A 71,934-nucleotide genomic window follows, 5' to 3' on the forward strand; every position below is an offset into this window, starting at 1 on the left:
GAAAGGAAGGAACCTAGGAAGAAACCTAGAGAGGAACTAGGCTCTGAGAGGTGGCCAGTCCTCTTCCATTAAGGCAAGATCGTTCTTCAAGATGTTCAAACATTCATAGATGACCAGAAGGGTCAAATAATAATAAGAGTGATTGTAGAGGGTGCAACAGGTCAGCACCTCAGGAGTAAATGTCAGTTGGCTTTTCATAGCCGAGCATTCAGAGGTTGAGACAGCAGGTGCGGTCGAGAGAGAGAGACAAAAACAGCAGCTCCGGAACAAGGTAGCACGTCCGGTGAACAGGTCAGGGTTCCATAGGCAGAACAGTTGAAATTGGAGCTGCAGCACGACCAGATGGACTGGGGACAGCCAGGAGTCATTAGGCCATGTAGTCCTGAGGCATAGTCCTAGGGGGGAAGGAGGCGGGACAGAGCGGGGAACAGAGCGGGGGACAGAGTTCTGAGCCAGTGTGACACTGAAGAATGCTCCACAGTCATCAATCAAGAAGACTGATAGTGAGTATAGGCCTAGCACATGTGTAATGCATGTGATAACAGAGGTGATTTTCAGGCGGACCTAAATATTGACTGGCTTTCATCAAGCTGCCCAATCAAGAAAAAGCTTTAAACTGTAAACAGAACCTGCCACATGGTGCAGGTTATCAGTCAACCTACCAGGGTGTTTACAAATAGCACTGGTGAAATCATCCACATGTATTGATCACATCTTTACTAATGCTGCAGAAATCTGCTTTAAAGCAGTCTCCAAATCCATTGGATGTAGTGATCACAATATAATAGCCATATCTAAGAAAACTAAAGTTCCAAAGGCTGGGCCTAATATAGTGTATAAAAGGTCATCAAATCAAATCAAAGTTTATTTGTCACGTGCGCCGAATACAACAGGTATTTACAGTGAAATGCTTACTTACAGGCTCTAACCAATAATGCAAAAAAGGTATTAAGTGAACAATAGGTAAGTAAAGAAATAAAAACAACAGTAAAAAGACAGTGAAAAACAGTAGCGAGGATATATACAGTAGCGAGGCTATAACAGTAGCGAGGCTATATACAGTAGCGAGGCTATATACAGTAGCGAGGCTATAAAAGTAGCGAGGCTGCATACAGACACTGGTTAGTCAGGCTGATTGAGGTAGCCATTTGATTACATGTTCAGGAGTCTTATGGCTTAGGGGTTAAAACTGTTGAGAAGTCTTTTTGTCTGAGACTTGGCACTCCGGTACCGCTTGCCATGTGGTAGTAGAGAGAACAGTCTATGACTGGGGTGGATGGGGTCTTTGACAATTTTTAGGGCCTTCCTCTGACACCGCCTGGTGTAGAGGTCCTGGATGGCAGGCAGCTTAGCCCCAGTGATGTACTGGGCCGTACCCACTACCCTCTGTAGTGCCTTGCGGTCAGAGGCCGAGCAATTGCCGTACCAGGCAGTGATGCAACCAGTCAGGATTCTCTCGATGTTGTAGCTGTAGAACCTTTTGAGGATCTCAGGACCCATGCCAAATCTTTTTAGTTTCCTGAGGGGGAATAGGCTTTGTTGTGCCCTCTTCACGACTGTCTTGGTGTGTTTGGACGCATTCTAGTTTGTTGGTGATGTGGACACCAAGGAACTTGAAGCTCTCAACCTGCTCCACTGCAGCCCTGTCGATGAGAATACTCGGTCCTCCTTTTCCTGTAGTCCACAATCATCTCCTTAGTCTTGGTTACGTTGAGGGATAGGTTGTTATTCTGGCACCACCCGGCCAGGTCTCTGACCTCCTCCCTATAGGCTGTCTCGTCGTTGTCGGTAATCAAGCCTACCACTGTTGTGTCATCTGCAAACTTAATGATGGTGTTGGAGTTGTGCCTGGCCATGCAGTCGTGGGTAAACAGGATGTACAGGAGAGGACTGAGCACGCACCCCTGGGGGGCTCCAGTGTTGAGGATCAGTGTGGCAGATGTGTTGCTACCTACCCTCACCACCTGGGGGCGGCCCGTCAGGAAGTCCAGGATCCAGTTGCAGATGGAGGTGTTTAGTCCCAGGATCCTTAGCTTAGTGATGAGCTTTGAGGGTACTATGGTGTTGAACGCTGAGCTGTAATCATTGAATAGCATTCTCACATAAGTGTTCCTTTTGTCCAGGTGGGAAAGGGCAGTGTGGAGTGCAATAGAGATTGCATCATCTGTGGATCTGTTTGGGCGGTATGCAAATTGGAGTGGGTCTAGCGTTTCTGGGATAATGGTGTTGATGTGAGCCATTACCAGCCTTTCAAAGCACTTCATGGCTACGGACGTGAGTGCTACGGGTCTGTAGTCATTTAGGCAGGTTGCCGTTGTGTTCTTGGGCACATGGACTATGGTGGTCTGCTTGAAACATGTTGGTATTACAGACTCAATCAGGGACATGTTGAAAATGTCAGTGAAGACACCTGCCAGTTTGTCAGCACATGCCCGAAGCACACGTCCTGGTAATCCGTCTGGCCTCGCAGCCTTGTGTATGTTGACCTGTCTAAAGGTCTTACTCACGTCGGCTACCGAGAGCGTGATCGCACAGTCGTCCGCAACAGCTGATGCGCTCATGCATGCCTCAGTGTTGCTTGCCTCAAAGCAAGCACAGAAGTGATTTAGCTCGTCGGGTAGGCTCGTGTCACTTGGCAGCTCGCGCTGTGCTTCCCTTTGTAGTCTGTAATAGTTTGCAAGCCCTGCCACATAAGACGAGCGTCAGAGCCGGTGTAGTATGATTCAATCTTAGCCCTGTATTGACGCTTTGCCTGTTTGATGGTTCGTCGCAGTGAATAGCAGGATTTCTTGTAAGATTCCCGGTTAGAGTCCCGCACCTTGAAAGCGGCAGCTCTGCCCTTTAGTTCAATGCGAATGTTGCCTGTAATCCATGGCTTCTGTTTGGGGTATGTATGTACTGTCACTGTGGGGACAACGTCCTCGATGCACTTATTGATAAAGCCAGTGACTGATGTGGTGTACTCCTCAATGCCATCGGAAGAATCCTGGAACATGTTCCAGTCTGTGATAGTAAAACAGTCCTGTAGTTTAGCATCTGCTTCATGTGACCACTTTTTTTATAGACCGAGTCACTGGTGCTTCTTGCTTTAATTTTTGCTTGTAAGCAGGAATCAGGAGGATAGAGTTGTGGTCGGATTTACCAAATGGAGGGCGAGGGAGAGCTTTGTATGCATCTCTGTGTGGAGTACAGGTGATCTAGAATATTTTTCTCTCTGGTTGCACATTTAACATGTTGATAGAAATGTGGTAGAACTGATTTAAGTTTCCTTGCATTAAAGTCTCCGGCCACTAGGAGCGCCACCTCTGGGTGGCGCTGTTTGCTTATTTCCTTATACAGCTGACTGAGTGCGGTTTTAGTGCCAGCATCTGTCTGTGGTGGTAAATAAACAGCCACGAAAAGTATAGCTGAAAACTCTCTAGGCAAGTAGTGTGTCCTGCAATTTATCACAATATACTCTACTTCAGGCGAGCAAAATCTACAGACTTCCTCAGATTCCGTGCACCAGCTGTTGTTTACAAATATGCACAGACCATACAATACGTTTTGTAATGATTCCTGTGTTGAGTGATGAGGAGCAACCAGACACTGCCACAGGACTTCCTGACGGGCCGCCCCCAGGTGGTGAGGGTAGGAATCAACATCTCCATCCCGGTGATCCTCAACACTGGGGCCCCACAAGGGTGCGTTCTCAGCCCTCCCCTGTACTCCCTGTTCACCCATGACTGCATGGCCATGCATGCCTCCAATTCAATCATCAAGTTTGCAGACGACACTACAGTTGTAGGCTTGATCACCAACAACAACGAGACAGCCTACAGGGAGGCGGTGAGGGCCCTCGGAGTGTGGTGTCAGGAAAATAACCTCACACTCAACTACAACAAAACAAAGGAGATGATCGTGGACTTCAGGAAACAGCAGAGGGAGCACCCCCTATCCACATTGATGGGACAGTAGTGGAGAAGGTGGAAAGTTTTAAGTTCCTCGGCGTACGCATCGCGGACAAACTGAAATGGTCCACCCACACAGACAGCGTGGTGAAGAAGGCGCAGCAGCACAACAGATGCAACAGTAGCTAACATGGGGAGAGGTCTTTCCATAATAAAGAGCAACTCTGCCTTAACAACACTATCAACAAGGGAGCTCCTACAGGCCCTAGTTTTGTCACACCTGTCCAGTCGTGTGGTCAGGTGCCACAAAGAGGGATTTAGGAGAATTACAATTGGCCCAGAACAAGGCACCTGGGCTGGCCCCTAAATGTAAACCGAGAGGTAACATTAATCTTATGCATGTCAATCTCTCCTGGCTCAAAGTAGAAGAGAGATTAACTTCATCACTACTTGTTTTTGTGAGAAGTATTGACATGTTGAGCTGTCTGTTTAAACTACAAGCACACAGCTCAGGCACCCACGCATACCCCACAAGACGTGCCACCAGAGGCCTCTTCACAGTGCCCAAGTCCAGAACAGACTATGGGAGGAGCAGAGTAATACATGGAGCCATGACAACATGGTACTCTATTCCACATCAAGTAACTCATGAAAGCAATAAAAACAGATAACCCCCCCCATAAAAATCACCTTATGGAACAGCAGGGACTGTGAAGAGACACACACAGGCACAGACACACGCATACACACACACGATAACATACGCACTGATGGTGCTGACAGAGATGGCCGCCTCGCTTCTAGTCCTTAGGAAACTATGCAGTATTTTTTTAATGTATTGTTTTTATGTATTATTTCTTACATTGTTAGCCCAGAAAATCTTAAGTGTTGTTACATACAGCCGGGAAGAATTATTGGATATCAGAGCGACGTCAACTTACCAACATTAAAACCAGGAATACGACTTTCCCGAAGCGGATCCTTTGTTCGCACCACCAACCAGGACATTGGATCTGATTCCAGAGGCCAACCCAAAACAACGTCGCCGCAGATGAGGTAGACGGAGCAGCCTCCTGGTCAGACTTCGAAGGCATGCACACCAGCCACCGCTTCCGAGTATATTACTCGCCATTGTCCAGTCTCTAGATAACAATGTAAACGAAATTAGGGCAAAGGTTGCTTTCCAGAGAGACATCCGGGATTGTAATATTCTCTATTTCACAGAAACATGGCTCTCTCGGGATATGTTGTCGTAGTTTGTACAGCCACCGGGATTCTTTATGCGTCGCGCCAACAGAAATAAACATCTCTCCGGGATTAACGACTCATGGTGTAATCGTAACAACATACAGGAACTCAAGTCTTTTTGTTCACCTGACCTAAAATTCCAAATGCCGACCATATTATCTCCCAGGAGAATTCTCGTCGGTCATTATCACAGCCGTGTATATCCCTCCTCAAGCCGATACCATGACGGCCCTCAAGGAACTTCACGGGACTCTGTGCAAACTGGAAACCATATATCCGGAGGCTGCATTTACTGTAGCTGGGGATTTTAACAAAGCAAATTTGAGAACAAGGCTATCTAAATTCTATCAGAATATTGATTGTAGCACTTGGATCACAGCTACTCTAACTATCGCAATGCATACAAGGCCCTCCCCCGCCCTCCCTTCGGCAAATCCGACCACGACTCCATTTTGCTGGATATACCCGTGACTAGAACTATCCAACGCTGGTCTGACCAATCGGAATCCATGCTTCAAGATTGTTTTGATCACGCTGACTGGGAAATGCTCCGGGCAGCCTCGAGAATACCATCGATTTACATGCAGATTTGGTGAGGAAGTGCATTGGAGATGTTGTACCCACTGTGACTATTATAACCTAACCAGAAACTGTGGATAGATGGCGGCATTCATACAAAACTGAAAGCGTGAACCACCGCATTTAACCATGGAAAGATGACTGGGAAAAAAGCTGAATATAAACCGTGTAGTTATTCCTTCCGCAAGGCAATCAAACAAGCGAAATGTCAGTATAGGGACAGAGGGGAGTCACAATTCAGCGGTCTGCCCAACGCATCACCGGGGGCAAACTACCCACCCTCCAGAACACCTACAGCACCCGATGTCAGGAAGGCCAAAAAGATCATCAAGGACATCAACCACCTGAGCCACTGCCTGTTCACCCCGTTATCATCCAGAAGGCGAGGTCAGTACAGGTGTATCAAAGCTGGGACCGAGAGACTGAAAAACAGCTTCTCTCTCAAGGCCATCAGACTGATAAACAGCCATCACTAGCACATTAGAGGCTGCTGCCTATAGGCATAGACTAGGAATCACTGGCCACTTTAAGGAATGGAACACCAGTCACTTTAATAATGTTTACATATCTGGCATTACTCATCTCATATGTATATACTGTATTCTATACTATTCTATGGTATCTTAGTCACTTAATGTTTACACATCTGACATTACTCATCTCATGTGTATATACTGTTTTTTTTTTTTATATATCTTAGTCCGTTCCCGCTCTGACATTGCTCGTCCATATGTATATAGTCTTAATTCATTCATAATTAGATTTGTGTGTATTGGGTATATGTTGTGTAATTTGTTAGATATTAGTTGTTAGATATTACTGCACTGTTGGAGCTAGAAGCACAAGCATTTCACTACACCCGCAATAACATCTGCTAATCACGTGTATGTGACCCATAAAATGTGATTTGATTTGATTTGATTTATCCCTGTGCCACCATTGCGACTACAAGATGCTCTCGGATTATGAGAGAACACACAGTCAGGTGACGAGAGAACAGCTGGAGTAGCAGTGTTCTCTGGGTTGTTCGTCATTGTTGGTGATCAAGCCCACTACTGTTATGTCGTCTGCAAACTTGATGATTGAGTTGGAGGCGTGCATGGCCACGTAGTCGTAGGTGAACAGGGAGTACAGGAGAGGGCTGAGCACACACCCTTGTGGGGACCCAGTGTTGAGGGTCAGCGAAGAGTTGTTTCCTACCTTCACCACCTGGGGTCGGGCCGTCAGGAAGTCCAGGACCCAGTTGCACAGGGAGGGGTTGAGACCCAGGGCCTCCAGCTTGATGATGAGCTTGGAGGGTATGGTGTTGAATGCTGAGCTGTAGTCAATGAACACAATTCTTACATAGATATTATTTTTGTCCAGATGGGATAGGGCAGTGTGCAGTGTGATGGCGATTGCGTCATCTGTGGACCTGTTGGGGCAGTATGAAAACTGAAGTGGGTATAGGGTGGCCGGTAAGGTGGCGGTGATATGATCCTTGACTAGCGTCTCAAAGCACTTCATGATGACAGAAGTGAGTGCTACGGGGCGGTAGTCATTTAGTTCAGTTATCTTTGCTTTCTTGGGTACAGGCACAATGGTAGCCATCTTGAAGCATGTGGGGACAACAGACTTTCGATAGGGAGCGATTAAATATGTCTGTAAACACACAAGCCAGCTGGTCTGCGCATGCTTTGAGGACGTGGCTATGCCATCTTGGCCAGCAGCCTTGCGACGGTTAACAAGTTTAAATGTTTGACTCATGTTAGCCACTAAGAAGGAGAGGGGGGGGGGGCGCAGTCTTTGTTCGCGATCCGCGACGGTGGCACTGTATTATCCTCAAAGCGGGCAAAGAAGGTGTTAAGTTTGTCTGGAAGCATGACGTCAGTGTCCGTGATGTGGCTGTTTTTGTCCCTGTACCGGCATTTCACTTTTTTTGATTGCCTTGCGGAGCGAATAACTACACTCTTTATATTCAGCCATATCTCCAGACCTCTTCCATGGTTAAATGCAGTGGATCGCGCTTTCAGTTTTACACGAATGCCGCCATCCATCCATGGTTTCTGGTTAGGGTAGGTTTTAATGGTCCCAGCGGGTACGACGCCTCCAATGCACTTATTTATAAATGCACTCACCGAGTCAGCGTATAGGTCAATATTGTCCTCTGAGGCTGATCAGAACATATTCCAGTCCGTGTGATTAAAACATTCTTGGAGCGTGGCTTCCGATTGGTCAGACCAGCGTTGAATGGTTCTCGTCACTGGTACATCCTGTTTGAGTTTCTGCCTATAAGCCAGGACGAGCAAGATGGCGTCGTGGTCAGATTTGCCGAAGGGAGGGCGGGCTTTGTATGCATCGCGGAAGTTAGAGTAGCAGTGGTCGAGAGTATTAGCCTTACGTGTCGTGCAATCAATATGCTGATACAATTTAGGTAGCACTGTTCTCAAATTTGCATTGTTATAAGAGAGGATCTGCTTCTACCTACAATACAACATGCCCACAAATGAGCAAGACTGTTACACAAATAGGCCTGAAACTAATCTAAGTCCACAATGACAGTCACAAGTACTGAGCAATCAGACAGTTCAAACAGCAATGACTAACTAGGCTACTAAATAAAAGACAGCTCTTAAATTAAATTACCCTAGTAAGACAATACCAATCAAAACGTATCCTTGCAGCTCTTGTAAGAGTTGATCCCCTTCCAAACTATAGATGTAGACTAGACGAGAAGCTTGTTCAAGTTGACATAATATAGACAAATTATATTGACTAATTGAATGGGCTACTGATGGTTCATCAGTGCTTCTCCTCCTTGCAGTGATTAGTGAATGACATGACTATAACTTTCCTCCTATCTCCTCTGTCCTTACAGCAGAAGAGTCAGACACCACAGTGGGCCCACTCCGGACTCGACCAAACTCCCATTGAAGAGGCCAACTTTCTATTGCTGGACAACCTTCTCTACTTCCAAACACTTGATCCTGAGTTTACTTCAGATGAGTACAGAGGACTTTAAGCTAAGAGAATACAGTAAAAATACACTGATAAAATAAACAATGTGAAAATAATATGTTGATTTTGTTTGCATGAATAATGTGTCTGAAAGCATGCGGTGTTGAGATGAAAATGGGTAGAACCCACAGGTAGTGAACTGTACTGGGGTCCAGATGGATCAGGTAGTTTGACTATCACCATGAGTGTGGTGGGGAAACTCCCTCACAGGGAGAGCCCTGTGTTTTGGTTGATCATGTCACATGACCAGGATTTTAACCTTTATTTAAAGCTTTTTCATCCCATTGTCTTTTTATGTCAGATGGTCCTGCACCATCCTCAAACAATTGCTTACATCTTTGGTTTAATTCTCATTTCTGGAAAAGGCTTAAAATAAAAGTTAAAATCCAGGTCATGTGACATGATAAACCAAAACACAGGTCATACTCACAGGTCATATTCATACTCATATGTCATACTTCTATTTTCTTCTGCACAGAGGATGTTTTTTTCTGAAACAAGGACTTGAAAATTATATGTCTAAATACTGCCTGTAAAAGCTGTGCAAAAAATCCAGAGTTACACTTGAACATAATGGATGTTATGTTTCTACCTATGATTAACTGAACATACCCATAAAATCCCAATCTGTGCTTTCCAGAAATAGCCTGCCATTTCAACGAGCACCAACATATCCCCAATGTGAAAAGAAAGGAAAGCAATCACGTTAACATAGACAACTGAGAGGCTTAACATTTCTTCCCCTCTATAGCTTCGTATGTGCTCTGCATCCCTATCTGCTGGAGAAACTCACTGTTACATTTTTTTTAGGTGATTTTCTTAAAACTGCATTGTTGGTTAAGAGCTTGTAAGTAAGCATTTCACTGTACGGTTGTATTTGGCACATGTGACAAATAAAATGTGATTTGATTTGATTTTCCCATCACAGGAAACGAGGCAGTCCTTATTGGCGACTGTAGTCTTACTTACAAGGTCAATGCCACGGTCTTATGAGAATCTCTTATGGTCAAAACCTGACTGTTTAGTCCGGCTCTAGGTCTAGGACCTGACTGTTTAGTCCGGCTCTAGATCTAGGACCTGACTGTTGCATCTGAATCAATAACATTCATAGGGGGAAAAAATTACAAAGAATTAAACCACATTACATCATGAACCTTTCCCATGATAGAGACAACTTTAGGCATTAGGAAGCTCAGGGCTCAGTCAATGAACAGGGGCCTCAATGATTTCATAGATAACAGATTATTCAGATAGGGAACTCTGTGGCCCAATAGCTAAGGAGAGCATCAAGCGTGTTCAATCACAGAACCACAGCACCTGCAAGAAAAAATCCATGCATTTTTATTAGTTTGTTACAATTGTTGGATTTGCGCCTCGCCTGCCACACGTTGAATTGGCACTAAAACAGCTGTTGTATTGGGTAATTTGGAGTGTGTTTTCTATTATGCAATGTTACACAATGGGATTGGGGCTTCTGAGAATGTAATTGGCTTCTGCTCCCTAAGTTTGAACAGCTGTGTGAGCCCGCAGCCCTGCACTGCTCATAGTCATAGGGATCTCTCTTTTGGCACAGTTCAGGAGCATAATAGATGTTACAATGTTTTGGTTTTGTTTGATGAGGTTGTAGCATTTAAATAGGGCCACAGTGTTTTGATTGCTCACCTGCCACAAGTTAAAATGTCAATGGACCTACCAGAGTAGGGCCCGCCAATGTACTGGTAGACAGCTTTCTAAACAACCTGACAGGACAAACAATAAACGGAAGCCTCCAATAGAACTACCGCAAATTAGTCCAATTATCATTTGTCAGGGGTCTTACATAGGCTAAAACTTGGATCATTTCCCACCCTAAGAAGAATTTAAAAGTAGACTGACCTTTCCCCGTACAGAAGTATACGGTAATATAACTGTTTATTATTCATTCAAATGATTACAGAAAAGATCTATGGAGGAGTGACAAGGTTAAATACCGAACATATCTCTGCTGTTTCCTGCCAATGTAAAAAGGTTATTCTAGCGACGTGGAACCTGTCCCAGACCAAGTTGTTGTTTATCAGTAGAGGAGGCTCTTCTCAGTCTATTAAAATCTTCCTGCTGAAGAGTCGCCTGGTCTTCCTAAAACAATCAGCAGGGGTGACTCGGGGTCGAAGGGGGGGGGGGGGGGGGGGGGGGGGTCGGCTAGGCCACAGAGACAGGCAGTGTGTGGAGCCTGCCAAAAGTGAGATTGTCGTATACAATGCAGTTCAAGTGTGTCTGGCATCCAGATAATGACTTAGAGTGGGGAGGTAGTTGTGATGGTAATCATAAGAATTGTTTACATCCATAAGGCCAGGAAGTTCATAAAATGTATTAGCAAGTGGCTACTTGCTACTGTTATTATGGGCAGGACACAATACAAAAGACTCAGGGGAGGGGCTCCCTACCTAGCCTTGTGGTGACGAGCTTCGGGGCTTCCTGTCCCAGAAAAGCCCTATTGGACGTGAACAGTATCACAAGTGACCAGAGTGCTGTAGAGGTCACGACATTAGTGGAACCTGTCCCATGCCAGACACGACTGGAAGATTACTCTTCCTCCGCGGACAGACGCCTGTGTTGGTCCAAAACAATAACTTCCGACAGGCTACTGTCCTGGCTCCTGCCTCTCTGGTCTACCCATTCTTTCATGTGAATATCCTGTCTTGTGTCGCGCCAGTGGACTGACTCGCAGAAAGTAGATCTATCTGGCTCTCTTCCCAGCAGTAGGGAGAAAGACTGCCGCCATGAACTTTCACTAGTGCTGTTTACTATGTTGTGGATTCTCTCTCTCTCTCTCCCCCCTCCGACTCCTGGCTTTCTTTGTTTATTATCAAAAAGGGCAGGAGGGTGTCCTTGGGTTCATCCCGCTTTCCCTTTTAAATCATCCCTAATTCAACGACAACATCGGTTCTACCCACGGAGTCATTATGACGGGACGCCCCCGCACCCAGCCCCGATACATGGCTTGCAGCACGTACCTTGTCTCTCTGTCCCCTCTCTCATTTTGGCTCAGACATAAGCAAACAGCCCAGGGTTTTATTTGAGCAAACAGTACAGCAAGCCATGGTCCCAGACAGACTGAGAACCATGACGATGTTAAGAGCCAGTGGGACTGGACAGCCAGTCACATGTGGGTTGTCTTTGACGCCTCACTGCGTGTCTTTGTGAAGGTGTCCTTTGTAGTCCACCTGTCCTTTGTAGTCTACATTTTCAAGGTGCCCACAAGTTATTTGAAATGCAATATTTTACAGCAATAATTGGTTAGAAACCCACACCTTCTGTCTTCCATGGTTTTGAACAACTATTTATAGAAAGTCTGAAATTATGCCATTATTGTTTGAATTTGAACTTGGTCTGTAGTGTTTCACTTCACCATTGAACTTTGTTTCTTAGCAAGTTTAAGATTTTTCCTAAAATTCTATCAGTTTATATAATGTGTTCCAAACTTATTTAAAGTTGCACTGTGTAGAAATTGCTCTGCCATTTTCTGGTTGCTAAAATTCTAATAGTGCGCCTAATTTCAGTTTATTTGACAAAACAAGCAAGTACAGTGTAGAGAATCACTGTACCATCTAAACCGCTGAGAAATATATTTTCCTTAAACAAAAATATAGTATTTTCAGCTGTTTGAAGCTGGTGTACAAAACGGAAAGTAAAAGACCCAAAAACTAAACTTAAAGCTGCAATATATAACTTCTTGGGCGACCTGACCAAATTCACATAGAAATGTGAGTTATAGATCTGTCATTCTCATTGAAAGCAAGTTTAAGAAGCGTTCTATGTGCATTATTTTTTATAATTCTTGTATTTTCAGCTTAAAATTACTGAAAATACAATATTTTTGGTTATGTAAAAGATGCTGTATTTCAAAGCGGTTTAGATGGTACAATGATGCTCTACACCAGGTATTCCCAGGGGTAAGAGGCGCAAAGATGATGAGAACTACATTGATTTGGGGTTCACTTATATTGGGAGTAGTGCCTTTCCTCAGCCACAGTGTGTTATATGTGCAAAAGTACTATTTCACAACTCGATGAAAACTTCACTCTTGCGCAGACATTTAGAAACAAAAGATACCAATTTGAAAAATAAGCCACGGGAGTTTTTTGAGCAAGAATGAAGACAACTTTCGAGTAGTAAGACATGTATAAAAGCAACAGATACCATTAATAAGAAGGGGCTAGAAGCGTCTTATATGGTGAGCTACCGAGTGGCTAGGACAGGCAAGCCCCATACTATTGTGGAGGACTTAATTCTTCCTGCTGCCGTGGATATGGCTGGGACAATGCTGGGGGAAAAGGCCCAAAAAACTATACAGACAATGTCTTCATCAAACAACACCATTTCACAAAGCATCAGTGACATGGCAGGAGATGTTTTGAAACAATTACTGCTTCGCATACAAGCCGGTGAATTCTATGCGTTACAGCTGGATGAGTCAACAGACGTGGCGGGCCTGGCTGTAAGGACTGGGTGTCGGAGTGCGAAGTCAGGCGCAGGAAGACAGAGGATACAATGATCACGTTCATTTAATGAACCACTGACAAACAACAGCCACCCCACTTGACACTGGGTGCTCCCAATAAACTGCCCCAGACACGGGGAACGAAAACAGTTCAGAAAATGCACACTAACACAAACACGTAACGATCAGACTAACAAACACCAAGCTTACAATAAAACAATCCCGCACAAAGAAACGGGCGGGCCGGCTGACAGATAAAGCCCAACTAATTACGAACAAACACAAAACAGGTGTAACCAATGAACACATAAGGAGGGGGAGGAAAAAGATCACTGGCAGCTAATAGGCCGGTGACGACGACCGCCGAGCGCCACCCGAACGGGAAGGAGAGCCTGCCTCGGTCGGAGTCGTGACACTGGCACAGCTCCTGGTATATGTCTGTTATGTTTTTGGAGGGTCAATTAAGGAAGACAACCTCTACTGCAAACCACTGGAAACCAGGACAACAGGAGATTATATTTTTAAGTACTAGACAGTTTTGTGACATCAAATGGACTTTGGTGGTCAAGATGTGTTTATTTGTACTGATGGCGCAAAAGCCATGACAGGGGCTCCCGACGCTATTTGGGTACACTGGGTCCCTGAACTCTTGTCTATTTTCTGCATTATGCAATGATATGGGCAGCGACCATGTAACGCTTTTACAACGTACAGAAGTGCGCTGGTTATCAAGGGGCAAAGTATTGACACGTTTCTTAAATTGAGAAACGAGCTTAAAGTTTTCTTTACTGACCGTCATTTTCACTTGTCTGACCGCTTAAGTGATGACAAGTTTCTCACACGACTGGCCTATCTGGGTGATGTTTTTTCTCGCCTGAATGATCTGAATCTAGGATTACAGGGACTCTGCGCAACTATACAAAATTGGGGCAATGGTTAAGAAGTTGGAGCTCTTCTCTGTCTGTATTAACAAGGACAACACACAGGTCTTTCCATCATTGTATGATTTTTTATGTGCGAAGGAACTCAAGCTTATGGACAATGTCAAATGTGATATAGCGAAGCACCTGAGGGAGTTGGGTGCACAATTACACAGGTACTTTTCCGAAACGGATGACACAAACAACTGGATTCGTTATCCCTTTCATGCCCTGCCTCCAGTCCACTTACTGATATCTGAACAAGAGAGCCTAATCGAAATTGCAACAAGCGGTTCTGTGAAAATTGAATTTAATCAGAAGCTACTGCCAGATTTCTGGATTGGGCTGCGATCAGAGTGTGCTGCCTTGGAAAATCGAGCTGTTAAGACACGGATGCCCTTTGCAACCACGTACCTATGTGAGAGTGGATTCTCGGCCCTCACTAGCATAAAAACTAAATACAGGCACAGACTGTGTGCGGGAACTTATTTAAGACTGAGACTCTCTCCAATACAACCCAATATTGCAGAGTTATGTGCATCCTTTCAAGCACACTCTTCACATGAATTAACCTGTGGTGAGTTATTCACAATTTCCGATGAACAAATAAGGTTTTATATGTAAGATGGCTAAATAAAGAGCAAAATGATTGATTATTATTATAATATTATTATTTGTGCCCTGGTCCTATAAGTGTCACATCTGATCCTGCCACGCCCTCTAGTGCTCATCCGGTGTCCCTTAGTGTCGCTGAGATGGCAATCGAGTTTCGCTCCCTCGCCGCTGAGAGTGGCTGGAATGAGGAGGCCTTTCAGGGAGCATTCCAGAACGCCCTCACCGATACCATCAAGGATGAGTTGGTGTCCAGGGATGAGCCTGGTGGACTCGACGAGTTCATCTCTCTCGCCATCATCGACAACCGTCTCCGTGAGCGTCAGAGAGAGAGGGCAGAACCCGAAACCACACGGCTCGACCGGTCCCGTCTCTCTCCTGAGGAGAGGCATCGGTGAGTCAGAACTAGGAGCTGCCTATACTGTGGCCAGGTTGGTCAATTTGTCTCCACTTGTTCACTGAGGCCAGTCAAAGGGGGTGGCTCGGCTGTTGTGGGGGATATACTGTTGAGTCAAAGCGCCTGTCCATCTTCCCCCAGACCCTTGCTAGATGGCACTCTTTTATGGCAAAGCTAGGCTTTTTCTCTACCTGCCCTCATCGACTCGGGTGCCGACAAGAGTTTCCTGGACCGAGGTGTTGTTACGCAGTTGGGTCTGGACACTGTTCCACTCGATTCAGTGTCAGTGAGAGAACCGTGCCGGTCATCCCGCGTCTCTCTGGGAATCACCAGGAAAGGATCAGTCTCCACATAATCGACTACCCTTGCTCTCCCCTGGTTCTTGGCCATCCTTTGTTAAAGCTGCACAACCCACAGATCGACTGGACTGCTGGAAGGGTCACCACTTGGAGTACATTTTGTCACTCTAATTGTCTACATTCTACCCTTCCCCCTGCCTGGTCTGTGCCCTAGTCCATTCCAGAACCCCCGGACCTGTCATCAGTTCCTCCAGAGTATCATGATCTAGCTCCTGTGTTCAGCAAGCCTGCCGCCTGTCTCTGTCTCTGCCGCCTCATCGGCCGTACGACTGCGCTATTGACCTCTAGCCTAGAGCTCCTCTCCCCTGTAGCCGGTTGTATAACCTCTCTCACCCCAGCAAGGGGCTATGGAGGGGTACATCCAGGATTCCCTGGCTGCAGGACATGTCAGGCCTTCTTCCTCTCCAGTAGGGGCTGGATTTTTCTTTGTCAAGAAAAAAATGAGTCACTGAGGCCATGCATAGACTTCCGTGGGCTGAATAGTATCACTGTTAGGAACAAGTATTCCTTGCCACTCATCAGTTCTCCTTTTCCCCCCCTCCATGGTGCCACAGTGTACACTAAACTCGACCTCCAGAATGCCTACCACCTTGTCCGCATCAGAGAGGGAGAAGAGTGGAAAACCGCATTCAACACACCACTTTGAGTATTTGGACATGCCGTTTGGTCTCACTAATGCTCCTGCTGTTTTCCAGAGACCGGTTAATGACGTTCTGAGGGATGTGATTGGACGCTTCGTTTTTGTCTATGTGGATGACATTCAATTTTTTTCGAAGGACCCTGAGGCTCACCAGCAACACTTTTGCCAAGTTCTCCAACGGATTGTTGGAGAATAAGCTTTTTGTTAAGGGTGAGAAAAGTAAGTGTCATGCTTCCTATGTGTCCTTTCTGGGTTACATGATTGCACAAGGACCGTTACAGGTGGACCCTGCCAAGGTCAGGGCAGTCACAGAGGGGCCTGTGCCCTCGAATCTGAAGCAGCTACAGCGTTTCCTGGGGTTTGCCAATTTTTACAGTCGTTTCATCCATGACTACAGTCATTTGGCAGCTCCTCTCACCACTCTCACCTCCACCTCCACTCCGTTCCACTGGTCCTCTGAGGCAGAGGCAGCGTTCTGGGAACTCAAACGTCGCTTCATTTCCACTCTGATCCTCACCCAGCCAGACCCAGATCTCCAGTTCGTCGTCAAGGTGGACGCATCTGACGCCGGAGTAAGTGCTGTTCTGTCTCAACATTCCCCCTCTGATCAGATGCTCCACCCATGCGCTTTCTTGTCCAGCAAGCTCTCACCTGCAGAAATACATTTCGACATAGGTAACCGGGAACTTCTGGCTGTGAAGCTGGCTCTTGAGGAATGGCGTCACTGGTTGGAGGGCTCGGTTCTCCCCTTCATTGTGTGGATGGACCACAAAAACCTGTCCTACATCCAGACCGCTAAATGTCTGAACTCTCTGCAGGCCAGGTGGGCATTGTTCTTTGGAAGATTCAACTTCACATTCACTTATCGCCCCGGATCTAAGAATACCAAGCCTGACGCCTTCTCCTGTCATTTCACCGCAGACAACACAGGTTCCGAGCCAGAGATCATTATGCCATCCACGTACATCATTGCCGCTGTCTCCTGGGAGATCGAGTCCCGTATTTGCCAGGCTCAGCAGAACCAGCCTGACCCAGGTAACTGTCCTAGAAAGGCTCTGTTTGTTCCAGATCCAGTTCGCTCTGAATTTCTTCAGTGGGCCCATTCTACTCACCTCATCTGTCACCTTGGCATGAACCGGACTGTCGCCTTCCTGCGTCAGCGCTTTTGGTGGCCCACCATGGAGAGAGACATCCGGGAGTTCGTCTCAGCCTGCTCGGTCTGTGCCCGGAACAAAACCTCAACCAAACCCACTTCCGGTCTGCTTCACCCTCTTCCCATACCCAGTCGCCCCTGGTCACACATAGCTCTGGACTTTGTCACTGGCCTTCCCCCATCTAGGGGTACTCAGTCATCCACGCCATTATCGACAGATTTTCCAAAGCGGCTCACTTCATTCCCCTCTCCAAGCTTTCATCCTCCAATGAGACTGCGTACCTGCTGGTATCCTATGTGTTTCGGCTGCATGGAATTCCCACTGACATCGTTTCCGACAGGGGACCCCAGTTTACATCCCAGGTATGGAGATCCTTCTGTTCAGCACTTGGTATTAATGTTATCCAGATGAAAGACTATCACCCCCAGACCAACGACCAGACCAAACGGTCCAACCAGGAGCTGGAGACTGCCCTACGTTGTGTGACTTTGGCAAACCCTTCCTCCTGGAGTGCCCAGCTACCCTGGGTGGAATATGCCCTCAACACCCTCATCAACGCCTCATCAGGTATGTCACCCATTGAATGTGTTCTGGTCTATCAACCCCCTTGTTCCCTGCCCAAGAGGTCAAGGTAGCAGTGCCCTCAGTCCATGATCACATGCACCGTTGTCATCACACCTGGAGGATGGCCCGGCCGCCATTCACCATGCCTCCGCCAGGACCCAATGCGAAGCTAACCGTCACCGTGCCTCAGCTCCAGTCTACACTCCAGGCCAAAGGGTATGGCTCTCGTCGAAGGACTTGCCCTTGAAAGTGGCTTCCAGAAAACTTGCCCCCCGATTCATTGGTCCCAATGAGATTGATCATGTCATTAACCCCTCTGCTGTGCACCTGAAACTACCAGACTCTGTTAAGATCCACCCAACCTTCCATGTGTCCCTGACTAAACCTGTCTGCTCCAGTCTTGTCTACTCCTGCAGCAGCTCCTCCACCCCTCAGCTCATCGATAACCATCCTGCCTATATCATCCGGCAGCTTTTGGATGTGCGCTGTTGGGCCGTGGCTGGTAGTACCTGGTGGACTGGGAGGGATACGGGCCTGAGGAGCGCTGCTGGGTGCCCCGACGTCACATGCTGGACCCCTCCCTCTTAAGGGATTTCCATACCTCACACCCAGATTAGCCCGGTCGGGCGCCACCTGGGTACTGTCACATCTGCTCCGTCCACGCCCTCTAGTGCTCATCCGGTGTCTCCTTGAACTGACGCTGTTTTCCTCTCCGCTAAAGTTCTGCCTGCTTGGTCCCTGTCTCCAGTCCGACTTGTCATCAGTCCTGCTACTCTGTCCTGGATTCCCCACTCTACACTCCCTTGGATTCCCTTCCGGACCTGCTTACCCTGTCCCCACACCTCTCGCTCCAGCCCCAGCCTCTGCACCTGGTTTCCAGCAACCCGCCCGAGCTTTCCCTGGCCTGCACTCAATCTTCTTCCTGTGTTTGAATAAATACCTTGGTTACCTCATCCCAGTCTCCTCGTTTGAGTCTGCTCTTGGGTTCACCTGTTCCGCTCCGCATGACAATAAGAGCTCTTTGTCACTTCCCCGTGTTGTGACAAAAACTCACACTCATTCTTATGTTTAATAAATTAATCGTATAGTGTGTGTGTGGCAAGCTTACAATGATGGCAAAAAACAACATTTGAGAGTGCGCTGACCCTGGTGCTAGAGGGGGTACGCAGCTGGAGGTTGAATGTTTGAAGGGGTACGGGACTAGAAAAAGTTTGGGAACCACTGCTGCTTCACTATACTTGCTTGTTTTGTCACATAAATCAATCAAATGTATTTATAAAGCCCTTCTTACATCAGCTGATGTCACAAAGTGCTGTACAGAAACCCAGCCTAAAACCCCAAACAGCAAGCAATGCAGGCATTTAAGCACGGTGGCTAGGAAGAATTCCCTAGAAAGGCCAGAACCTTGGAAGAAACCTAGAGAGGAACCAGGCTATGAGGGGTAGCCAGTCCTCTTCTGGCTGTGCCGGGTGGAGATTATAACAGAACATGGCCAAGATGTTCAAATGTTCATAGATGACCAGCAGGGTCAAATAATAATAATCACATATTAAGTTTTAGCTTTAGCCAACACCATCTTCAGATTAGCTTTAACGTCGGTAGCCCTGCCTCCCGATAAACAGTGTATGATTGCTGGATGATTCGTTTTAAGTCTAATACTGCGGATAATGACTTGGGTTTTCAATTTGTCAGAGCTAATGGTGGGAGGCTTCGGCGTCTCAGAACCCGTAACGGGAGGAGTAGAGACCAGAGAAGGCTCGGCCTCTGACTCCGACTCGCTCCTTAATGGGGAGAACCGGTTGAAAGCGATTGTTCTCCTGTACATTATGAGTATAGCGACTGCAATTAGAAGGCATCATGTTAATGTTACTACTTAGCTTCGGCTGGTGGAGGTCCTGACGAACCACGTCCAGATAAAGCGTTCGGAGTGAAAAAGTTGAATGAAAAAAGTAGAGGGAAAAACTAAAAGTATAAATGGTAATTAAAAAGTTAAAACCGTAAAGTTGGCAGCTAGCAAAGTAAGGTTAGCAACAAAACGCACAGCAGCACGTAAACAAGTCTATAAGTTGTGACATAAACTGAAATTATGCGAACTATTAGAATTTTAGCAACTAGGAAATGGTGGATTGATTTCTGCATAGTGCATCTTTAAGCATGGGAAGCATAGAAAGAGTGCATATAGAACAAATCTACTGCTTCTTAGACTTGCGTTTAATGAGAATGGCAGATGTATAACTCAAATTTCTATGTGAATTTGGTCAGGTTGCCCCAAAAGTTACAAATTTCAGCTTTAAGGGTAAATCTATTTGATTCAATCTATTTGATTGGACCTGCATGCCAAGATATTCAGGAGATAAAGGTGCTCAAAGTTGACCCATTTTGCATACCCCAATCAGACATCCATGTCTTTGGCACTGGAAAAGATGAACGGTTAAGTTTTTCATTTACAAACATGGTTGTCAAACTATTTTATAATATCTTGGGGGAAAGTTTTTTTAAACTTCTCTAGGATAGGGGGCAGCATTTTCACGTTTGGATGAAAAGCATACCCAAATTCAACTGCCAGCTACTCATCCCCAGAAGATAAGATATGCATATTATTAGTAGATTTGGATAGAAAACACTCTGGAGTTTCTAAAACGGTTTGAATCATGTCTGTGAGTATAACATAACTTATTTAGCAGGCAAAACCCCGAGGACAAACCATTCAGATTCATTTTTTTGAGGTCACTCTCTTTTCAATGGATTTTCATTGGGAATCCAGATTTCTAATTGACCTTCTTGCAGTTCCTACCGCTTCCACTGGATTTCAACAGTCTTTAGAAATTGGTTGAGGTTTTTTCCTTTGTGTAATGAAGAAGTACGGCCATTTTGAACGAGGGTCACTTGTTGTGTACTGTTTGTTAGAGGCGCGTGACCAGAAAGCTAGCTACAGTTTCTTTTAATCCTGTATTGAACACAGATCATCCCGTCTTCAATTTTATTGATTATTTACGTTCAAAAGTACCTAAAGTTGTATTACAAAAGTAGTTTGAAATGTTTTGGCAAAGTTTACAGGTAACATTTGAGATATTTTGTAGTCACCTTTCACAAGTTGGAACCGGTGTTTTTCTGGATCAAACGCGCCAAATAAATGGACATTTTGGATATATATCGACGGAATTAATCGAACAAAAGGACCCTTTGTGATGTTTATGGGACATATTGGAGTGCCAACAACAGAAGCTCGTCAAAGGTAAGGCATGAATAATATTTTTATTTCTGCGTTTTGTGTCGCGCCTGCAGGGTTGAAATATGCTTCTCTTTCTTTGTTTGCTATGGTGCTATCCTCAGATAATAGCATCGTTTGCTTTCGCCGAAAAGCCTATTTGAATTCTGACATGTTGGCTGGATTCGCAACCAGTGTAGCTTTAATTTGGTATATTTCATGTGTGATTTAATGAAAGTTTGATTTTTATAGTAATTTATTTGAATTTGGCGCTCTGCATTTTCTCTGGCTTTTGGCCAAGTGAGACAGTAGCGTCCGGCCTAAACTCAGATAGATTTTTGGATATAAATATGAACTTTACCGAACAAAACATACATGTATTGTGTAACATGAAGTCCTATGAGTGTCATCTGATGAAGATCATAAAAGGTTAGTGATTAATTTTATCTCTATTTCTGCTTTTTGTTACTCCTCTCTTTGGCTGGAAAAATGGCTGTGTTTTTCAGTGACTTGGCTCTGACCTAACATAATAATTTGGTGTGCTTTCGTCGTAAAGCCTATTTGAATTCTGACATGTTGGCTGGATTCACAACAAGTGTAGCTTTAATTTGGTATCTTTCATGTGTGATTTCATGAAAGTTAGATTTTTATAGTAATTTATTTGAATTTGGCGCTCTGCATTTTTACTGGATTTTGGCCAAGTGGGACGTTAGCGTTCCACATATCCCAGAGAAGTTTAATTAACGTTTAACGTCATATATCTAAAAAAGTGTAGTCAGATTTTTTTCATATTCGCAGATGTAGCTTAGACCTTACTTTACATCATCTAAGGTTTCTGACACAACAAGTTCTTGACTACAGGGTATTATATAGAAAAAGAGTTAATAGAATGGGCCTATCCCTTCATACCACTGCAATTGAGCTGGTACACCATTGAAATGTAATTCAAATGTTAACTTCTAATTACTACCACAAAGATCGCCACCAGTCCACCTAACACCGAACATCAACTTAAATGTGTATTCTATTATTTATATTTATATGATTTCAACAGGTTTCATATTGAGGCTTGATAGTATCATGTAAAAGAGCAGATGTTCCCATTCAAGTCAACATTCTCTGATGTGTAGATCTCCAACCATCTTTGTGGTACCATTTGAAAGTTGAAATTTCCATTTGATTCCCATTTTAGTACATTTATTAGCCAAAACACAACACCAACCCTGTATTCAAGAGCATGTTGTCTCCAACACCAAAACATCAGATGATCAAAAATAAGGTCTAAGCTACAATGTATGCAAAAAATAAAAAATCTGAATTTATTAGTTTTTAGATAATTGACGTTTAATGGTAAAAAATGACAACAATTTTTTTTAACAAACATTTTTTTTATAAACAAATTTTCTAATAGTTTGACAACCCTGTCTGTTAGCTTTTAAATGATGTCAATGTCAACCGTTTAGTTTTTCAAGTGATGAAGACATGGATGTCTCATGGTATGGTGGGATAAGCAAAACAGCTCAACTTTGAGCACCTTTATCACTTTAATGTTTTGGCATTCAGTTCCAAAAGTCACTTTCTGAACACTTCTACAATGGGCAAATAAGAATGGAAGGTTTAGTTCAGATCAAAAGGGGTGCTATCAAAAAGTGATTGAATTCAAAGGGATTTACCCTTAAATGACTTGTGTAGTTTGAGTAATTTACCCAGAAGATGTTTCACAGAACACTGGGCGTATTCTTGTAGACCAGCTGGCCCGTGGTGCCCGAGCATAGTGGCTGTGTGTGTACGTGCATGTATGCGTGTGGGGGTGCATTTACAGTACGTTTGTACAGTATAGAATGTATGTGAACATGTATGTGTCTACAGTATCGGGTTTCCCTGTATTTCTTTAAGTAAGGCAGTATGATCCGCTAAGCGTCAGTGACACCTGATAGGGCACATTCAAACATATCACTACTTCCTCTGTGACGTAAAAGGATCTCATAGTCCGCTAAAAGGGGAACTCTTTAATAGGCCTTCTATTATTCTAGGAATGAAGAGGAGTGATTAAGTCATCCTACAAAAACTACCTTCAGAGTGTACAGAACTACTAGGGCGGAGTACTTGTTTCATTGTAACTAACACAAGGGAACTATACCAGCAGGAAACGTTTCTAAGAATGCCATCTGCAAACATGCATCAAATACTATACGTACTATACGTCAAATACTATGCATACTATATGTCAAACGATTTGGCGGCGTTCTGAGCAACAACCATGTCATTACGGTTTCTTAATGAAACCATATATAGTCTTATAAAATGTAGGGCTTATGTACAAGGCTTTATTCAATAACCCAAGTCCAAACCAGAAGGAAACTATTTGGACCTCCTTCTGTGATTGGCTGTATATCAAATCAGGGTTTTGGTCTATATCCAAATGAAAACTATGTTAGCCCATTGAGCTAAAGCCTAGACATTTATCTAGGGGAGCCAACACAGGACCTCAGGTCTTACATCACGTGAGAGAATATTAAATAGTGTTTTACAGTGCACACTACCAAATTAGGTCTTCTTGTTTGACCATGAATATGTTTTTTTGAACCCCCACCACCATCTAACATGTTGATGTTGAATGAGAAGGGGATCAGCTCCTACATCTGAGAGCAAAGAAATTGACATTGGTCCCCCTATTGTGCTAATATGTCACCTGTTTCTGTGAACGTGCAGGACAGTGACCAACATACACTACATGACCAAAAGTATGTGGACACTTGCTCGCCGAACATCTCATTACAAAATCACGAGCATTAATATGGAGTTGATCTCCCCTCTGCTGCTATAACAGCCTGTACTCTTTTGAGGCTTTCCACTAGATGTTGGAACATTGCTGTGGGGGCTTGCTTCCATTCAGCCACAAGAACATTAATGAGGTCAGGCCTTCTATTTCATCCCAAAGGTGTTCGATGTGGTTGAGGTCAGGGCTCTGTGCAGGCCAGTCAAGTTCTTCCACAATGATCTCGACAAACCATTTCTGTATGGACCTCGCTTTGTGCACAGGTGCATTGTCATGCTGAAACAGGAAAGGGCCTTCCCCAAACTGCCACAAAGTTGGAAGCACAGAATCGTCTAGAATGTCATTGTATGCTGTAGTGTTAAGATTTCCCTTCACTGGAACTAAGGGGCCTAGCCGGAACCATGAACAACTGCCCCAGACCATTATTCCTCCTCAACCAATCTTTACAGTTGGCACTGTGGATTTGGGCAGTTAGTGTTCTCTTGGCATCCGCCAAACTCAGATTCGTCTGTCAGATTGTCAGATGGTGAAGCGTGATTCGTCACTCCAGGGAACGCGTTTCCACTGCTCCAGAGTCCAATGGTGGGGAGCTTTAAACCACTCCAGCTGACCCTTGGCATTGCACATGGTAATCTTAGGCTTGTGTGCAGCTGCTCGGCCATAGAAACCCATTTCAGGAAGCTCCTGACGAACAGTTCTTGTGCTGACTTTACTTCCAGAAGCAGTTTGGAACTCGTAGTGAATGTTGCAGCCGAGGACAGACAATTTTTACGCACTTCAGCACTCGCCGGTCCTATTCTGTGAGCTTGTGTGGCCTACCACTTGGGTGTTGAGCCATTGTTTCTCCAAGACGTCTGCACTTCACAAAAACAGCACTTACAGTTGACTGGGGCAGCTCTAGCAGGGCAGAAATGTGAACAACTGACTTGTTGGGAATGTGGCATCCTATGAAGGTTCCACGTTGAAAATAATTTTACTGCCTATGTATGTTTATGAAGATTGCATGGCTGTGTGCTCGATTTTATACACCTGTCAGCCACGGTCTGGCTGAAATAGCCGAATCCACTAATGTGTAGGGGTGTCCACATACTTTTGTATATATAGTGTATTTGGACAGGAACCTCGGAGGGCTCCAAGCCTCCCCACCCCCGCCACGCGTGGCTGTGTCTCCTAGACAGCAAGCTACAGGTCGGGGAGACAACCGCTAGCGACTTGCGTCAACAAAACTGGGTGGGGGGTGTTTGCGTCTCAACAAAGCTCTAAGATGTTGACGCTAAAGGCCTCTGAGGAATGCCATCAACAGGCAAATAACGGCATTATTAAAGTAACAATCTAGGACAAGGCTATTTCATTTGGTAATGTTCTAGGCTGTCAGCGCACCATGGCGCACCGGCACTTCTGGCACACTTGCATTACAGGATTACAAAGAATGTCACTGTGTCCAGTGAATCAAAAGTGAGGAATATTTTGATCTATTGTTTACAATGTTATTTCTGTAGAAATTGTAGTCAGCCAAGTGAAAAATGTGTACAGGGGATCAGAACATTTGTGAATGGGAAGTCCCTGCTTGCTTTTTTATAACATTATTTACATTTGGGGACTATTGTTTGAAAACATGGATATTATTTGGATGACAATATAATAGAAATAAATGTCCCAAAACAAAGGAAGTCGTTCAGATAGTCATCACAGGACAATGTAACTTTATTTTCATTGTCATCAATTTAAAAAAAAATCTCAGTTGTAGAAACACCTACCGGATAGCCCAGGGACAATCCATAAAAGAGCTTCGGGTTGCAATTAGTGGGCAATAGACGGGCCAATGTGCGAAACGGCGAGGATCCTGTGAGGGACTATGCAGATTCCGATATGGAGTTGTCACCCAGTGAGTAACTAGTAATGCTTTAGTTTTATTCTACTGAAGTTGAATATTTTCATGGTTTGGCAAAGGACGACCTGAGTTGACGTTTTATAGCTCTTGTCTGTGTTGATGCGTAGGCCTGAAGAGCGTGCGCTCATCCCAATCGTCTGTATGGCCTTATCGCTTTGCTGAGGGGAGGTAAATACGCGTTTTAGTGACTTGCCAAAGCAGTGATGAAAAGCCTGATAGATCGTTGCTCCGTAGAGGAGGCTACTGTAGCCTATATTTGGCTCTGACTGGTAGACGCACCTACAGCACTAAGCTCCTCACATTCAGCACCTGGAGAATGAGGACCAGTACACTGGGCATGGTTGGGAATTTTTAATGGACGGATGGCTTTTGCATGTTGAGGAGTGGGTGAACAGATGTTATTATTTCGCGCAATGTGTTTAAACGACACATCACTGCTTTGCGAATGTTCCACAATTCAAGTCGAGGTAAGACCGTTTTCTAATTACTTTGTATGCTATAAACGAAATAGGCTGCTATAGTCACATTTTCTGATACGACTAATAAGGATTATTATACAGCCCAAATAATGTGGAGCCTACATTCTGTCGATGTGCCCTCGGGCAAGAAACGTAACCATAGTCGCTCTGAATAAGAGCGTCTGCTAAATGTAAATATCAGCATTTCAACCACGTTTTAATTTTGGCTTTCAGATGATGCTTTCCTACGGGAACTTTCTTACAGTAAAAGTCGTTTATTTTCACATCTAGGTTTTGACAGAGAATGGGTCAACTACGTGCGTAAAGTCCCCTATATCAATAGTCTAGTGAGGCGAAGCGTGGACGCGCAATATCTCCGTGGTTCCAGCTCAAACAGTTTTGGATTTTGTGTCGTTTTTAAAAATACATTTTATTGATTGATCGATTGATTTAATCAGAAGGTACTCATGGTTGACATATGCACAGTACTTTTTTACCCATGACCTTTCCATGAGTACCAACTCAGTGGCCTTGTGGTTAGTGTCATCCCTGAGATTGGATGGTTGAACTGATGGATTGGGGGTAAAGCCCTGCCCTGCGATAGACGGCTCAGTATCCTGTCCAGGGGGTATACTTGTACATCCAGCTGCCTCAAGCTACAGACAGAAACAGGAGAGAGGCTCCTGCCCTATGGGCTGTTCCGGCTCTGACAATGCTACTTCTTACTTATCATGAGTAAGGGGATGGATGTGTTTCCTGTTAGTTAACTGTAGCATGACTGCAATGTTGAGGCAGCAAGGAAGTGACAGGCTTCGAGTTAATGCTGATTAATGTGGGCGAATGGGATGACTTTACATTTCTCAAAGGATGATTTAACAGAAAAAGGATTTCCACAGAGGAAGTTAAGGATTCCACCCTTTGACTTTGCATTACATTGGGATTCCTCACAGGAAACGATGTCATATCAGTGTGATTACTCACAACTTTGCACTTTCAGTCTAAGAGACAGGCTGGCAGTGTAGTATGTTGTTATACATCATATATCTGTCACTCTTCCCAAATGAAGTGTTGAGTTCACCTTGAGAATGAACCAATGTCATGTAGAAGTAATTTGATTTATTAAACGTCAAGCGTAGGAATGAAATCGTCTCAAAAGAGAGCATCACTGACAGCTAGGTAACCTTTGAGAGATTAATCTGCCACACTGTGTCTGGTGCTTGCCAAGGTTCACCATCAGTGCACAGCACAGAACTAGACCCTGGAATGGCAAAAAATAGAAGTCAAATCTTGGCATTTGGTGCTGCTGGCACTGGTTCTGTTACCTTTCACTTTGGCCAACTTCCTGGACTCCAGAGTCCCTGTGCTCAGCACGTGACTGGCAGGCAGGCAGAGTAGTCTATGGGTCAGCATTGCAGAGTCAGTCAGTGAGGGAGTCTGGGAGTGAGTGTGGGGGCATAGGGAGGACACGCAATCAGTCTCACACGTAGGCCATGGCAAAGGGCAAAGGTCGGAGGGTCACACTAATCAACATAGTGATTGAAAAGTGTGGAATTCAGACATTCAACCCTAGAGTAGGTCAGTTATGAGGTTGGCTATGCTGCTCTTTCCAAACCACCTACAACCTCTCAGACTGGAATGGGGTGTAAGGTGATATGAGTGTAATCCATACTTTTGTTTGTCTTGTCATTACATTGCGTCCCTAAGTACCCCACACACACACACACACACACACACACACACACACACACACACACACACACACACACACACACACACACACACACACACACACACACACACACACACACACACACACACACACACACACACTGTTGCTGGCCTAATTTCTTTGTCTCCAAAGGCCAGCGTGGGGTTCCAGTATGTGACACAGATAATCAGCATTACTTTAGAAGCATGCGACCATATCACCGCAGCCAGTGCTTATAGCTGACTTAGTTATGACTAGGGTTGCAAAGCTACCGGTAGTTTACCAAAGTTACCGGAACCTTTAGTAGTTTTGGTAATTAACAGAAAATATATAGCAATCTATTGTAACTTTGGTCATTTATACTTGATTTACTTAAAAAAAAAAAAAAACATATAAAGCATTCATTTTTTTTATATCAGACCATGTTTCCAATGAGTTTCTAATAGATGGACAATGTGGTTATTCATAAAACATATAAAAACACACTTTTATTTATAAAATAAATAAAAGTGTGTTAAAAAAAACAATACGCTGAAACCCTCATATTAGACACCAATGGTATTCACTAAGTTGATGGGATAATGTTTTATAGCTTTGTCATTCAAGTTGTTTGAAAATCATCTTATATAATTATTCAATATAAACTGAACAAAAATATAAATGCAACTTGTATTGTGTTGGACCCATGTTTAATGAGCTGAAATAAAATATTCCAGAAATGTTCCTATACGCACAAAAAGCATATTTCTCTAAAATGTTGTGCACATTTGTTTACATCCCTGTTGGTGAGCATTTCTCCTTTGCCAAGATAATCCATTCACCTGACAGGTGTGGCATATCACAAAGCTGATTAAACAGCATGATCATTACACAGGTGCACCTTGTGCTGGGGACAATAAAAGGCCACTCTAAACTGTGCGTTTTTGTCAAACAACACAAAGTTTTGAGGGAGCACGCAATTGGCATGCTGACTGCAGGAATATCTACCAGAGCTGTTGCCAGAGAATTTAATGTTAATTTATCTACCATAAGCCGCCTCCAACATAGTTTTAGAGAATTTGGCAGTACGTCCAACCAGCCTCACAACCGCCGACCACGTGTATGGTGTCATGTGGGCGAGCGGCTTGCTGATGTCAACGTTGTGAACAAGTGCCCGGCCTAATACACCGCCCCACGTCGCAAGGATCTGTACACAATTCCTGGAAGCTGAAAATGTCCTAGTTTTTCCATGGCCTGCATACTCACCAGACATGTCACCCATTGAGCATGTTTGAGATGCTCTGGATCGACGTGTACGCCAGTGTGTTCCAGTTCCCGCCAATATCCAGCAACTTCGCACAGCCATCGAAGAGGAGTGGGACAACATTCCACACGCCACAATCAACAGTCTGATCAACTCTATGTGAAGGAGAGGTGTCGCGCTGCATGAGGCAAATGGTGGTCACACCAGATACTGACTGGTTTTCTGATCCACACCTCTACCTATTTTTTTTAAGGTCTCTGTGACCAAGAGATGCATATCTGTATTCCCAGTCATGTGAAATCCATAGATTAGGGCCTAATGCATTTATTTCAATTGACTGATTTCCTGATATGAACTGTAACTCAGTAAAATTGTTTAAATGTTCATGGTACATTTATATTTTTGTTCAGTATATTTTACATGTGATGAGGCCACACAAAGAGCCAGAGACAATTACAGACATCTATAAAAAATTGGAAGTACCCAAAAGAGCCACTAGATGTCTTGTGATAGATTACATAAATCCTTGAAAAATGCCAAAATTCTGGTAGTTTACTGGTAAACGTAGAAAGTTCCCAGTAATATACCCTCCCTAAGTATGACACAGGTGACAACACAGACAGATAACATAAAGGGGTTTTATGTACACACAGGGTGAAGACCCTGAGAGAGGGTTAGGGTTAGAGGGGGCATTTCCTCTTTGACCCTTAAAATGGATCTCTGTGAGTCCTCTTTGTCCTCCCCACAGCCAACATTGTTTTTTAAAACATCAATGGCCTAAGAAAATCTTTTGTTATCTGAGTTTTAAAAAAAAATCTTGGTTGATAAGCCAACTTTCTATGTTTAGACAACTAAAGGCTAAACCCAAATAATTGGCAAACATTTTACTCAACCTTGCAGAATCGTTTTGGGGAAACAGCTGCGGAGGCTACCAGTGCTCAGCCTGACACGAGGCAGCCTTGGAGAGCTGTCTGTAATCTGTAGCATTTTACTGCGTCATACAGTCAGGCTGCAGTGAAAGAGCTCATTCAGCATGATGTCCATATTCGTATTTATTATGGATCTCCATTAGCTGCTGCTTTGGCAGTAGCTACTCTTCCTGGGGTCCAGCAAAATGAAGGCAGTTATATGACCTGAACAGCTCCATTGAACTGTCATGTGTAACACATAGGGTTTACCACAATTATTATGGAACAGTTTTCACTAGGAGAGGTGCGTGCAAGACTGAACACGTGGAAAGGCCGGGGGTGTATTCATTCCGCCGATTATGTTGCTAAACATTTCTTAAACGTAAGCAAACAGAATGAAACGGGGCGGGACTTAACTGATTTGCCAAATACAAACTCTCGTTTTGCTCTGTTTGCTTCCATTTGGTTCTTAAACGGTAAACGATTTCCATAATGCATACATCACTGTTGAGCCCATTTTTACCAGGCTGTCACTAGAAATACCACAAAACGCATACACTCTGAGAACACACATGAGCCAATATGCGTGAAGTTCAGGAATACATAGACGGCAGATTTCCACAAAAGCACTGTTATGTGCTGTGTACAGTAGCATTGTGCTGGAATACTAGCCACTCTGTGTGTCCAGGACCATGTCTGATCTCATGTTCTGGATGACGGATCACAAGTAACCTTGATCCATTGCGTTGCTTGCAGGTCAAGAATACCAAATAACACCCAATTCAAACAGTTATTCTTCTACAGTGTAAATGAAATAATCTTGGCCTGAATAGAACAACACTAGTTTGTCTTGAGTGAAGAGGCAAGCAGTGGAGAACATAGTTACAGTAGTGTGCTGAGAGGCCCAGCCCTTGCTACAGCAGCACGGTCAGAGCTAGAAAGAACAGTTCAGACGTCAGAGTATGGGTTTGACTTAGGGTTAGCTCCTGTGACTGGGTGGTTAGTATGTTGCTCCTAGGTTCACAGGGGGTTTGCAAAGGACCAGGGGATGGGCTCAAAATATGGGGCAAGGAGATGGAGGAGGGGATGCTACAGAGGATGGGAGGCAGGGAAAAGGGATTCAACTTGGGACAGATGGATGTAAACGGAATTGGGAGAGACTAATAGAACCAGAGAGGTCTGGGTAGAGAGAGGTTGACACCTACATGCATAGGCTAGCATACATAGCTCCCATCCAATGGCATGTATTTAATGAGAGTTTAAAAGCCTGAACACAACTATTCATTCATTGGCATATATATATGAAGAAAGACATTATTTGCATCAGTATTAGTAGTGTTGGAGCTCCTTGTGTAGTGATACAACATGCAATATGACTCCCTGCTAAAATACAGGTTAAATAACATCCAGAGTCCCCCTTGTGGTCAATACTAGTGCCAGAGCATGATTGCATTTGACTCACCCAAATACAGACACATGTAGTCTATACGTAATGTCAGCCTTGCTCAAATCCACCCCTACCCCTTGGATAACATGTTTTCCATATTGCTTATGGGTTAAGCTACATATTGTTTAATTGGTTATGGCTGATAATGGTATGGAGTGTTGATAGTATGTTTGCTGAAGCCCCTCTGTGTGTGTGTGTGTGTGTGTAGGACTCTTTACGTTGCTGCTGATGCTGTTGGAGTGGACCAGACCAGGCCTACCGTCCCCCCTGCGGCCGATCTGTGACCTGCGGGTCCTAAAACACTTTATTGAAGAGGCCAGAGATGCCCAAGCAGCCATGGTGAGAGACACACCACATCCATGTCTGGTCTAGTCTGGTCTGGTCTGAGCCCTTATTGATAAATCGTCTAAAAGTAGGAGTGCTTATCTGAGATCACGGCCCCCTCCCCCCTTTTCAATTCTTTATAAACTTATGGCTCAGACACACCAATAGCGTTTGCTGGCCGAGAGTACTCTGAATATCATTTGTGAACTGAGTGTGCACCAATTTTACATGTAGAGTCGCATGAAAAATAACGGCAGTCGGACTTCTACAGCAGGTGCTCCATAAAACACAGCGCAGGCGCTAGGCAGACGAACGCGAGATCCACATCCGGTGTGATTTGTGCGAGCTTTAAGAGGAAAACTGATCCTTGATCAGCATTCATATTCACCCTTTATTAATACGGGCCCTGGCCATGAACTGGTGCTATTTACAGTGATAGTCATAGTGATAGTTACATTTCATCTCACACATCTCTCATTTTCTATACATTTTCCCTTGCCCCGTTTCTTTTCTCCATCCATCCCCCGCTCCCTCCCTCAGCTGACTTGTAAAGAAGGATGTGGTCTTCCAGAGCCCGTCACTGTTCCCCAAACCAAAGTAGACTTCAGCGTCTGGGAGAGGAAAAATGTAAGTAACAACAGTCTCCCTCTCTCTCCAAGAAGAAGAACCAGTCTACCTAAGAATGTGCTCTACCGCTATCAGATCAGCAATATATCCTGTTAACTCATTGCAGAGCCACATAGAGAGAGCTTGGCCATTGAGGTTTCAATCTAAATCACATGGCTCTGGTCAACTGGGCAACTATGTCTGTCTCTGTGTGTTTTTGTAGGCACTGGAGCAAGCTCATGAGGTACAGTCTGGCCTGTGGCTGTTAAACCAGGCCATTGGCTCGCTACGAGCCTCCGTCACCAACACAGCGCTGCACAGCCACATAGACAACAGCCTCATAAACATCTTCAGAATAGGAAAGGTGCTGCGCAGCCTCAACATCCAGGTGAGCCAGGTCAGGGAATCAAAGTGCAAGGGCTTGTGGAAGTTGCTATTGCAGACAAGCATAGGAATGAATGGTCACTATCTTAAGTTCTTTTTGGGCCCTGTCCAGATGCATTCCTAGAGACACGCTATGTTTAACCTGAATGACCCAGTTACTACTATTCCCACACAGTGGTTGGAGCTTGCTGCTGATGGATAGTTGTGTTATGCTGACTGTACGCTCTTCGGGGAAAAAAGGTGTTATCTAGAACCTAAAAGGGTTCTTCGGCTGTCCCCATAGGATAATTCTTTGAAGAACCCCTTTTGGTTCCAGGTAGAACTCTTGTGGGTTCTATCTACTGTAGAACCCTTTCCACAGAGGGTTCCACATGGAATCCAAAAGGGTTCCACATGGAATCCAAAAGGGTTCTACCTGGAACCAAAAATGGTTCTTACTGGAACCAAAAAGGGTTCTCCTATGGGGACAGCCAAAGAACCCTTTTGGAACCTGTTTTTCTAAGAGCGTAAGGGACTGTTAGGTAGAGAAATTCAGAGAATCCCCTCGGGGGCTGTGGTTCTTACAACCACACTCACATCCACCAGTGAGGTGGGGCACTAACAGGCAGGCAGAGTTTACTGGGTATACGCCAAGGCCATGGAAAGACTAAATGAGCTCCAATCATTCCATCTGTGCTTTCAGGCTCAAGGGTTACTGCAGAGCTTTCATAGTACAGACATCAAACAAACAGCGCCCTAGGCTTGTACCCTGGTGAAATACTGCTGATATTCCTTCATCATGGGAATATTTAAAAAAAAATCTTTCCATCCAGTCTAGTGTCTAGTGTAGTGTGTCATTTTTAAAATATTGATTTCATGGTTGTGTTCATCAGGGTACACCATAGCAAAATGTTGTACAACGGAAAAAGAAAACAAGCGCATTTTGGACAAGTTCAGATGGAATCTCCCCGTTTCACGCTGTTTCGGGCAGTTTTCTTCTGGTTTTTGCCAAGTGAACAAAACCCAGTAGGCTACTCCATTTTGTGTATGCTGACCAGGCTTGGGCGATATACCGTATACTGGGGTATTTAGACATACCGACGGGGGGGGCTCTGGTAGTGCGTGTTATGCCACTGCTTATAACTAAATTAACTATCTAAGATATGCCAAATAAATTACATCCAACTCAGGGCTCCAGCTATGCATTTGGTTTGCTAACTTGCTAGATGGCAAGATCAAGGTTATTGGTTACAGCAGAGACCATCAATCCCCTCCTGGATTAAGATCCATGTTGCCGAAATACATTTTGTGTGTAAAAAAATAATATATATATTTTTTAAGAAAGAGCGCCCCTTGTGTGCACATCCGGTAATACCATATACCACGGTATGGTACAGAAACAATATGATGGTAGGAACATCTAGATACCGTAATATCTAGATACCCTAATACTGACATATTTCTTCTCCTGTCTTCCTGTCAGGAGTGCACCCCTCCAGCAGGAGAAGTGTCTAGAGGAGAGGAGACATGGCGGGTGTCGTCTGCTTCAGAGCTGCTCCAGGTCCACGTCAACTTCCTGCGAGGCAAGCTGCAGCTCTTGCTGTCCAACGCGCCCGTCTGCCACTAGGGCGGCAGCTGATTGGGGCTCTCCGAGGCGGGGCCGAGTTGATTGGAGCTTCCCAAGGCAGGGGGTGGGATCTGACACTATTGACCCTGCTTGTTGCCAGGTAGAACTCTAAAAGATGAGTGTGTGGACCAGATCTTCACAGGAGAGAATGAAGCTATATGGACAGAACAGTTCCTATTGGACTTTAAAAGGAAAAGAGCAGGTAGCACCTTGAACATGGAGATGAGGGAAGTATGTGGTTAAGAAATCACACACCGAAAAGGAATGGGGCCTACAGAATACATAGCCTCCACAGCTCTTTAATGGGCACTCTTCAGCACTTTGTGTGTGTCTGTATGTCTTTTAGCATGAGTGTGATTCTGTGGCCCTTACTGCAATGGAATGTGAGTTCTCATCGCCAAGCCTGCGTAATCGACGCAGATTGCACATGGTGACACCTTGTTGGAATTCTACTCAACTGTCATTGACTGCCTATCAAATACCAGAATGAGGGGACCTAGCCTGTACCACAAACTCTTCAAACACCACCTGCCTCGTTCTTAACACACAACACTTTTCTAACTGCTGTCTATCAGTGTCCTTATATGTATTTTGTATTGCTTATGTAATTACTTATTTATAGAGATTTATATTTTTACTTTTAAGCTCCTGTTACTGTCATGACTATAGTATTATGAGAGATATACTGTAACTAGGAGCTAGAGACCACAGTTGAGCTCTAACGATTGACCATAATTACTGTATACCACCACTGAACATTGTTGTTAAGATATTTGTACAAGTCAATATCCAACTGTTCACTGTCTGTTACCCTTTGTAGAAGAAATTATCTGTGTGTTTGTATGTACTGTATGTGTGAGAGAGTACCTGTATGAATGAGTTTTATACGACTCCTTATAACCCTATTGAATGGACTAGAGGGGGAAGAAGCAGAGGTTCAGTCGGTTGAAGGAGGAAAAGATTGAGCGGAAGAGGGAGAGGGGGTTTACGTGAGAACTCCGAAGCTATGCTGTGATTATCAGTGTCTGGTTAATGCAGACCAGCACTCAAATAGAGCTTCGACGCAGATAGCATGACTGCCAGGAAAAATATTGATTGGTTCTCATGATGAACATCCTGCATGCCTCTCTCTCGCCTTCATTCAAGCAGCAGCCAATCACACGCAATCCTGGGAACCTTTGGAGTCGCTGACGTTGGGGATTCTTCCAGTTTCGGGATTCGTTTTTTTCTCCTGTGTTGTTTTGTTTCCCGTATTAAAAGTCTTGCAGTCACAGTGCAGCTGTTTGTACATGTTTTGTCCTGTTTGTTTCAGATGTTTTGTCCCTTCTATTACACTGCCATTTGGTATTTAAATACAAAATATTATTCTTAGATTAAAAGGATGAAAACAACGTAAGAGGAAGTTTGTCTGTGTGATAAGTGCCTCTCTTTTGAAGTCCAGATATATCTGGTGTTGAAAGAAAGCCTTGTTTTGGGGTTGCATACTTAGCAACAGTTCAAATTAATTCAGGTAGAAAACATGTGTATTACATTTCAAACTCAAATCATGGTTCAATAGTTTCACATACCTAAAACATGCATTGTGCAAATGAAGCATTCTATTGTCACCTAGTGGAAATTCACTGTTACTATACCTGAAAAAATGACTGGATTATAGTTTTGCACTTTAATGTTTTGTTAAACAAACTCCAGTACTTTTCTCTATTTTATGGCACATAAAAAAATGAGATTGAAAATATACAATAAATATTGTATATACATGTTCAAATACTGAAGCTAAAAAACAAAATGTGGCCAAAGTCAAATAAAAAATGTACATTTATTGACTCTTCGACAGAGCTAGATTTCAATGTATGGAATCGGTATGTAAAACACATGATTGGCATGTCTCATGCCCAGACTTAGTTTGTAAACTTAAATTTGACCAGAAATTACTGAAATATTACTTATTTCCCATGGTCAAATAATATTCAGTGTTACAAGAAAAAAAAAACATGTAACAAATACATTTTATGAAAGATTCAAATCCACATCCTTTTCAGAGATTAAACATATTCCCACATGTGGAACAGGTGTATTGTAGCTTGCATGAGTTGGTCTTAGAGTGGTCTGTCCCACTTCCTATGGGAGTTTGTTTCAGGCAGTAAGGGATTGTCTGGGAATGACGATGCCATGAAACAACACACTCTTGATACTGACAAATACACTGCTCTGACTGACATCATGCATGACAAAATATGTAACAAAAATGAGAAAGAGATTCCAATAGTTCATAGATAATTCTCCCTGCATCTAAACTACACTGTCAGTTTTAGCCACTGCAGGTGGATGGAATAGGTGTACCCCTGATATGACTAGACTCCATCAGTACGATATTACAGACACCACATCAATGGAGGTAGTTAGCCATATCCAAGCTAGGGACGATAGTTGTGTTTTGGGTCACTGTGGGTCTGGGTAGAACACTTTGATATGAATAGCAGAGTTATTCCGGGAGCGCACCATGGGTTCCCCCGCCTCGTCAGGGTCCTCAGGCTCTATATCGTCCACCAGCTCCACTGTAGACGTGTTGGCTGCCAGCTGTAGCGCCCCCTGGCTACTGGCCTGGAGCTGCAGGGCAATGTTGATGGCCCTGTTGATGGCCAGGCCCAGACCGTGGACACAGATCTCTCCGTGGCCTCCTCCTTCCAGCAGCTTTTGGCAGCGGGCCAGCTGGGCCCGGAAGTCTGTCTTCATGTTGACGTACACGTCATTGCGGCGCTTGGGCAGCTTCCTGGGGAGACGCTTGCGTAGGGTGTACTCTATGGGGTCCATCATCACCGCCGTGCCGCTGCCGTCGGCTGGGGGCATGATGATGCCAGGGGGTGTCTGGGGGATGGAGGCGGAGATAAGGCTGCGTGGTTCTGCCATTACAAGTGAGTCAGAGACAGGGAAGGGTGGGATGGAGCACTGCAGTAAAGCAAAAACAACAGGAAAGGAAATGTCAATGACAAGAACGGACAACCAACACAAATTGTTATCCTTTATTTAACTAGGCAAGTCAGTTAAGAACAAAATCTTATTTACATTGACGGCCTACACAATCATCTTTCATACAGCACATATACTGCTTAGCCACACTACTGAAGGTTCAAATAATGTATATAATAGTAAAATTAAAATAAATTAACACAGCTATGCCACTGACGTCATGAAATACCACTACCGGGGGGAGGTCTATATGGATTTAAAGTTAGGTAGCTAGCTAGCTAGATTAGAATTTAATGTAATTTAGCCGCCACACTCTCTTTGCAAAAATGTTTCACTCCAAACCAATTTATTTAACATTCTGACAATATTAGAAAGTGAAAGCAATCCGACTATACCTCCAACTACTGTTTGCAACCAAATTATTCTTATTTTTTGTCTATCGTGCTGGAGACTTTCAACCTATGATTGTCCGGAAACACAGAGGTGCCCCGGAAGTAATCATATGATAATGACAACGTTCTCCTCCAACAGGGAATTATTAAAAGTAATATTGCGCCACCTTTTGACTGCTCGAGAAATTAAATCAACGTTGCAGTCTGACCAGAGTGACTTTTCAAATCAAATGTTTCGACTGAATCGCTGCGACAGTATCTGTTACAAACGTGCAGGCGCAGCCCCCCATGTAAACAACTCGCGTGCAGTATAGCCTAGGCAGCGGATAGTGGAGCAGATCTAACGCTTACTGTCGGCTGCCTAGGCTATGCACAGTGCGGTCTTTCGTATGTGGATCGATTACAGACCCACTACAACCACTTGCGAGCATTCAAAAAATGCATTATTAGCTTCAACCAAATTGCTAAGAATTATACATGCTGTGTATGCTAAGTTATACATGCTGTGCAAACGGGGTGTATCATCTTAAAATAGTATACCGATATACCTAAACACTGGCCAACAACCACTAGTAACGCAAGTCAATGTATAGTCACGTGGTGCGAGTAGAACGGCCATCTTTCTCTGAAAACACAAACAACAAGAGTAGCGAGCCGACAAGACATCAACACGCAGTGACCGTAGGAGAGGGGGGAAATAATAAATACAATATTTTTAATCATTCACAAAATATTGAATGAATGAAGATTGTACACACAAATAACGTATTTGAAAAATAAACAACATTGCTTCAGTAAGGTAAGCTATGGTTGTTATTGTCACATATAGCTATAGTAGCTAGCTAGTTTGCTAGCAAATCACTTAAATGTGAGAGGGCACACGCAAACACGAGTCGAAAGTCTAGCTAAATTATCTTGTTTAAGAAGATAGGGCTGTGAGCGAGCCGTTGTACAATGTTTTTATCGGTTACCATTGCTGTTTTATTGGTTTGTTTTGCTCAGGTTGTGGAAGGCCAAAGTAAGCAGCGAGGTAACGTTAGTTGTAGCTTGGGCGGCGGATTGGCGAAGGGGGAGCGCGATTAACACTCGGCGGGCACTCCGCCCATCTTCGCCATATTTCGTGTCATTTGAACCTTGGATGTAAACCCAAGGCCTTACACGGCTAAAGATACACATTGTAAGTGTTATTTAATCTAAATATGATTAGCTGGAGAAATCTGTGTTTATTGATAAGTTACCCAGGTAGTTAACATTTTAGCTAAAAGCGATTGTCCTGTTCAATTTCAAATGGCGTTTTTGACTCGAGCCTTGTTAGCCTTGCTACATGGCCCAACAACGCCGGTAATGTTAGCTAACTAACGTTAGTTGCTATTCGAATTCCAAACAAGCGGGATACTATAGTACTCAATCAAGTAATTTCCACAATGGTTAAACTTTAAGGACAACTATTTATAAATTATCTGACATTAAAGGCAGTAGAAAACGGATATTATCACTTTATTTTGCTTAAAATAACACCGGAATCCTGCAAGGTAATTGTCGTTACAGAACCGACCAATCGGACACCGGTTGGCCATGTTATTTACTGTAGGCTAATATTGGACGGATTCGATTATTCTGAGCCGCGGGGCACTAGAATATGGTCGGTGACTTGAACGGGCAAACGCGGTGTGGGAGGAGCGCCCTCTTAACTCAAACAGTGAGGGGGTTCGATTAATCTCGCCGGGGTGGCCGCGTAGGCATGTTTTGCATCGGCTGAAAGCTGATTAAGTTCGATTTGGAACCTGGCTGCCTCCTGGGGGTGAGCCAGGTGCCCCTATCAAAGCCCATGTCGAAATCTGCTCAAAACGAAACTGAGGTAATTAAGCGAGTGTAGTAATTAATATGATTCTGTGTTCATGTGCAAACGTCCACCTATGCACAACTGGGCATCTCTAGGAAGAGGAGAAGCCATAGAATTAGAATCACCTGATCAGAATGCCATAGTCTGAGGGGCTTAGCACATTCTATAAATTCTAATTCTATGCGGACAGCACTACAAGCCCATAGCCTAGGTGTCTGACTGTTGGTTGTCTGTTTTAACCGCAAAGCCTGGGGTTGGCATTCTGTTCTTTGGATATTGTTGTTGCCATTGTGTTTTCAGGTTCTGTCTCCAACTGGTGCAGTTTTTTTGTAAGAGTGTTACATCATAGTTGTATTGGTCGCTGGGGCTCAATTTCTGTGAAAATTGAACCTATTTGACCAAGTTAATTATTATTGACGGCAAAAGTCTTGCACTGTTGATTATTAATTTGTGAGGAAAAAATGCACAAAGGAACACATATGCATGCTCAGGGTGGAAGGCTAGAGTACAGTAGCTGGGGCGTACAGTATCTGTGCATCGTTTTCCATGAGTTTGCCTACAACTCCCGCACCTGCGGAAAGTACCTAGATTTGCGTATGTTCTTCAGCCAGAGTACAGTGGCTGTCATATTATACAGAAAAATAAATTCAGAAAATTCCAAATGCTTTAAGAAATTTAACAATCAACACTCACTAAGCATTCCAAGCTGCTTTAAAAATGTTTTAAGTAGGGATGCACGATATATCGGTGAACATATCGGAATTTTTCCAATGTTGTCCTAACTGAGTTACACAGTAATAGCGTCACTGCTATTAGCTTCACGACATACGTGCTATGGAACGCTGTTTGGGTCTTTGCGTGTCAAAAAAGATACAGTAGCATTGTCAAAGCTGTACAAAAAGTCAGCAAACACCAGCCACGAAGTATGTGTTTACAAAACTGTGTTGGTAATAAAGCATCATTTGTTTGACCGCAACTTCTGGGGTAGCTAGCTTTAGCTTGGTACCTAGCTAGCACCAATACAACCAACATTTTCATTATTCTTTGCAATGATTTAGGAATCCTTGTGAGTAAGTATTAGCTAGGTTGCCACTTGTTGTTCGCCTATTGAATTTGAAATTCAGTTCTTCATGAAAATAAATAGCTAGCCAGCTACTTAACACTGTTGCCCAACGCTAACGTTATAAGCCGCCAGCTAGCTTCAACTGGCTAGTGAGCCTCAACCGGACCGGGTTATGTGTTGTGAAGCTAGCCACATTAAGGATTAGGCACAATAGTGGAATTTGCAGTTTGCTTTCAAAATAAAATTATGTCATTGACAGTGATGCGAATGAATACAAATTGTATAATTATGGAATACTTTTATTTTGTGGGCTCACCGCAAAGTCCACTATTGTGGCTAATCCTTATTGTGGCCAGCTTCACATAGATGGTTCCAACCACCATTATTCAAATAAGATGATGACACCTAGCTATATAGCTAGCTAACTATAGCTACTGAAACAGATGTCATTTTGCTATGTTTTTGGGGAAGAACATTGTTTGCATCCATGAGCTAGCTAGTTTTTTTATTTTTATGACCAGCACTGTAGGTGCGCGAGGCAACTTTACCAGCATCATAGCATATGTATCGATGAATCGTTGTGACATATGAAATACGAGTGATAGTGTAATAACTAGGTAAAAAATGTATGAATGTGTTTAAATTATTATGTGACGTGCAGTCATTCAGGTCCTGATTGGTCAACCAGCTTATTTGACACGTCAAATAGTGTTAAATAGTATATTTTTTTGACATGCAAAGAACCAAACGGTGTTCCATAGAAATCCTGGTTGAGAATGGAACGACTGAACAAATGAACAACTAAACAGCACAGCAAGTAAGTGAAAGAAATAGGTTTTGATTATGTTTTACTGGTAATGGGGACATACGTAAATGCCGACAAAATAACTTTTTGGTCAGTGTGTAACCGTTATTTAACTAGGCAAGTCATTTAAGAACAAATTCTTATTTACAATGACGGCCAAACCTGGGCGACGCTGGGCCAATTGTGTGCCGCCCTATAGGACTCCCAATCATGGCCGGATGTAATACAGCCTGGATTCGAACCAGGGACTGTAGTGTATCCTCTTGCACTGAGATGCAGTGCCTTAGACCGCTGCGTCCATATGTGTGTGTTAACTATTTAACTTTACTAGAATGCCTAAAAGGCCGCAAAAATTTTAAATATCGGTTATCGGTATCAGGTTTTTTGGCAAGGAAAATATCGGACATCGGACAAAAATGTAATTGGTGCATCACTAGTTTTAAGGCAAAACAGAATCCAATTACAAGGCTGTCTGCCAAACAGTGACTGGGTGTGTGTTTCTTACTCTTCTGTCTCTGTGTGTCGGTTAATTTATTTTCCAATCAAATTGTATTTGTCACATGCGCCGATTACAACAGGTGTAGTAGACCTTACAGTGAAATGCTTACTTACAAGTCCTTAACCAACAAAGCAGTTTCAAGAAAATACCCCCCAAAAAGTAAGAGATAAGAATAACAAATGATTAAAGAGCATCAGTAAATAACAATAGCGGGGCTAGAAACAGGGTACCGGTACAGAGTCAATGTGAGGGGGCATCGGCATCCAGGTAATTGAGGTAATATGTACATGTAGGTAGAGTTATTAGAGTGACTATGCATAGATAATAAGAGTAACAGCACTTGCTATTATTCACTTCTTTTTCTTGTTTCACCTTTTTCTTGTTTTGCAGCAGTTTGAAGGGAGGTGGTCAGGAATCAGAGGTGTCCTCACCTGGAGAGTCTCGGTCAAGCCACGTTTCAGTTGGAGAGAGAACGACAGAAGGAGAGAGAAGAGAGGGAGAGGAGGAGGGAGAGAGTCACGTCTGTTCCTGGCAGCTGTTCCAGCAGCCTGTTTTCTTCTCTGCGTTTAGATTTAAATCGAGAAGGATCTTTATTTTTTTAAGTGTGATATTACTGCTGTTGTCGTCCAATCATTATTGTTACTATCGACAGTGTTTTATTTTGTTTTTTTCGTCGTTATTGACTTGACAGTTTATTCTAATTTCTTTGTTCTTGTTTTTTTATTTGTACTACTTTTTTCGGCTGTGAGCAGAGGCTTCTTCCAAACTGTTCTCTTACCCGAACCAGCACTCTATCCCCTATACACACTTGAAACAGGCAGCTATTCTCTATCTCTGTGTGTTTTGGGGAGCTCTGTGATCACAGCTAAATAAGCACCACTCAGCCTTCTCACCTAAGCCTAACTAAGCCAGTCCTAGCCTGATCCAGCCTGGTCCGCTCTTCTGGACAGGGTAAGAGCAAAGTGCGTGTGTGTGGTGGTGGTGGGGGGGGGGGATCTGGAAAATGCTACGCCTAGTTGGTGTGGTTATACTGCCTGTATGCGTGTGTGCACACGTGTTTGTCAGTGCGACCAAGCATGCATGCTGTGTGTTAGTTGGTGTGTCACTGACAGGTGCATCATTTTCTTGCACTTTTCTCCAGATACTCAGCTCTGTAAAGACGTAAGGAATATGACTGCTGAGACACTTAACTTCGGCCCCGAATGGTAACTCATTCTACTTCTCTTCCTCTCTCACCGCTCTTGCTACTCCGTCCTTACCACTGTTGATCCGGACTCCTTCCCTTACCCTCCTTGTCCTCTTCTTCTATTCTGTCCATTTCCTCTCCTGGGTGCTGAGCCCTCAGTAAATGTTTGTGTAGAGATTAATTAGAGGCGGGAGGGAGGCGTAGGCCTTGGATTGGTAGGGGGCCAGTGGCTGGTCACCTCTAATGGACTGCTGGCTGCTGTGCCGTGTGCATCTTGGTGCTTCGCCAACCACCAGATCACTCCTCCCACCTCCGTAACGTTTGCATGCAGCGGCGCACACACACATTCGATGCCTTTTTCCACTTTCCTTCCCTTTTCTTCAAAAGTACTGGCTGGATATGGTGTGGTGGCTTTGTATGCCGAAAGTTTGTAAAATAGAGCTATTGTTTGTGACAGCAGGTCTTAGAATCTAGCCTGTTTTAAGACGTTCTTCAATTAAATGCTCAGATTGTAAAGGAGGTTACTAATAAACGTTTGTGGTGTTTGCCAAGAAGTGAGTTGTGACGTAATCTGAGTGTGAATGTGTGTTGACTGTCCCCCCCAGGCTCCGTGCACTATCCAGTGGGGGGAGTGTGACGTCCCCCCCTCCTTCCCCCGCCATGCCAAAGTACAAGCTGGCCGAGTATCGCTACGGCCGAGAGGAGATGTTAGCACTTTATATCAAAGAGAACAAGGTGAGCAGGAGGAAGCCACACGGTGCTCAGTCTTATGAAATGGGTGGTTACAAAGGTCAAGATGAAGTCTGTTGCTACTGTGACTACTGCTACTGTGGCTACTGCTGCTGCTGTGACTACTGCTACTGTGGCTACTGCTGCGGCTGCTGCTGCGGCTACTGCTGCTGCTGCTGCGGCTGCTGCTGCTGCTACTGCTGCTGCGGCTGCTGCTGCTGCTGCTACTGCTGCTGCTGCTGCGGCTGCTGCTGCGGCTACTGCTGCTGCGGCTGCTGCTGCGGCTACTGTTGCTGCTGCGGCTATTGTGGCTACTGTGGCTGCTGCTGCTGCTACTGCTGCTGCTTAGAGATGAAATGGTATGAAAAGAAATGGCATCATGTCCTTTGCAATTTATTAGGAAAGGGCTGCAGTGAGGGCATGAGCATTTTTTGATGTGGGTGCATAAGCAGCCTGCCTTTTAAATGCTTCCTCGAGTGTCTGTGTCACAACTGTAGATGAGGAGTGACCAGTAGCATCACTGGGTTTGCCTGCTGCACTCTGTAAACAAAGGAATAGCAAATGTATTATTATTATTGGTGTTACATTATCATTTATTATTATTATTATTCACTGTCTCACACACACACACACACAGTCTATCTTCTGGGTTGCATTTGAGTATATGCAATGATGTGCACAATTTACATAAATACAAATGAGTATATAGGTGTCTATAGTGTTTCTCCTGTTGGAATACTTTTACAACCAAGTCGACGTCTTGACGGATTTTAAATGAACAAAATGTGTTGGTTGGGTGACTAAACTACATAACGTGTTCTCGTGTGCAATGGGCGAATAGAGTCAGCAGACACACGACCCATACAGCAGCAGAACAACTTGTAGTGTTTTTACAAGAGTAGGTAACACTGAAAGCTTCAGTTTACATTATTGACAAGCTATAAGCAAGTTAGACTGACAAACCACATCATGCATTGAGCTAAAAGTTAACTTACCTTGCATTTGCTATAAAGTAGTGGGTGGTGGTTGCCCCCTTTCGCAGCGATTTTGTTGTTGTTGCGTGTTCTGCAGACAGGGTGAGCATCTTCGATTTAAGTTTCCCTCAGCACTCTTGTAAAACCCAAAATACGACCACATTTTAGATTTGGTCCTCTTAGAAGGCTGAAAAATCTCCAGAGCGCTGTCACTGCCTTCCACCATGCTTTCACACCAAACAAAACCCACGTTGCATGCTGCGCCTGCGTCAGACTGTTGCTAACTTTGGTTGATGCTGGACGGTTTACACCATGAGTTTGTCAAACTGGTAATCAAACACGGTTTTAATGATAATTAAAATTTGAAACGGTAATACCATGGTTTATCGTCATCACCTACTGTTGCTACTACTACTCTTGCTGCTACTGTTGCTACTACTACTATTGCTACTGTTGCTACTTCTACTGTTGCTACTACTACTACTCTTGCTGCTATTGCTACTACTACTGTTGCTACTACTACTGTTGCTACTACTACTATTGCTACTGTTGCTGCTACTACTACTACTGTTGCTACTACTACTGTTGCTACTACTACTGTTGCTACTGTTGCTGCTACTACTACTACTGTTGCTACTACTACTACTACTGCTGTTGCTACTATTACTACTACTACTGTTGCTACTGTTGCTACTACTGCTACTGTTGCTACTACTACTACTACTACTACTCTTGTTGCTGCTGCTGCTGCTACTACTGTTGCTACTACTACTACTCTTGCTGCTATTGCTACTACTACTGTTGCTACTACTACTGTTGCTACTACTACTACTACTACTACTGTTGCTACTACTACTACTACTACTGCTACTGTTGCTACTACTACTGTTGTTGCTACTACTACTAGTACTGTTGCTACTGTTGCGACTACTACTGTTGCAGCTACTACTACTACTACTGTTGCTACTGTTGCGACTACTACTGTTGCAGCTACTACTACTACTACTGTTGCAGCTACTACTACTACTACTGTTGCTACTGTTGCGACTACTACTGTTGCAGCTACTACTACTACTACTACTACTGTTGCTACTACTACTCTTGTTGTTGCTGTTGCTGCTGCTTTTGTTGCTACTGCAGCTGTTGCTTCTATTGCAACTGCTACTTTCCTACTATTACTACTGCTGCTGTTGCTGCTACTACTTTTCTACTACTGCTGCTGTTGCTGCTACTACTTTTCTACCACTGTTGCTGCTACTACTACTACTGCTGCTGTTGCTGCTACTACTTTTCTACTACTGCTGGTGTTGCTGCTACTACTTTTCTACTACTACTACTACTGTTGCTGTTGCTGCTACTACTTTTCTACTATTACTACTATTACTGCTACTATTGCTACTACTTCTGCTGCTACTACTTCTGCTGCTGCTACTACTTCTGCTACTACTACTATTGCTACTACTTCTGCTACTACTACTTCTGCTGCTGCTACTATTGCTACTACTACTTCTACTGCTGCTACTACTACTTCTACTGCTGCTACTATTGCTACTACTTCTGCTACTACTACTACTACTTCTGCTGCTACTGCTACTACTTCTGCTACTACTACTTCTACTGCTGCTACTATTGCTACTACTTCTGCTACTACTACTTCTGCTGCTGCTACTATTGCTACTACAACTTCTATTTCTGCTACTACTGCTGCTACTACTACTTCTACTGCTGCTACTATTGCTGCTACTTCTGCTTCTACTACTTCTACTGCTGCTACTATTGCTACTACTTCTGCTACTACTACTTCTGTTGCTACTATTGCTACTACTTCTGCTACTACTACTTCTACTGCTGCTACTACTACTTCTACCTCTGCTACTATTGCTACTACTTCTACTTCTGCTGCTACTACTACTTCTACTTCTGCTACTACTACTTCTACTGCTGCTACTACTACTTCTGCTGCTGCTACTATTGCTACTACTGCTGCTACTTCTGCTACTGCTGCTACTACTTCTGCTACTTCTGCTACTACTACTACTTCTGCTACTACTACTTCTACTGCTGCTACTATTGCTACTACTACTTCTACTGCTGCTACTACCGCTACTACTGCTACTACTGCTATTATTACTACTGCTGCTACTTCTACTTATGCATATAAGTCCAGGAGTACGCATAACTTGGGCCCTGCAACCTGCCGTAATTGTGAAATATGACATGTAATGGTGGTATGACTGATTCATGTGAGGTTATGCTACATTTCTAAAGTGTTTTGTGTTGTAGACTTCCCCATATTAAGTAGTTTGTTTACATTCTGTTGCTTTTGTGTTCTCTTGTTGTGTCCAGGCCCCGGAGGACATGCAGGATAAGGAGTTTGCTTCTATTCTGCAAGATGAGCCCATGCAGCCGCTGGCACTGGAGCCTCTCACTGAGGAGGAGCAGGTAGGACACACACACACACACACACACACACACACACACACACACACACACACACACACACACACACACACACACACACACACACACACCTGTCTCAAACTGCTGGTCATACAAGCTGCTAAACACACAAATCTATTTTATCTCCGTCTGAGAGACACATACTTGATCTGACATTCAACTGACATTCTGCTGACATTCTTTCATTCTCTCCTACCAGAGGAACTTCTCAATGTCTGTGAACAGTGTGGCTGTGCTGAGGCTCATGGGTAAAGGAGGGGGAGTTGCCCCAGCGGGCGTGGCACGGGGCAGAGGCACCACGCGAGGAGGAGGCCGAGGTGAGAGACAATATCAATAATTACTCCCTAGACACTGATCGAAGAGCAGTTCTGAGATTTGACACTAATGATTAAGGTTAGGATTTATCAATCAAATGTAATTATAAAACCCCTTTTTACATCAGCATATGTCACAATGTGCTTATACAGAAACCCAGCCTAAAACCCCAAACAGCAAGCAATGCAGATGTAGAAGTACAGGAGGGTAAGCTGATCCTAAATCTGTGCCTAAGGGCAACTTTTACCCAGAACACATGATCACAGGAGCAGTGAGCTCAAGCTATAACAATTTCAGTCTAGGGAAAGGAAAAGCCAGACTTTTGCTTGTTTGACCTCATCTGATATCTGTGATTCCTCTTGGCCCTGTCCAAATAGTCCATTTGTCAGGACACACCTGTCTTAGACTGCCTTGCTTATGTAACCTTGTTAAACGCACAGTACTTACAGTGCATTCGGAAAGTGTTCAGAGCCCTTGAATTTTCCCTTGTTTTGTTACATTACAGCCTTATTCTAAAATGGATTAATTAAACATAAAATCCTCATAAATCTACACACACTACCTTATAATGACAAAGCAAAAACAGGAAAATGGGAAAATGTATTAATAATTAACAACATTTACAAGTATTCAGACCCTTTAACACAGGTGGATCCTGTTTCCATTGATCATCCTTGAGATGTTTCTACAACTTGATTGAAGGCCACCTGTGGTAAATTCAATTGATAGGACATGACTTGGAAGGCACAAACCTGTCTATGTAAGGTCCCACAGTTGACCGTGCATGTCAGAGCAAAAACCAAGCCAAGACGTCAAAGGAATTGTCCGTTAGCAAAAATGTCTGCAGAATTGAAGGTCCCCAAGAACACCGTGGCTTCCATCGTTCTTAAATGGAAGAAGTTTGGAACCACCAAGACTCTTCCTAGAGCTGGCCGCCCGGCCAACCTGAGCAATCTGGGGAGAAGGGCCTTGGTCGGGGAGGTGACCAAGAACCTGATGGTCACTCTGACAGAGCTCTGGAGTCCCCGTGTGGAGATGGGAGAACCTTTCAGAAGGACAAACCTCTCTGCAGCACGCCACCAATCAGGCCTTTATGGTAGAGTGGCAAGACGGAAGCCACGCTTCAGTAAAAGGCACATGACAGCCTGCTCGGAGTTTGCCAAAAGGCACCTAAAGGACTCTGACCATGAGAAACGAGATTCTCTGATCTGATGAAACCAAGATTGAACTCTTTGGCCTGAATGCCATGCGTCACGTCTGGAGGAAACCTGGCACCATCCCTACGGTGAAGCATGGTGGTGGCAGCATCATGCTGTGGGGATATTTTTCAGCAACAGGGAGTGGGAGACTAATCAGGATCGAGGGAAAGATGAATGGAGCAAAGTACAGAGATCCTTGATGAAAACCTGCTCAGGACCTGAGACTGGGGCGAAGGTTCACCTTCCAACAGGACAATGACCCTAAGCACACAGCCAAGACAAAGCCGGAGTGGCTTCGGAACAAAGCTCTGAATGTTTTTGTGGGCCAGCCAGAGCCTGGTCTTTAACTCGATCAAACATCTCTGGAGAGACCTGAAATAGCTGTGCACACATCCAACCTGACAGAGCTTGAGAGGATTTGCAGAGAAGAATGGAAGAAACTCCCCAAATACAGGTGTGCCAAGCTTGTTGCGTCATACCCAAGAAGACTCAAGGCTTTGATCGCTGCCAAAGGTGCTTCAACAAACCACTGAGGAAAGGGTCTGAATACTTACGCAAATGTGATATTTCAGTTTTTTTTTTTTAAATACATTTGCCGGTTTTTGCTTTGTCAATATAGGGTATTGTGTGTAGATTGATGAAGCAAAAAAAAATTTGAATCTGTTTTAAAATAAAGCTGTAACGTAACAAAATATTGAAAAAGTCAAGGGGTTTGAATACTTTCTGAATGCACTTTATGTACTTTACCTTGTTAAACGCACAGTACTTATGTACTTACACAGCATTGTTTGCATATGAATCTTGTGTGTCCGTTCTGGTGCAGTGGAGGAAGTTACATTTGGAATGTTTGTGTGATTTTCATGGTGTGTGTTCTTTTTCCAGGGCGAGGTCGAGGCGAGAGTGGAGGATTCTACCAAAGAAGTATTGAGGAGGGAGAGGTAGGCTTCGGCCGTGGAGCCAGAGAGATCCACCGCAGCCAGAGCTGGGACGATAGGTAAAAAACACTTATTATTGCTTTTAAGTCTGAATTAGTTAGGCTTGAGGATGTGAACAAAGATATTTGTAATTAATCTGTCTAGGACTGCTCGCCAACAGCCAATAAAATTGCAGGGCGCCAAATACAAAACAACAGAAATCTCATAAATCAAATTTATCAAACGTACAGGTATTAGGCACCATTTAAAAAAACAAAATAATTGTTAATCCAGCCACAGTGTCTGATATCAAAAATGCTTTACAGTGAAAGCTCCACAAACGATTTGTTTCGGTCACCACCAAGTCACAGATAAACCCAGCCATTTTCGCGCCAAAGAGAGGAGTCACAAAAAGCACAAATAGAGATAAAATTAATCACTAACCTTTGATGATCTTCATCAGATGACACTCATAGGACTTCATGTTACACAATACATGTATGTTTTGTTCAGTAAAGTTCATATTTATATCCAAAAATCTTATTTTACATTGGGGTGTTAGATTCAGTAGTTCCAAAACATGCAGTGATACTGCAGAGAGCCACATGAATTCACAGAAATACTCATAATAAATGTTGATGAAAATACAGCTATTATACACGAAACTTCAGATACACTTCTCCTTTTCTTTGAAATCGTGTCCGATTTCAAAGAAACTTTACGGAAAAGCATAATCTGAGAACGGCGCTCAGAGCCCAAACCAGCCAGAGAAATATACGCCATGTTGGTTAGTCAACATTATTCATATTATTCATATATAAATATTCACTTACCTTTGATGATCTTCATCAGAATGCGCTCCCAGGAATCGCAGTTCCACAATAAATGCTTGTTTTGTTCGATAATGTCCATCATTTATTTCCATTTATGTCCAATAGCTTCTTTTGTTAGGGCGTTTGGTAAACAATCCAAAAGCGTGATCTGGTCGATTCGGACGAAACGTTCAAAAAGTTATATTACAGGTCGAAGAAACATGTCAAACTAAGTATAGAATCAATCTTTAGGATGTTTTAATCATAAAAGTTCAATACTGTTCCAACCGGAGAATTCCATTGTCTGTAGAATTGCCCTGGAACGAGAGCAACCTCTCAAGTGAAAGCGTGTGACTGAGAACGAGGCTGTAGGCAGACCCCTTAGTCAAACAGCTCCCATCCGGCACCCCTTCACATGAGCAGCCTGAAACCACGTTCTAAAGACGGTTGACATCTAGTGGAAGCCTTAGGAAGTGAAAAATAACCCATATCCCACTGTGTATTCGATAGGGGTGAGTTCAAAAACTACAAACCTCAGATTTCCCACTTCCTGTTTGGATTTTTTCTCAGGTTCTTGCCTGCCATATGAGATCTGTTATACTCACAGACATCATTCAAACAGTTTTAGAAACTTCAGAGTGTTTTTTATCCAATACTAATAATAATATGCATATATTAGCATCTGGGACTGAGTAGGAGAAAGTTCACTCTGGGCATGCTATTCATCCAAAAGTGAAAATGCTGCCCCCTATCCCAAACAAGTTAAACACTGTAGACTAGTGGTTTCCAACCTGTGGTCCGCGAACCATCTGTGAGGGTTCCTTGGGTGGTCCAAAAAAAGAATATGTTTTAAACAATGAAATAACAGTTGGGAGTATTAATGGTATTATAAGGAATTTTACTTTTCACAATGCAAATAGTTTAATAATAATAGGCCTTTAATTTATTACATTCACTGCTAAAATGGACTCAATTTGACCATCAAGATATTTAATAATAAATACAAAAATATCTAGAACTTGGCCAATGGTGGTCCTCGAGCTTTTGATGGTGATTTGGTGGTACCCGGAATGGAAAAGTAACCACTTCTGTAGAGGCAAGTGAGTCGAGACAGTCATCATTCCTGACCTCTCTTTCCTCCCTTGTCTCCCTCCCTTGTCTCCCTCCCTCTTTCCCCAGGGGCGAGAGGCGTTTTGAGAAGCCTGTGCGTGCCAGGGAGGGGGTACGTGTTGGCTTCGAGGAGGCGACCGGTGTCCCTGTGCCTGGGGTACCGAGGAAGGACTACACACGGTCGGACAGTGAGAACTGGCGTAGCCTCCGAGAGGAGCAGGAGGAGGAGGAGGAGGGGGCCGACCCTGGGGGCAGCTGGAGACTGGCCGGAGCACGGAGATTAGATGGTAGGAAGTTCTATGCAAACACATTATTTTTCATGTCAGTTTAGCTGTAAGAGAAAAGGTTGCTGATTGTATCGCTCATGGAATCTCCCCCCCCCCCCTCTCTCTGTCTATTTCTCTCCCTCTTTCTCTCAGATGGAGGTCCAAAGTCAGCAGGCTGGCGGGAGCACGACGGTCAGGTTGAGGGGCGTCGCAGGAAGTTTGAGTTTGACTTCGGCGGGGGTCGCAGGCGGGCCGGCAGCGAGGGGTTAGAGGACGACAGAGACGGACTGCCTGAGTGGTGCACTGATGAAGAAGGAGAGATGGGCACCTTCGACGCTTCCGGAGCCTTCCTACCCATATCCAAGGTAATGTGTGATAAGTGCATGCGTGCAAGGTTGTTGTCTACAAATATGCCCATCTTTCTGTTTCTCCGTCATCTAGTTATTCTCTGAATTCAGTTGGTCGTTGACACCTAATGATTGTTTAGAAAATCGTAACTCTCACTCTCCGTGTCTCTGTCTTCTCTCTCTCTTTCCCCGTCGGAAGGGAGGAAAGGAGGATGAATTTGACTTCCAGGGAATAGAAGAGGAGGAAGGAGGGGGGGAGAGTCTTTCTGACATGAAGAGGATCATGAATGGAGGACAGAGAGGTGAGGGGAACTGCACTCTTTCTTACCTTGATTGACTTTTTAATTGATATCTTTAACTGAATCGCCTCATGGTATCAAGGTTTACGATTGTTTTTACATATTAATGTCTATTCTTTCTGAAAAGAATAAAAAAACAAACCAACATATTATATTTACTGGACTTTTTCTCTCTCTCCAGTCGATGTAAAGGAATCCGCTGGTACCAGTCCCTCTTCCTCCTCCTCTCCCCCCGGCCCCCTCTCTGCCCCTCCAGCTCTGGCTCTCAACCCCCCCATGCCCCAGCTGTCCCTCACCGTGGCTGAGCTGGAGGCCTCTCAGATGGCCAACAGCCACCCTGTCTCTGTTCCTGTTCCTGTTCCTGTCAAGGCCAGCAAGATGCCAAGTGAAGGTACTACATACACACTGTGATAGAGAGACAGTCATAAGACTATCTCTAATGAAATGTAAATTAAGTAACATGTACATTTATTTTAGCAGTACATGAAAAAACCAAAACCATACAGATGCATATATAAGCCGTGAGCACATCAAGTGCTCTTCACCGACATGCTCTGATTTTGTTGCAGTTCTCGAGGGCTCTCCAGCAGGGTCCTCCACCACCCAACATAGCCCCAGCACCACCTCCAGTCTGCCTTCACCCCCTCCCTCCTCTGCTGCTAACCATCTCTCCCTGCCACCGGGGGGCGACACCGAGGACGACGAGGGCATGAAGCACCTGCAACAGGTACGAACAGTACCTGGGCTGGTTTCCTGGACACATTTTAAGCCTAGCTCTGGACTAAAATGCTAATTGAGAATCTCCTCTTTTGGTTTGGTGTAAGACAATTGATGGTCTGAAACACTCTAGTCTCAGTACGTAGTAATATTTCTGGTTAAGGTGCTAGTCGTTTTGGAAGAACCATTGGTAAGAGCACAGCCTAGATAAGTGTTGCCGATGTTTAATGAACCATCCTGTGTCTTCCTCTGTGTGCAGGAGGCAGAGAAGATGGTGGCGTCCCTGCAGGACACGTCTCTGGAGGAGGAGAGTTTCACTCAGACGCTGCAGGAGAGCAGAAACACAGCCTCCGCCCTGCCCCTCTCCCACGACGCTGCCATGAAGTGGTTCTACAAGGACCCCCAGGCAGAGATCCAGGGTACACACACACACATAGATGCATAGGTCTACATGTGGGCAGACACACAATCACATGGACACGTACAAAACCACACACACAGGAAATGGCACATACCTAGGCAACAAGATGCACCTCTCAACTCTGCTACCTCTTCTCAGCCTCTTTCTCCTGACATCATCCTCTGTCTCGCCCTCTTTTTTTCTCCTTTATCTTCTTTGGTTCACTTTCTTTTTTTGTTACGTCTCCCCCCACTCCCCCGACTCTCCCACCAGGTCCATTCACCACCCTGGAGATGTGCGAGTGGTTCCAGGCAGGCTACTTCTCCATGTCTCTGCTGGTGAAGAGGGGCTGTGACGAGGGCTTCCAGCCGCTGGGTGACGTCATCAAGATGTGGGGACGCGTGCCTTTCGCCCCCGGGCCCTCCCCGCCACCCCTGCTGGTGAGACCTCCACCGCCACGCCCTCAGCCTCTACCGCCCCGGGGGTCTGCTGTGAGTGAAAGAGCTGTAGATAGGGGGGTGGTGTGTATGTGGCGTTTGCTGGAGGGGAAACACAATGTTGTTGTGGTTTATGGACTGTGGAATGTAGAGTAGTGAAGGTTTACTGCCTTGAATGAGTTGCGTGTTTATTTTTAGAGTAGTGCTGTTATAGTAATAATCTAAGCCCTTCAGCAGACGCTTTTCTCCAAAGCGACTTAGTCATGCGTTCTCAATGCTCTAGTGCCCTCAAATGCAACTGTGGAACCTGGAAGCCAGTTCTTGTGCGTGTGTGTGTGTAGAATTGTAGGGTTTGCTCTAGTTTTGTTGTATGAGATTTACTGTTGCGTACGCTGGTGTGTTTTTTTAATTCCAATCTGTGTATGCAGCTCCTACGCGTGTGTGATTGCCCCATTGCCCCTATGTTTATCCTGTGTGTTCCTTACCTTCTCCTCTCAGGGTAGCATGGATCAGGACCGTCTGAAGAAGCAGCAGGAGCAGGCAGCAGCAGTTCTCTATCAACAGCTCCAGCAGCAGCAGCAGCTATTCCAGCTCATCAGCAGGTGTGAATTACACATGAAGTTTGTGTGGAAGATGGAATTTGAAACTAAGAAACAAAATGATTGAAGTGAAAATGATTGAGTGAGAGCTGGGTTGACCTATGCGCACAGGAATGTCTCCTCCATCTTTTCTCTTTATTTTTCTAGAAGTTTCCATGTCTTTTAAGTCTCTTGCTTTTCTGTCCTAGGTGCGGAGAGCAGGGTATTTTGCCTTCGGTGAACAGGTCGATGTCAGTGCCAGATACAGGGTCCATGTGGGACATGCATACCTCAGCTTCACAGCAATCAGGTACACACACACACCCGTATATATTAGAGGTCGACCGATTTAAATCAGCATGGCGGATTAATGGCCATTTTCAAGTTTTCATAACAATCGGTAATCAGCCTTTTTGGACGCTGAGTATGGCTGATTACATTGCAATCCACGAGGAAACTGCATGGCAGGCTGACCACCTGTTACGTGAGTAAGGCGTCAAAAGGACCTTGTGGCTGCAAGAAGCCACGGTAAGTTGCTAGCTAGCATGAAACTTATCTTATAAAAAACAATCAATCTTCACATAATCACTAGTTAACTACACATGGTTGATGATATTACCAGGTTAACTAGCATGTCCTGCGTTGCATATAATCAATGCAGTGCCTGTTAATTTATCATCGAATCACAGCCTACTTCAACATCGCCAAACGGGTGGTGATTTAACAAAAGCGCATTTGCGAAAAAAGCACATGTACCTCACCATAAACATTTCTTAAAATCAATACACAGAAGTATATTTTTTTAAACCTGCATATTTAGTTAAAATAAATTAATGTTAGCAGGCAATATTAACTAGGGAAATTGTGTCACTTCTCTTGCGTTCAGTGCAAGCAGAGTCAGGATATATGCAGCAGTTTGGGCCGCCTGGCTTGGTGCGAACTGTGTTTCTTCCTAACAAGACCGTAATTAATTTTCCAGAATTTTACATAATTATCATATAACATTGAAGGTTGTGCAATGTAACAGCAATATTTAGACTTAGGGTTGCCACCTGTTCGATACGGAACAGTTCCGTATTTCACTGACAGAATAAACATTTTGTTTTCGAAATGATAGTTTCCGGATTTGACCATATTAATGACTAAAGGCTCGTATTTCTGTGTGTTTATTATAATTAAGTCTATTATTTGATATTTGATAGAGCAGTCTGACTGAGCGGTGGTAGGCAGCAGCATGCTCGTAAGCATTCATTCAAACAGCACTTTACTGCATTTGCCAGAGGTCTTAGCAATGCTTGTAGCACAGCTCTATTTATGACTTCAAGCCTATCAACTCTTGAGATTAGGCTGGCAATACTAAAGTGCTTATAAGAACATCCAATAGTCAAAGGTATATGAAATACAAATGGTATAGAGGGAAATAGTCGACGCGTCATAATTCCTTTAATAACTACAACCTAAAACTTCTTAACTGGGAATATTGAACCACCAGCTTTCATATTCTGAGCAAGCTTTCATGTTCTGAGCAAGGAACTTAAACGTTAGCTTTTTTACATGGCACATATTGCACTGTTACTTTCTTCTCCAACACTGTGTTTTTGTATTATTTAAACCAAATTGAACATGTTTCATTATTTATTTGAGACTAAATAGATTTTATTTATATATTACATTAAGTTAAAATGGTGTTCATTCAGTATTATTGTTATTGTCATAATTTATTAATATATATATATACAGTGGGGAGAACAAGTATTTGATACACTGCCGATTTTGCAGGTTTTCCTACTTACAAAGCATGTAGAGGTCTGTAATTTTTATCATAGGTACACTTCAACTGTGAGAGACGGAATCTAAAACAAACATCCAGAAAATCACATTGTATGATTTTTAAGTAATTAATTAACATTTTATTGCATGACATAAGTATTTGATCACCTACCAACCAGTAAGAATTCCAGCTCTCACAGACCTGTTAGTTTTTCTTTAAGAAGCCCTCCTGTTCTCTACTCATTACCTGTATTAACTGCACCTGTTTGAACTCGTTACTTGTATAAAAGACACCTGTCCACACACTCTACATGCTTTGTAAGTAGGAAAACCTGCAAAATTGGCAGTGTATCAAATACTTGTTCTCCCCACTGTATATATAATCGGACGATTAATCGTTATCGGCTTTTTTTGGTCCTCCAATAATCGGTATCGGTGTTGAAAAATCATAATCGATCGACCTCTACTATATATGCTACACTATAGTGTGGAATGACTGCAACAATCTCTTCTGTCCAATCAGGCGGTGAAGCCAGTTTATGGGACTTAACAATGAATTCTTCAACTCAGGGTCCAACTCTCGAACAGCTTCAGAAGGTGAGTGCTGGCACCCTCTGGCTGTGGGATACTAGTAGCGCTTGTCAAAATGGATAAACTCTGTCTAGTAGAGTAGAACCCATAAGGACAGTACTGCCCGAAACATCCCTTTTGCCCCTTTTTCATTTTGAACTCGCTCTTTGAAAACAAAGCAATCTGTACTCCACCCTGACCCCCATGACCTTTGCCCCCTGACCCCTGGGCAGCTCCAGCAGGAGAGGAGAGAAGCTGAACTCAGGGCGAAGCGCGAGGAGGAGGAACAGCGCAAGAGGAGGGAAGAGAAGAGGAGGCAGCAGGAGGAGCAGAAGAGGAGGGAGGAGGAGGAGATCTTCAGACGCAAACAGGTGAGCGAGACAGAGGAGGCGAATTACTTTATCTAGCTTTATTTATCTCACAAAGGGCTATTGTGATGGGGCGGTAGTTCGATTGCTGTCTCAGCGAGTGTTGGCTGTGTGTATCTGACGTGTGTGTGTGTTATGGCAAGTGTGTTTCCATCTTATGTTGTAACATACCCTCATACTGTGTGTGTCTTCCTCCAGTGTCGCCAGCAGCAGGAGCTGATCATGAAGCTGCTCCAGCAGGCCCCCCAGCAGGGCTCAGGCTCCGGGGTTGGGTCTGGCTGGGGCACTGGGGGTCTCAACAAGTCAGGGGCCAAGGGCCTCAGTCTGCTTGACATGCAGGAGGCAGAGAGGCTTCTTAAACAGCAGCAGAGAGCCCAGCAGCAGCAGAGAGAACGTGTAAGTAGTTACTAAAAGACACACACACACGGCAAAATAGCATACGTAATAGCATACACACACATGTACGTGTTCTTCAGGATTTATGGGATTCCCCATGTTCACTCTGGCTAAGAAAGCCTACTCAAATAGCAAGAGAGGGACTGTGTGAGCACACACGTCATCCACAAATGGGGGAAAATGAGACAGAGTGCTGACACTCCCACGCAGCACTCACAGTGAGTGGCTGTGAAAATGCTTGTAGACACAATACAATGCATTAGTGTATTACATTTGATGCTTTTCTGTTGGTTTCCTATCCACTCTGTTCTAATATTGATGTTCCGTCTCCTTTCTCTCTCCTCAGCACCAAGGCCTGTCAATGGGGGGTTCCTCCATGGGTCAGTGGGGGGATGGAGGTGCTGTCACGGGGGGCCTGTGGGGAGGCGGAGGGGGGATGGAGGGTAAGGCTGGGGGCGGCATGGGTCTGTGGGACGAGGCGGTGAAGAACCAGACCAGAAGTAGCAGCATGCAGGGACTGAAGAACAGCCGCAGCAGCCCCTCACTCAGGTACTGACAACAGACACACTGACTGTACGAAACATTAAGAACACCTGCTCCTTCCATGACAGACTGACCACGGGAATCCAGGTGAATGCTATGATCCCTTATTGATGTCACTTGTTAAATCCACTTTAATCAGTGTAGATGAAGGGGAGGAGATATGTTAAATAAGGACTTTTAAGCTTTGAGACAATTGAGACATGGATTGTGTATGTGTGCCATTCAGAGGATGAATGGCCTTGGCAACAGATTTAAGCGCCTTTGAACGGGGTATGGCGCACCGGTTTGAGTGTGTCAAGAACTGCAAAGCTGCTGGGTTTTCCCCACACTCACCAGTTTCCTGTTTGTGTCAAGAATGGTCCACCACCCAAAGGACATCGAGCCAACTTGACACAACTGTAGGAAACATTGGAGTCAACATGGGCCAGCATCCCTGAGGAACGCTTTGACACCTTGTAGAGTCCATGCCCTGACGAATGGAGGCTGTTCTGAGGGCAGAAGGGGGTGCAACTCGAGGTGTTCCTAATGTTTGTTGTTCTGTCTGTCTATACTAGCTACATATTAGTTGTGTGGGTTTTGAGTGTAAAACTTTTACTCACCTGTCCCTATAAACAGTAAATGGTCTTGGTGTGTTTACATAAAGGGTTGCTCAGTTGAGATTCTCTATTGAAAATGCTTTTTAGTCCAAGGGGATCCCGCCCTTATTGTGTAAAGTGTTTATTTAACCTGTACCTCTTTCCCTCTCACTGCAGTGAGCAGTACATGTTGAGTGTGTGTCCAGGTATGTGTCTGTATATTTAAATGTTAAACCTCTCCCTTTTCTGTGTCTTGTGTCCCTCTCTTCCCTCCCTGTAGTGAGCAGTATATGCTGAGCTGTAGGAAGCAGCGTACGGATGAGGAGGACAAGCTGCTGAAGCTGCTGCAGGGCATCAAGACGCCTCAGGATGGGTTCACCACCTGGTGTGAACAGATGCTGCACGCCCTCAACACCCAAGCCAACAACACCTCCTCTCCACTGGACGGTAGTCTATGCTGTTTGTCAGAGTTCCTCTCTCTGGATATTAACTCGCTTCCTTCTCCACACCCGCTGTCCCTATAGAACAATCAATAGTTCAGCGCTCCTCCTATATCACTCAATCCCCCACCCTGGGCCCGGTTTCCCGATGAGCGATCGAAAGTAGGCTTACGAGCGTTTTGAACGATGCATCGTGTAAATACTGGTCAACGACATGGCACCTGTTTTCCCGAAACGCCACGCAGTGCAATTGTTACAAAGTGAAACTTAACTGTGTTACAGGAGTTGTCTTGTGCTGAAAAAGATTCCAGAATATAGCCATGAAGAGCTCACTGTAGCTCTTAAATGATTTATGGCTTTTCAAAGTCATCTTGGGGAAAAAATACAATTGTTACACAATACGTTTTTCCCTTCGAGAGAAGAAGTGTTCTCTAGCCTATTGTGTTTTTAATGTTCGCCATGATACGATCATAAGTGTCTTCTCATGCTATTTTGCATGCAATGTTTATCTAAGTTCTGCATTTCCTCAGTAACGTTATGTGTAAACTATAGGAAATATCAACGTGACCCTAAAATTTAGGACAGGATGACAACGGTTTTCGTAATTGCACAACAAATTATTGTAGCCTAATGGAAGGCTGGAATTGAGCTTCAAGTACAATTAAATTATTAAAATAATTACAATTATTAAACATGAAGGAGCAAGTTAAGCGACATTGCCATAGACCTAATATGTTGACCTTAAGGTTATTGGTTAGGCTACAGTGAAACGATAATTTTGTCCTAATAGATACGAATATTGAAGCGGCTCAGATGTAGCCTAATGGCTTAATACTAGGTACAGTTGAAGTCGGAAGTTTACATACACTTAGATTGGAGTCATTAAAACTAATTTTACAATCACTCCACACATTTCTTGTTAACAAACTATAGTTTTGGCAGGTCTGTTAGGACATTTACTTTGTGCATGACACAAGTAATTTTTCCAACTATTGTTTACAGACAGATTATTTCACTTGTAATTCACTGTATCACAATTCCAGTGGGTCAGAAGTTTGCATACACTAAGCTGACTGTGCCTTTAAACAGCTTGGAAAATTCCAGAAAATGATGTCATGGCTTTAGAAGCTTCTTATAGGCTAATAGACATAATTTGAGTCAATTGGAGGTGTACCTGTGGATGTATGTCAAGGTCTACTTTCAAACTCAGTGCCTCTTTGCTTAACATCATGGGGAAATCAGCCAAGACCTCAGAAGAAAATGTAGACCTCCACAAGTCTGGTTCATCCTTGGGAGCAATTTCCAACGCCTGAAGGTACCACTTTCATCTGTTTAACTTCTTGTGGATACGGGGGCAGCATTTTCACGTTTGGATGAAAAGCGTGCCCAATGTAGAGTAAACTGCCTCCTACTCAGTCCCAGATGCTAATATATGCATATTATTAGTAGTATTGGATAGAAAACACTCTGAAGTTTCTAAAACTGTTTGAATCATGTCTGTGACTATAACATAACTTATTTGGCAGGCAATACCCTGAGGACGAACCGTTCAGATTTCTTTTTTTGAGGTCACTCTCTTTTCAATGCGGTTTCATTGGGAATCCAGATTTCTAAGGGACCTTCCTGCAGTTCCTATCGCTTCCACTGGATGTCAACAGTCTTTAGAAATTGGTTGATGTTTTTCCTTTGAGAAATGAAGAAGTAGCCATGTTCAGAATGAGGCTCCAGTGAAGTGTACTGTTTGTTAGAGGCGCGTGACCAGAAAGCATGCTACACATTGTTTTCCTCCGGTATTGAACACAGATCATCCCGTCTTCAATTTTAATGATTATTTATGTTAAATACCTAAAGTTGTATTACAAAAGTAGTTTGAAATGTTTGGACAAAGCTTACAGGTAACTTTTGAGATATTTTGTAGTCACGTTGTGCAAGTTGGAACCGGTGTTTTTCTGGATCAAACGCGCCAAATAAAAGGACATTTTGGATATATATCGACGGAATTAATCGAACAAAAGGACCATTTGTGATGTTTATGGGACATATTGGAGTGCCAACAGAAGAAGCTCGTCAAAGGCATGAATTATATCTTTATTTCTGTGTTTTGTGTCGCGCCGGGAGGGTTGAAATATGATGGTCTGTGTTTGCTTGCTTGGTTGCTATCCTCAGATAATTGCATTGTTTGCTTTCGCCGTAAAGCATTTTTGAAATCTGACACGTTGGCTGGATTCACAACAAGTGTATCTTTAATTTGGTATATTGAATGTGTGATTTCATGTAAGTTAAATTTTTATAGTCATTTATTTGAATTTGGCGCTCTGCATTTTCACTGGATGTTGGCCAGGTGGGACGCTACCGCCCCACATATCCCAGAGAGGTTAACCTTTTGTCAATAGGGGGTGCTATTTGCACTTTGTAATAATTTCGTTCCCAAATTAAACTGCCTCGTACTCAATTCTTGCTCCTACAATATGCATATTATTATTACTATTGGATAGAAAACACTCTCTAGTTTCTAAAACCGTTTGAATTATTTCTCTGCGTGAAACAGAACTCATTCTGCAGCACATTTCCTGTCAGGAAGTGAGATTTCTGAAATCGAGGTCCCTGTTCTGAGGTCAGTTTATAAGTCCCCATGTAAGCTATGGGGCTACATGCACTGCATACGCCTTCCTCTAGATGTCAGTAAGCGGTGAGAATTTGAATGGAGTGGATTGCACCATCTGGGGGACTATAAAAGCTCATGGAACGGAAGTACCGTTCTTTTCAACGGGGCGCCTGGCGCAAGAGGGACATCACAATGGCGTCCTGCAAAAGCTTTCGTTTTAGCAGTTCTATATCTCCGGTCATGTTTTTATTCGTTATAGGTGTTAAAGACATCATACGGTAGTTAATTTAAACCGACTTATACCAGTTTATATCAGTTTATTGCGATTTTCTGGGATTTCTTTGTGACGCGCTTTCACGAGTTGGACACCTCTCCAGTGGGTGGCTATCGTTAGCTGCTATTTCTACAGGAGAAGAGGACATCTTTCAACCAAAAGACGATTGTTCTGGAGAAAGGACACCTTGCCCAAGATTCTGATGGAAGCTCAGCTAATAGTAAGCAGTCTTTATGCTGTTAATTCGTATTTATGTTGACAAATGTCAAATAATAATTCCGCCATGAATTTCGGTGCGGTCTCGCTTTAGCGCACGCTGTATTGCGCAGTAACGTTAATTTAAAAAATCTAACACAGCGGTTGCATTAAGAACTAATGTATCTTTCATTTGCTGTCCAACCTGTATTTTTTTAGTCAAGTTTATGATTACTTATTGATTAGAATAGGTGCCTCTCCAAGATGGCGCCAGACAGATTGCTTGAAGTTTTGGCCACTAATCACATTGTATAACCACGATTTGTGCCGCTAAATATGCACATTTTCGAACAAACCCTATATGCATTGTGTAATATGATGTTACAGGACTGTCATCTGATGAAGAATATCAAGGTTAGTCAAAAATTATATATCTTTTGCCTGTTTGTTACGATCACTAACCTTTGCTGCTGGTAAATGGTGTTGTGTTTCTGGCTATTGTGGTAAGCTAATATAATGCTATATTGTGTTTTCGCTGTAAAACACTTAGAAAATCTGAAATATTGGCTGGATTCACAAGATCTGTGTCTTTCATTTGCTGTACGCTGTGTATTTTTAAGAAATGTTTTATGATGAGTAATTAGGTAATACACGATGGTCTCTGTAGTTATTCTAGTTGCTTTGGTGAGAGTTGTGATGGTGGCTGCAATGGTAAACTATGATTTATACCTGAAATATGCACATTTTTCTAACAAAACCTATGCTATACAATAAATATGTTATCAGACTGTCATCTGATGAAGTTGTTTCTTGGTTAGTGACTATTTATATCTTTATTTGGTCGAATTTGTGATAGCTACTGATGCAGTAAAAAAATGGTGGAGTAAAAAAAGTGGTGTCTTTTGCTAACGTGGTTAGCTAATAGATTTACATATTGTGTCTTCCCTGTAAAACATTTTAAAAATCAGAAATGATGGCTGGATTCACAAGATGTGTATCTTTCATCTGGTGTCTTGGACTTGTGATTTAATGATATTTAGATGCTAGTATTTACTTGTGACGCTATGCTAGGCTATGCTAGTCAGCTTTTTTACTGATGGGGGTGCTCCCGGATCCGGGTTTGGGAGGAACTAGAAGTTAAACAATAGTACACAAGTATAAACACCATGGGACCACACAGCCGTCATACCGCTCAGGAAGGTGACGTGTTCTGTCTCCTTGAGATGAATGTACTTTGGTGCGAAAAGTGCAAATCATTCCCAGAATAACAGCAAATGACCTTGTGAAAAGGAAACCGGTAAAAAAGTATCCATATCCACAGGAAGAACGAGTCCTATATCGACATAACCTGAAAGACCTCTCAGCAAGGAAGAAGCCACTGCTCCAAAACCGCCATAAAAAAGCCAGACTACGATTTGCAACTGCACATGGGGACAAAGATTGTACTTTTTGGAGAGAAGTCCTCTGGTCTAATGAAACAAAAATAGAACTGTTTTGCCATAATGACCCTTATGTGTGGAGGAAAATTGGGAGGCTTGCAAACCGAAGAACACCATCCTAACCGTGAAGCATGGGGGTGGCAGCATCAAGTTGTGGGGGTGCTTTGCTGCAGGAGGGACTGGTGCACTTCACAAAATAGATGGCATCATGAGGAAAGAAAATGATTTGGCTAAATTGAAGCAACATCTCAAGACATCAGTCAGGAAGTTAAAGCTTGGTCGCAAATGGGTCTTCCAAATGGAAAATGACCCCAAGCATACTTCCATAGTTGTGGCAAAATGGCTTAAGGACAACAAAGTCAAGGTATTGGAGTGGCCATCACAAAGCCCTGACCTCAATCCTATAGGAAATTTGTGGGCAGAACTGAAAAAGCGTGTGCGAGCAAGATGGCCTACACACCTGACTCAGTTACACTAGCTCTGTCAGGAGGAGTGGGCCAAAATTCACCCAAGTTATTGTGGGAAGCTTGTGGAAGGCTACCCGAATTGTTTGACCCAAGTTAAACAATTTAAAGGCAATGCTACCAAATACTAATTGAGTGTATGTAAACTTCTGACCCACTGGGGATGTAATGAAATAAATAAAAGTTGAAATAAATCATTCTCTCTACTATTATTCTGACATTTCACATTCTTAAAATAAAGTGGTGATCCTAACTGACCTAAGACAGGGAATTTTTACTTGGATTTAAATGTCAGGAAAATTGAAAAACTGAGTTTAAATGTATTTGGCTAAGGTGTATGTAAATTTCTGACTCCAACTGTAGGTCTATCGATTGCACATACTGTACCAGTTGAAGTTTGGACACACCTACTTATTACAGGGTTTTTCATAATTTTGTACTATTTTCTACATTGTGGAATAATAGTGAAGACATATAACTATGAAAGAACATATGTAGTAACCTAAAGTGTTAAACAAATAAAAATATTTGAGATTCTTCAAAGTAGCCACCCTTTGCCTTGATGACAGCTTTGCACACTCTTGGCATTCTCTCAACCAGCTTCAGGACTTAGTCACCTGGAATGCATTTCAATTAACCTCTAACACCTCCCAAACCCGGATCCGGGAGCACCCCCATCAGTAGAAAAGCTACTAGCATAGCATAGCCTAGCATAGCGTCAGAAGTAAATAGTAGCATCTAAATATCATTAAATCACATGTCCAAGACACCAGATGAAAGATACACATCTTGGTAATCAAGCCATCATTTCTGATTTTTAAAATGTTTTACAGGGAAGACACAATATGTAAATCTATTAGCTAACCACGTTAGCAAAAGACACCACTTCTATACTCCACCATTTTTTTTTACTCCAGCAGCAGCTATCACAAATTCGACCAAATAAAGATATAAATAGCCACTAACCAAGAAACAACCTCATCAGATGACAGTCTGATAACATATTTATTGTATAGCATAGGTTTTGTTAGAAAAATGTGCATATTTCAGGTATAAATCAGAGTTTACCATTGCAGCCCCCATCACAACTCTCACCAAAGCGACTAGAATAACTACAGAGACCATCGTGTATTAGCTAATTACTCATCATAAAACATTTCTTAAAAATACACAGCGTACAGCAGATGAAAGACACAGATCGTGTGAATCCAGACAATATTTCAGATTTTCTAAGTGTTTTACAGCGAAAACACAATATAGCGTTATATTAGCTTACCACAATAGCAAACATCACCCCAGCATTGATTCAAGGCAAAAAGAGCGATAACGTATAAACCACCAAAATATATTAATTTTTTCACTAACCTTCTCAGAATTCTTCAGATGACAGTCCTGTAACATCATATTACACAATGCATATAGAGTTTGTTCGAAAATGTGCATATTTAGCGGCACAAATCGTGCTTATACATTGAGAATAGTGTCCAAATACTCAAGCAATCTGTCCGGCGCCATCTTGGAAAGGCCCCTATTCTTATCGAAAACGATTCATAAACTTGACTAAAAAAATACAGGTTGGACAGCAATTGAAAGACAAATTAGTTCTTAATGCAATCGCTGAATTACATTTTTAAAATTAACGTTACTGCGCAATACAGGGTGCGATAAAGCAAGGCTACACTGCAAGTAATGGCGTCTTATGCATTTGACTTTTTTCAACAGAACAATGAATTATCAGCATAAATAGTTCTTACTTTTTGATGACCTCCCATCAGAATCTTGGGATAGGTGTCCTTTGTCCAAAAGAATCGTTGCTAGGTTGTAGAATGTCGTCTTCCACGTTGCAATTAGCAGTAAACATTAGCCATGTGGGCCAGAGATACCCAACTTCCTACAGCGCCAAGAAAATAAATACCCGAAAATCGCAATATACTGACATAAACTGATATAATTCGGTTCAAAATAACAAGATTATGATGTCTTTAAAGCCTATATCGAATAAAAACAGAGCCGGATATAACTAGAAGCTTAAACGGGAGCTTCTAAAACGACATGCTAAGGTCCTCAGTGCGTCAGAGCGAAGAAGCAAAAGAAGGGACACATCGATTCCAATCAATTTATAGACTTTCTGATCTGCCTAGAGACTCCATTTCAAGGCCCTCTATTCGCTGACACCCAGGGGAAGGCGTATGCAGTGCATCTCAACCAATAGAAGACAGGCAAAGTTATACACAGGTCTGAGAACAGGTTGGAAAAATCTGCATTCTCAACTCCACATAGGGAAATTGCTCTAAGTCCAGTTCTGTTTCACTTACAGACATAATTCAAACGGTTTTAGAAACTAGAGTGTTTTCTATCCAATAGTAATAATAATATGCATATTGTACGAGCAAGAATTGAGTACGAGGCAGTTTAATTTGGGAACATCAAGAAAAAAATAGTGCTAACAGCTCCCCCTATTGACAAGAAGTTAAAACAGGTGTGCCTTGTTAAAAGTTAATTTGTGGAATTTCTTTCCTTAATCCGTTTGAGCCAATCAGAAGTTGTGATAAGGTAGGGTTGGTATACAGAAGATAGCCCTATTTGGTTAAAAAAAAGACCAAGTCCATATTATGGCAAGAACAGCTCAAATAAGCAAAGAGAAATGACAGTCTATTTATAAAAATTACAAAAATATTTAACCAGGTAGGCCAGTTGAGAACAAGTTCTCATTTACAACTGCGACCTGGCCAAGATAAAGCAAAGCAGTGCGACACAAACAACAACACAGAGTTACACATGGAATAAACAAACGTACAGTCAATAACACAATAGAAAAAAAGTCTATATACAGTGTGTGCAAATGGCGTGTGGAGGTAAGGCAGTAAATAGGCCATTGTAGCGAGTAATTACAATTTAGCAAATTAACACTGGAGTGATAGATGTGCCGATGATGATGTGCAAGTTGAAATACTGGTGCAAAAAGGTAAATAAAAACAATATGGGGATGAGGTAGGTAGGTTGGATGTGCTGTTTACAGATGGGCTGTGTACAACTGCAGCGATCGGTTAGCTGCTCAGATAGCTGATGTTTAAAGTTAGTGAGGGAGATATGTCTCCAACTTCAGCAAAAAAAAATTTTTTTTGCAATTCGTTCCAGTCATTGGCAGCAGAGAACTGGAAAGAAAGGCGGCCAAAGGAGGTGTTGGCTTTGGGGATGACCAGTGAGATATACCTGCTGGAGCGCGTGCTACGGGTGGGTGTTGTTATGGTGACCAGTGAGCTGAGAAGGTGGAGCTTTACCTAGCAAAGACTTATCGATGACCTGGAGCCAGTGGGTCTGGCGACGAATATGTAGCGAGGGCCAGCCGACGAGCATACAGGTCGCAGTGGTGGGTGGTATATGGGGCTTTGGTGACAAAACGGATGGCACTGTTATAGACTGCATCCAGTTTGCTGAGTAGAGTGTTGGAGGCTATTTTGTAAATGACATGGCCGAAGTCAAGGATCGGTAGGATAGTCAGTTTTACGAGGGTATGTTTGGCGGCGTGAGTGAAGGAGGCTTTGTTGCGAAATAGGAAGCCGATTCTAGATTTAATTTTGGTTTGGAGATGTTTAATATGAGTCTGGAAGGAGAGTTTACAGTCTAGCCAGACACCTAGGTATTTGTAGTTGTCCACATATTCTACGTCCGAACCGTCCAGAGTAGTGATGCTAGTCGGCCGGGCGGGTGCGGGCAGAAATTGGTTGAAAAGCATGCATTTAGTTTTACTAGCGTTTACGAGCAGTTGGAGGCCACGGAAGGAGTGTTGTATGGCATTGAAGCTCGTTTGGAGGTTTTTTAACACAGTGTCCAAAGAAGGGCCAGATGTATACAGAATGGTGTCGTCTGCGTAGAGGTGGATCAAAGAATCACCCGTAGCAAGCGCGACATCGTTGATATACACAGAGAAGAGAGTCGGCCCGAGAATTGAACCCTGTGGTACCCCCATAGAGACTGACAGAGATCCGGACAACAGGCTCTCCGATTTTACACACTGAACTCTATCTGAGATGTAGTTGGTGAACCAGGCGAGACAGTCATTTGAGAAACCAAGGCTGTTACTTTGTGAACGAGCATGGTCAGCTCGTGGCAGTGGTGACTAATTCCTGTCTCCTTCGGCCCCCCTTCACATTAGAGTCATCAGACGAAGTTCTATTGACTGTTGACATCTAGTAGAAGCCGTAGGAAGTGAAAACTCATCAATATCTCGCTGTAATTTCAATGAGAGCTTGGTTAAAAATCTGCCATCTCAGAAAATATCCAAACAGGAAGTGGAACTTCTCAGGTTTTTGCCTGCCATATGAGTTCTGTTATACTCACAGACATAATTCAAACAGTTTTAGAAACTTCAGAGTGTTTTCTATCCAATACGAATAATAATATGCATATATTAGCAACTGGGACTGAGGAGCAGGCAGTTTACTATGGGCACCTCTGTGCACCTTTCATCCAAGCTACTCAATACTGCCCCTGCAGCCTTAAGAAGTTAACATGGAAATATATGTTCTATCATTCAGCCTACAGTAGCAGCAAATGTGTGATGTTCAATGTAGACCTACATTCCATGAGACTTCTGGAAAAAAAAACATGCGGGGCTTGACATTCGTTTTTTTTATCCACTTGCCCTTCAGGTAGGTAACTGAAAATGTTATTTGATGCAAGAAACCACATTGCAAAATAAAAAGCATTATTATTCCCATGCCCTTATTACAGATAGTGAGACAAATTATGCAACCCTCTGCCCATTGGCCATTAAGCTTATTCAAGCCTGTCTCAGAATACAACACTGCCCGTTTAAGACAAAGAAATCAGATGTCTAGAAATGTATACGTTTTGTGCTCTTGTAGGAAGTAATCACTCCCTTTTACTGACTAAAAATGATCTATAACTGGGCTAATATCTCACTAACTAGCAAAGGATATGAACAAAATGTGCACACGTGGCTACAATCACCTCTTGCTTTGATCTCAAAACAAGCGTACCTACTCACGACTGCTCATAGGCCATCTACAGCTCTGATTGGTTATGCCACACCAGTCTGTGTCGAGCGTGTCAGTGCAACAGAATCCTACTTTGATGCGTTCTGCCTACAACAAATCTCTTGCGTAGTTAGTTTTTGTTTCGGCATGTTGCATTGAAAGTGGTTAATATTGCCTTGATTCGATCACAATTGCCACAGTAAAGGGAAACATTGATAGTGTTAACTTACAGGGAAAACTCTAGAAAGTTGAAGTTCAATCTTATGCTTCTCTCCATGGGTTGATACTGTGTTTCTCGTCCTGGGAGAGCTGCGCGGCAGTCTCTGGGCTACTGCGCACCTGCGCGGAGCTTAGAGGAAACATTGCTTAAGATGTTTTGGGAAAACGGGCCCTTGTCTATAGCCTCTAAGTTTTTTTCCTCCCATCTTTCCAGATTTGAGGCTTTCCATTCCCTCTCTTCTGTCTGTCTTGTCCCCATGGGATCTATGCTTATCTTATCACCATGTGTGTCCAGTGTCCACCATCGTGGCGTACCTGAAGGAGGTGGAGTCTCCCTACGAGGTCCATGACTTTATCCGCTCCTACCTGGGAGACACCATGGAAGCCAAAGAGTTCGCCAAGCACTTCCTGGAGCGCCGTGCCAAACAGAAACAGAACCTGCAGCGGCAGCAGCAGCAGGTACGTATTCTGTGTTTGTGTGTGTGAACTAATAGCTTTGAGGATGCCTTGGTTCATATTATGATCTGCCGTTCGCCCTGTCCTCTCGTCTTCACCCAGCTATCAAAGGAAGTAGCAGGGCTGGCCATGAACAACTTCCCTCTGCCGGTAAGACTTGTTTCTCACAAGTCTCCCTGCTATGCGTGACACTCACCTTAGTGGATCCCTCGTAACTCCTCCCATCTGTCTCCAGGACTCCATGCGGGGAGTGAGCCCCAGCACCCTGCAGTCCATGTTCCAGGCCGCCCAGATGGGGAAGGAAGGGCTGTACGACACCCAGGGGGCTATGAAGAAGAAGAAACAGCCTGTGGTGCTGCACTCAGACCCCAGCATCTTAGGTAGGACTGGCATCTTCAGCCTATTGACACCTGTTACATAGTGTACTTATTACTTCCTTACATGTACCTGAATATGACCTGTGACCACCCAACTCAGGGAAACTGCACACCTGATGGATGTTCTCATCGGCTGCTGGGAGGCTGGTCATAGCTCTAACTGATTGAACTGCTCTATGCCTTCCCACATCCATCTCTACCCTCTCCTTTTCCATCCTCCTACTTTTCTCTTTCCCTCCATCTCTCTCCCCTCCTGACTCCAGGGTACTCATACCACAACGCGGGCGAGCGTCTGAGCCTGAATGAGATGGAGATGGTGGAGGATTACTGATCCAGATCTGATCAGCGGCAATAGCTACTACCTGAGGCCTTCTGTCTACTAATCAGACAAATCTGATGACGAATGTGCACTGCTTGAAGGGAGGGAGGGGGATGGGGGGAGAGAGGGAGGGGGGAGAAAGAGAGAGGAGGGGAGATGGAGGGGAATGGGGGACAGAGAGGGGGGCCGAGAGGGAGAGAGGGATGTGGGGTCAGAGAGGGGGATGGAGATAATGGGGGGGTGAGAGAGAAGGGGGGGGGAACTTGTATGGGGAGAGGGAGGAGAGTATTGTGTTCTCCCTTCCCTTGAAAAGAGAAAGGCTCCCCTGCTTTCAATCGTTCACTTGAGTAGGGAGAGTGATGTGTTGGGGGAAAGAGGAATGATGGGTATCCCTTGGCACTTATAAGACTAAGCACCTTAAACTGAACTAATGCACTTTATTATTAAGAGGGGATTTGAATAGGGTTTTTGTTGTCAGTGTACGTACGGTGTGTGTGTGTATTGAATCTACACAAGATGCTGTACGTATACACGTGAAAATCTGAACTGGAAGGGTAAGGTGAGGTGTAAGGTTGATGGGATAGATTCACTGGGAGGGGGAACTCAAAGATAGAGGGGACCTTTTTATTTTGAAACCTTATCAGAAAAACAAATCCTTTCTTGAAAGACAAACACTGTTGTTTTTTTTACAATACATTTATATGAAAAGTAAAGCTATTACAAAAAAATACATTAAAAAAACTTGAAGATTTGCACTTGTGTTAAAAAAACAAAGATAAAAAAATAGAAAAACAAATGGGGTTAGAGATTAATATTTCTCTGTGTGCGTGCGTGCGCATTGTGCAGACTAGTATGTTTCTAATGTCTGTGTTATTTTTTTCTCCATTGCTTACCAAGATGTATGAACACATACCAGGCCATTATGTCATTTTGTTCAAATAAGAGTTGTATTTTCCATGAGTAGAATGTGTCCTCTTGTACAGAGGGACTTTCTTTGTATCTACGTGTGTGCGTGTGTATGATTGTGTGTGTGACAGAGAGAGGGGGCAATGGCACAACACATCCTTTCTCTCACCAGCTCTTCATCCCCAGAGAAACATAATAGAATGACAGACATTTGTAGAGGAGGATTATGGCTTTGCGCTCCTTCATATGTTGTTAAAGCACCACTTGTTTCTGGGGTGTTTTGGGGTACGGGCTGATGGAG

General features: G+C 43.7%; 3 protein-coding genes and 1 long non-coding RNA gene across 5 annotated transcripts; 2 read left to right on the forward strand and 2 right to left on the reverse strand.

Moving 5' to 3' along the window:
• Positions 1 to 242: 242 nt before the first annotated feature.
• On the reverse strand, positions 243 to 25,891 carry LOC120030354. The gene is made up of 3 exons (XR_005473642.1): positions 25,585 to 25,891; positions 4,832 to 5,032; positions 243 to 395 (listed from the first exon to the last, which is right to left on the reverse strand). It is a non-coding gene; the product is annotated as an uncharacterized LOC120030354 (long non-coding RNA).
• On the forward strand, positions 25,637 to 35,675 carry LOC120030352 (erythropoietin-like). 2 transcript variants are annotated; one of them, XM_038975732.1, is made up of 5 exons: positions 25,637 to 25,712; positions 31,691 to 31,821; positions 32,347 to 32,433; positions 32,636 to 32,800; positions 34,259 to 35,675. In XM_038975732.1, the coding sequence occupies exons 1-5, from the start codon at positions 25,697 to 25,699 to the stop codon at positions 34,400 to 34,402; spliced, it is 543 nt and encodes a 180-aa protein (XP_038831660.1). In that variant the 5' UTR covers positions 25,637 to 25,696; the 3' UTR covers positions 34,403 to 35,675. The 2 variants fall into 2 exon arrangements, with proteins under 2 accessions (XP_038831660.1, XP_038831659.1); XM_038975731.1 differs by lacking the exon at positions 25,637 to 25,712 and adding an exon at positions 25,869 to 26,185.
• Positions 35,676 to 36,202: 527 nt separating this feature from the next.
• On the reverse strand, positions 36,203 to 37,858 carry LOC120030353 (ribonuclease P protein subunit p20-like). The gene is made up of 2 exons (XM_038975733.1): positions 37,768 to 37,858; positions 36,203 to 37,351 (listed from the first exon to the last, which is right to left on the reverse strand). Exon 2 carries the CDS (start codon positions 37,310 to 37,312, stop codon positions 36,845 to 36,847), a length of 468 nt encoding a protein of 155 aa, XP_038831661.1. The 5' UTR covers positions 37,313 to 37,351; positions 37,768 to 37,858; the 3' UTR covers positions 36,203 to 36,844.
• Positions 37,859 to 42,950: 5,092 nt separating this feature from the next.
• On the forward strand, positions 42,951 to 70,831 carry gigyf1a (GRB10 interacting GYF protein 1a). Its single transcript, XM_038975689.1, has 23 exons — positions 42,951 to 43,179; positions 43,766 to 43,895; positions 47,210 to 47,305; positions 47,523 to 47,640; positions 49,720 to 49,831; positions 51,743 to 51,960; positions 52,093 to 52,304; positions 52,486 to 52,588; positions 52,767 to 52,976; positions 53,155 to 53,312; positions 53,562 to 53,721; positions 53,976 to 54,193; positions 54,638 to 54,741; positions 54,927 to 55,027; positions 57,011 to 57,084; positions 57,291 to 57,428; positions 57,624 to 57,821; positions 58,168 to 58,370; positions 59,220 to 59,386; positions 69,871 to 70,034; positions 70,134 to 70,181; positions 70,267 to 70,411; positions 70,672 to 70,831. Exons 1-23 carry the CDS (start codon positions 43,145 to 43,147, stop codon positions 70,737 to 70,739), a joined length of 3,180 nt encoding a protein of 1,059 aa, XP_038831617.1. The 5' UTR covers positions 42,951 to 43,144; the 3' UTR covers positions 70,740 to 70,831.
• Positions 70,832 to 71,934: the final 1,103 nt, after the last annotated feature.

This window comes from Salvelinus namaycush, chromosome 36 (assembly GCF_016432855.1).
Source record: "Salvelinus namaycush isolate Seneca chromosome 36, SaNama_1.0, whole genome shotgun sequence".
Classification (NCBI taxonomy): domain Eukaryota; kingdom Metazoa; phylum Chordata; class Actinopteri; order Salmoniformes; family Salmonidae; genus Salvelinus; species Salvelinus namaycush.

Coding starts and splice junctions, on each gene's coding strand:
- LOC120030352 (XM_038975731.1), top strand. CDS start 26,164: ATGTTCCACAATTCAAGTCGAG. Junction 26,186..31,690: donor GTTCCACAATTCAAGTCGAG/GTAAGACCGTTT, acceptor GTGTGTGTGTAG/GACTCTTTACGTTGCTGCTG. Junction 31,822..32,346: donor GAGATGCCCAAGCAGCCATG/GTGAGAGACACA, acceptor TCCCTCCCTCAG/CTGACTTGTAAAGAAGGATG.
- LOC120030353 (XM_038975733.1), bottom strand. CDS start 37,312: ATGGCAGAACCACGCAGCCTTATCTCCGCCTCCATCCCCCAGACACCC.
- gigyf1a (XM_038975689.1), top strand. CDS start 43,145: ATGACTGCTGAGACACTTAACTTCGGCCCCGAATG. Junction 54,194..54,637: donor TACCGCCCCGGGGGTCTGCT/GTGAGTGAAAGA, acceptor TTCTCCTCTCAG/GGTAGCATGGATCAGGACCG. Junction 57,085..57,290: donor CTCTCGAACAGCTTCAGAAG/GTGAGTGCTGGC, acceptor ACCCCTGGGCAG/CTCCAGCAGGAGAGGAGAGA.